Source organism: Lithobates pipiens, unplaced genomic scaffold (assembly GCF_037356315.1).
Source record: "Lithobates pipiens isolate NorthernLeopardFrog02 unplaced genomic scaffold, aLitPip1_a1.2 Scaffold_28, whole genome shotgun sequence".
NCBI classification, from domain to species: domain Eukaryota; kingdom Metazoa; phylum Chordata; class Amphibia; order Anura; family Ranidae; genus Lithobates; species Lithobates pipiens.
Window position 1 is genome coordinate 210,929,889 of NW_027507789.1, and position 72,089 is coordinate 211,001,977.

A 72,089-nucleotide genomic window follows, 5' to 3' on the forward strand; every position below is an offset into this window, starting at 1 on the left:
ACATGTGGCTGAACACATTTTGGCCTAAATGTATGACTAAAATTTAGTTCATTCGATTTTTCTTATAACAAAAAGTAGAAAATATATATTTTTTTTTAAAAATTCAGTCTTTTTCCTTTTATATCGTAAAAAAAAAAAATGGCAGAGGCAATCAAATACCATCAAAAGAAAGCTCTATTTGTGGGAAGAAAATGACGCAAATTTCGTTTGGGTACAACATTGCATGACCGCGCAATTACCAGTTAAAGCAGTGCACTGCGAAATTGTAAAGAGACCTCTGGTCCTTAGGCTGACAATTGGTCCGGGGCTGAAGTGGTTAAAGAGGACCTCCACTAAAGTGGAAGGTCAGCTCATTGGAACACCCCCCCCCCCCGGTGCCACAATTCACACCTTTCAGGGGGAAGGGGGGTGCAGATACCTGTATAATCCAGGTATCTGCATCCACTTCCGGGATAAGCTAACCACAGATGTTTCCCGAGAGACCTGTGCTAAAGCTGCCCAGGAACAGGCTATCCCCCCGAGTCGAGTGTGCATTGATTGCCCCTGTAACCAGAAGACCACTAGCCTGATGAGCCTTTTGAATCAAACGTACAATCCAACTTCCTATAGTTCTTTTTGGATGCTGCCAACCCTTTCCTTAATCCATTTGGAATAACAAATAGGCGTTGGTCTTAGCTCGATGTAGCGACGAAGCGTCCTTGCAACGTCTAGTTCAGGGATATGCAATTAGCGGACCTCTAGCTGTTGCAAAACTACAAGTCCCATCATGCCTCTGCCTATGGGTGTCATGCTTGTGGCTCTCAGGGTCTTGCTATGCCTCATGGGACTTGTAGTTTTGCAACAGCTGGAGGTCCGCTAATTGCATATCCATGGTCTGGTTCAGTGTTGGCTAACCTTGGCACCCCAGATGTTTTGGAACTACATTTCCCATGATGCTCATGCACTCTGTAGTGTAGTTGAGCATCATGGGAAATGTAGTCCCAACACAGCTGGAGGTTTGCCATTACTGGTCTAGATCATGTAATCTTGATATAGCTAGGTCTTCTTCAAAAGCTGAGAGAACCCATTCCTGATTAAAATGGTAGATAGTCGGAAACTTGGGTATGAACTCATGAATAGGCTGTAGAACGACTCTGTCCGGGAAGAATGTAAACTATGGATCTTGAGCTCCCAAGGCTTGGATCTCCAACATCCTATGGCCGGAGGTGACAGCTACTAGAAAGGCAGCCTTCAGAGAACCCACCAGTCTCCTCCCCTGCAAGGCCTGTAACATGTGGGCATCACACTAGGACACATCCCCTCTTCGGTCCAGTCTATGTCATCACTGCAACATTTATAATTAGAATTGGCTGTCCCAGCAAGAGCCAATTCTAAGATTAGGTTCTTTTTTTTTGTCCTTCGCCTATATCGTTATATTTCTTGCTGTATATTCACGATATTACCAAAAGTATTGGGATGCCTGCCTTTACATGCACATTAACTTTAATGGCACCCCAGTCTTAGTCCTCTTGTTAAGTAATTTTTAACGGAGATATTTTTAAGATACAAAATCAATCTATAAGACACACTTTATACATGTGAAGCTTATTCACGGAGACAAGTGATCATACAAAATAGTTACATTTATTGGTTGACAAATATATACATGAAATTAAAGTATCGATTGCGTCACATGAACACCTTGACAATTAATGGAAACACCCTCAAAATGGGCATAGTACCTTGGACATAATATCACCATGCAAACTTCTTGGTAGAATCAATAACCTTTCGATAATTGACAATTGAACAGAACATCTGTATTTCACACATCCGACCGTTACTATACTGCAGGTAAGTAAGTGGTTAACAGTGTAAAATAAATTAGACGTTTGTTTGTCAATAAAAGTGCCATCTATGCAAAAAGAAATATATAATGAAAAATAGAATTTAGAGAAAAATCTAAAAGGCGGTTATTGATTCTGGAGAACAATTTTCTATAATAGAATATTCAATACATCAATTTTTAAGAGAACATAGAAGATATAATCAATATGGCATATTTACCCATTCCAAATGGCTACTAGTCTGGATTGTTGGTTACCAGGATTTTTAAGATGGCTGCCGTGGCTTTCAACATGCATTCTCTTACAGAGGAATTACTTTGTGTGACCTCCGAGTTGCAAGGAGCAGGGATCTTCGTGAATGTAAAAATATGTATTGATGCATGGTGCATGAGTGCCAGTTTGTCTGGGGGGTCTCCCAGTGTCCCCCTCAGGGTGTGTCCCTGAGCTCCCTCTTCTTGTCATCTTTCTTGCTTCTTAAATATCTTCTTAAACAATAAGATCATAAAATTATACTAAGTTCTGCCCAGAAGGTATGTCTTCCCTCCTCATTGGCAGGCAACATGTAATGGTTAGCTTTCCCAGGAGTCTAATGATTTTAAGGTAATAGCACCTTCAACCACCAGGTGTCTCACATGTGTTTGGTGTTTATCTTTTTAAAGCGGGAGTCCGCCGTTTTTTTTTTTTTTTTAAAGCCAGCTGCTGACTTTTAAAATAGTGACACTTACCTGCCCAGCGCGCCCGCGATGTCGGCACCCGAAGCCGATCTCTCAATCGTCACTCGGGTGCTGCCGCCGCCATCTTGGGTATGGGAATCAGGAAGTGGAGCCTTTCGGCTTCATTTCCCGGTTCCCTACTGCGCATGCGCAAGTCGCGCTGCGCAATAAGGATGGACCCGCTGCCTCTGGGATCTGTGTGTTTCCCAGCAGGCAGCGGGGGACTTTCGGAAAGGGGCGTATATTTACGCCCCTTTCCGCAGAGAGCTATCCTGGAAGTGGGTGCAGATACCTGGATTATCCAGGTAACTGCACCCCACTCCCCCCTGAAAGGTGCCAATTGTGGCGCCGGAGGGGGGGAGGATTCCAATGAGCGGAAGGTCCATTTTAGGGTGGACCTCCGCTTTAAGTTAATATTTTTATTTCTATAATATGCATTTGTTTTTTTTTTATATATGTTCTAATGAATATATCTCTAGTGTTCAGGAATCATAGTAACTGATATAATAGAAAAACCGCTTAACATAATTTTGAATAATCCCCATTGTATATAATGGTTATATATATATATATATATATATGTATATCTATTAAATCTAGTCTATTTATAAAGGACACAGGTTATATATATCAATCAAAGTCACATAAAATTATTATCTATATGGATACATGTATAATTTGGGTATCCAATTAATATTTATCTAGACATAGGTTAAATCTTTATAGTTATAATCATGATTATATGGTTTTTCATAATACTAAACACTTCTACTTATAATCACACTTTCATATATAATTTCTTTATGACACAGTTCTTTAGATCATTAGATACTAAAACTATATATCTCTATTCTAGTACTTTTAAAATATGTCTGACTTGCATATCCCTCTAACACCATGTGTTATGATGGACTTTGAGCAGTCCAATAAATGTTTAGATGGCTTAGCTGTGCCCTTCAAGTCTCTACAATTCACACAATAGGTTTTGTTGGACAAGGTGTCAACTATTGAATTTCGTCTTCATGGTTGTATATTGTCCAAAAAGTCTTCACTTGTGCACAATGGGGTTTTCTAGTTAAGGGTTATTTCCATGTGATCATTCCATATGCAAGTTTTGTCTTCTCAATCTAACCAACAAAATAAGTAGACATCTTTTTGTTTGGTGACAAAAGCTACCATTGTTCCAGTCTCTGGTTTCAACACCAGGTTTGTAGAAGTTACAGATAACTAATCCCCTGCACATTTGTGAAAACAAAAAGTGTGAGATCATGTATTTTGTTTTAAAGGTCTCCAAAAGGGTAACAGTTCAATAATATCAAAATTATAGTTCATCCACTTTTTGAGGCCTACTGAAATCTCTCATCTCTGCCAGTGAATATTTTAAATGTATTTCTTCATGAATTCACAACAGTCCGTAGGGTTCAATATTGGAGTTGGTCCTCCCTTTGCAGATATAACAGCTTCAACTCTTCTGGGAAGACCGTCCATAAGGTTTATGAGTGTGTCTATGGGAATGTTTGACCATTCTTCCAGAAGAGCATTTGTGAGGTCAGGCACTGATGTTAGATGAGAAGGTCTGGCTCTCTTTGTTCCAATTCATCCCAAAGGTGTTCTGTTGGGTTGAGGTCAGGACTCTGTGCAGGCCAGTCACGGTCCTTCACCCCAAACTCGCTCATCCATGTCTTTATGGACCTTTTAAATCAAGAAAAAGACAATCAGCGCTCACATATATCAAACAAATAATTGCAAGCTGAACACCAAAAAGGGCAATACACAAACACCTTAAAAGAAAAAAAAATAAAATAAAGAAACACTAAATGGACCTTGCTTGCACATTGGTGGAGGGGGGATTATGGTGTGGGGGGGGGGGGGGGGATTATGGTGTGGGGTTGTTTTTCAAGGGTTGGGTTTGGCCCCTTAGTTCCAGTGAAAGGAACTCTTAAGGTGTCAGAATACCATCACATTTTGGACAATTTCATGCTCCCAACTTTGTGGTAACAGTTTGGGGATGGTCCCTTCCTGTTCCAACATGACTGCGCACCAGTGCACAAAGCTCCTCCTCCTCTATATTGTTGTATGAATATCGAATAACAATATTTGAATTTGTGGAAATCATGGACCACGTTTTATTTATTAAGCTATATTCAACTAAATCTTGATGTTTAAAGGCTCTGGCTGCTGAGCTCTAAATCAGATTTGTTCTCTATCAGGCTGGGTTCACACTGCTGCGGGGGGAGATCCGGATGTGATTCGCACCCGCACTGCAGTGCAAATCACATCCGATCTCCGTAGCGATGCGAGTTCAGCCATACAGATAGTATGGCTGAATTCGCATCGCTCCCGCAGCAAACTCGCACGGGACCCTTTTTTTGGTCCGCAACAGAATCGGATCGCATGGGGGGTTCACACCATGCGATCCGATTCCTGTGCGAGTCGGCAGATCGCACTGCGATATGCGGACGGATCTAGGGGTGTCATTAACATATCATTGACACTCCCAGCCGTCCGCATAGGGCAGTGTGAACTACCGGCGGGAGTAATGCGATGCGGGAAAACGCCGCGGATTCGCGGCGTTCCCGCATCGCAGCGGTGTGAACCCGGCCTCACAGGGGTTTAGCAGCCAGCCGGAGGCTGAACAATGATTTTTTTGGAGTCGCAGGTTGGAATCTAGGGTCATCTCTGAGTTTGTAGGGATCACTAATCCCATATCACTTACTAATCTTGGTTTACTCAAGTGCTGCCCAGCAGACTGGCTGGCTCTGGGTTTGAGTGAACAGCCTCACCTACCCGGAAAAGATTTTTTTTTTACAACTGCAGGTTCAAATCCCGATTCAGCTTTAGGAACGTGTGAGGACATTTTATTCCAGAAGTAGAAGAATTAACACAAGTTTCTGAGCGGAGGCCAGTAGATTGGATGATTGTGTTGACCCAGGGAGCTGTAGACCTGAGTTCAACTCACCTGACCTACTTAACAGAGGTGAATAGCTATATATTGAGTCTTGATGTTCCAAATGCTTCCTGCTAAACCTGTGAGCCTCAATAAAATAGATATTCTAAGGCCCATTTAAAGCCCATCTTGCTAAGACATCTCGTCATACATGTAGCCATAGACCAAATTACCTTTCAAGATCCTATGATGCCTATGGGCAGGCTTGATCTACTAGGGACTGGCTGTTAAAACTTTAAGCCAGAGCCTATAAACAGAAATAAAATAGTCCCAGTGCTGGGTAAGACAGGTTGTTATACAAGCTTTTTTTTTTTTTCTATGTATGTTATAGACCCTAGACCCCCCAGGATCCTCTGGGGCTGGCTCAATGATTTAGCAACTAGCCTATGACTGGGGGAAGAGTTTGGAGTTGCAGGTTTGAATTTTGGTTCATCTATTTTCATTCTTAGGGCTAACGGCTCGCATTTCATTTACTAAGTCTTGATTTAGTGAGCTGCTGCTGCTGCCGCCCAAAGGGCTGGTTGGCTTAGGAGTTTAGTAGACAGCCCATGAGCCAACAGAGATTTTGGAATTGCCGGTTCAAATCCTGATTCATCTACTGGAGCGTGTGATGACATTATACTGCAGAAATAGGAGAATGAACACCTGCATTATTGAGCAGAGGCGAGTAGCTCAGAGGATAAGAGCGTTGACCCAGAGTGCTGTAGACCTGAGTTCAAATCCACCAAGGCACTGCAGGCCCCAGGAATGTGCCGTAGCCTCCAAAGGCATGTACAAGGAAGCACAGCAGACCCCAAGCTCGAATCCCTGAGTGAAAGTCTGGAGGCCATGGACAACCCACCAGTCTGCTCCAGTCCCAGGTCCCCACAGGCCTGTAACATGTGTGGGCATCACATTAGGTTGTGGGCACCCCTCCTCTTCAGTCCACAGTCTGTGACATCACTGCAACATATATAATTAGAATGGGCTGTCTTACCAGGATGGCCCATTCCAAAAGCAGGGACTTAGGTTTTTATTGCCTCACCCCAGGTACTACATTGCACCTGAACCACTTGCTGGGGGACAAGGTAGTGAGTCTGAAACATTTCTCACTACCCTGCTCCACCAGCAGGGGGTTCAGGTACCATGCAGTACCCAGGACTGAGAAGAGACAGGCTGACTCAGGGATTTGAACTCAGGTCTCCAGCAGACCAATCACTGCTCTTACCCACTGAGCTATCACTGCTTCACACCAACCTGGGTACTCATCCTCCTATTTCTAGACTACACCCAATAAATCTAATCAGAACCCTAAGGCTCACTATCCAAAATAGAAGAAAAATATTCTAAGTGCCACCTGGCAAAAGAAAGAAAAAAAGTATAAGTTCCACTGAGTGAAATATATTATTTTAGGTGGAACATTTTTTCCTCCGAGCTTCATTCGTTAAAACGTATATAAACAAAAAAAAAGTCTAACCAGCTATAATAGAGAGAACATATTTTGAGCCCCTCCAGCAAAAATTGATGAAAAATATTATCTCACTTTTGGATGTGATTTTTGGATTTGGAATATATCAACTCTATGAAGTTGTTATATTTATATCACAGGAAGTCTCCTATTTCAGCTTTTGAAGTAGGGAAGGCAAGTTATAGAATGGAATTCTCAGAGGATAATGCACAGCTGGTTATCAGCCAGCAGAGTGCGCTGTTGTACCATCATCATAGACACACCACCCAGTGTACTATTTATTCTCCTGGCACAAAGTATTGTGACATTAATGATCCTTCTTCTTTTTTGGGCAGAGGAGGGAGGAGAGTCTGCTGCCCACAAAGTTCTACAAAGAAAGAATATTTAAAAAAACGCGCTGGAGGGAATACACAGCCGGATTTTCTGGCCTTCTTTCTGCATATGCTGTTTATCTGGCTGCCTCTGGTAGGTTCCGGATCCAGAAGAAGCATGTAGGTTAGAAAGTCAGCCTAAAATCAGAACCTAACCTGAACCAGACAACATTGGACCAAAAGGCGCAGCTTATTTCCCTTCCTGATCCTAGATTTCACAGAGCTCCCCACACACAGGTGGGCTTGCTTTCTGAAACCTGCGCTTTGTATCCTTCTCTTCCTTAAGCTACTTTTATTCCCAAATGAGGTTCAAATCTCTAAAGCAAGTGACCAAATCTGCACCAGCAGCATGATAAATGGGGACTTCTGTATATGAGAGCCCAGAAAGGAGTCTGTAGTGGGTGAGAATGCATCATCCGAGTTACAAATAGGTCAATACAGGATGTATATAGAAAAGTAATGAAATACTATCCATAGTAAGGGAGTATATACAGTGCCTTGTGAAAGTATTTGGCCCCCTTGAACTTTTCAACCTTTTGCCACATTTCAGGCTTCAAACATAAAGATATAAAAATTTTATTTTTTGTGAAGAATCACCAACAAGTGGGACACAATTGTGAAGTGGAACGAAATCTATTGGATTTTTGAAACTCTTAACTAATAAAAAAAATGAAAAGTGGGGCGTGCAAAATTATTCGGCCCCCTTGCGTTAATACTTTGTAGAGCCACCTTTTGCTGCAATTACAGCTGCAAGTCGCTTGGGGTATGTCTCTATCAGTTTTGCACATCGAGAGACTGAAATTCTTGCCCATTCTTCCTTGCAAAACAGCTCGAGCTCAGTGTGGTTGGATGGAGAGCGTTTGTGAGCAGCAGTTTTCAGCTCTTTCCACAGATTCTCGATTGGATTCAGGTCTGGACTTTGACTTGGCCATTCTAACACCTGGATACGTTTATTTGTGAACCATTCCTTTGTAGATTTTGCTGTATGTTTGGGATCATTGTCTTGTTGGAAGATAAATCTCCGTCCCAGTTTCAGGTCTTTTGCAGACTCCAACAGGTTTTCATCCAGAATGGTCCTGTATATGGCTGCATCCATCTTCCCCTCAATTTTAACCATCTTCCCTGTCCCTGCTGAAGAAAAGCAGGCCCAAACCATGATGCTGCCACCACCATGTTTGACAGTGGGGATGGTGTGTTGAGGGTGATGAGCTGTGTTGCTTTTACGCCAAACTTATCGTTTTGCATTGTGGGCAAAAAGTTGGATTTTGGTTTCATCTGACCAGAGCACCTTCTTCCACATGTTTGGTGTGTCTCCCAGGTGGCTTGTGGCAAACTTTAGACGAGACTTTTTATGGATATCTTTGAGAAATGGCTTTCTTCTTGCCACTCTTCCATAAAGGCCAGATTTGTGCAGTGTACGACTGATTGTTGTCCTATGGACAGACTCTCCCACCTCAGCTGTAGTTCTCTGCAGTTCATCCAGAGTGATCATGGGCCTCTTGGCTGCATCTCTGATCAGTCTTCTCCTTGTCTGAGCTGAAAGTTTAGAGGGACGGCCAGGTCTTGGTAGATTTGCAGTGGTCTGATACTCCTTCCATTTCAAAATGATCGCTTGCACAGTGCTCCTTGGGATGTTTAAAGCTTGGGAAATCTTTTTGTATCCAAATCCGGCTTTAAACTTCTCCACAGCAGTATTACGGACCTGCCTGGTGTGTTCCTTGGTCTTCATGATGCTCTCTGCGCTTTCAACAGAACCCTGAGACTATCACAGAGCAGGTGCATTTATACAGAGACTTGATTACACACAGGTGGATTCTATTTATCACCATCAGTCATTTAGGACAACATTGGATCATTCAGAGATCCTCGCTGAACTTCTGGAGTGAGTTTGCTGCACTGAAAGTAAAGGGGACGAATAATTTTGCACGCACCACTTTTCAGTTTTTTATTTGCTAAAAAAGTTTAAAATATCCAATAGATTTCGTTCCACTTCACAATTGTGTCCCACTTGTTGGTGATTCTTCACAAAAAATTAAAATTTTATATCTTTATGTTTGAAGCCTGAAATGTGGCAAAAGGTTGAAAAGTTCAAGGGGGCCGAATACTTTCGCAAGGCACTGTAGGTGAATGAACATTTAGTGTGTATAGTTAGCCAAATACACTCACCAAACCAGGCAGCGAGCGCAGTGTGCGGCGGTGGGCGCAGGGTGGGCCAGGAGCAGGATCTCTCCATGGGAGCTGAGGCGGTATATATATATATATATATATATATATATAAATATGGATGTGATATCGGGCAGAGTAAGGGAGTACAAAGGGATGACAGAGTGTCTCCAAAATTAATGATATAATGTAGTTGGAACAAGTGTATCTGGGAACAAAAATAATGAATATGTATAATTCACAATGGTTTATTAAAGATAATGATTGATAGTGAATTCCAGGAGAAGTGATAACATCAGAGTGGTGCAAAGATATCAGCATTAGAGAGTGAATAGCGTTTGAAGCGAGTATGCAATTTTGCAAGAATCAAGTAAAAGTATCACTGAAGCTGTGAGTACAGAGGAACTAGTGAAGAAAAAAATGAAAAATATGCCAAAAAACTGCAAAACGAGGTCACCAAAAAGAGGGAGGAAATCTGCACCATGACAATGTGTGTGGAAGAGGGAGGGAAAGGGGAAAGAAAACTCACCTAAAAGAGTCGCACCCAAATGGCACCAGCAAAACGCATGGCTGGTGTGCACTGACCCCCAGAAGGAGACTAGCCGTGAACACAGCTAGCTCCAAGTGGGGGGTATATAAGTATGCCGCTAACGCAACGTGAGTGAAACAGCAGAGGAGCAAACGCACCTGAACTGAGTATACACTCAGCAACAGGCGCGAAACGACTCCTCCATGGAGACAAGGGGATCTAAAACACTGAACGTCGGCGCGATGACGTTAGAACTGCTGTCACACACACCACGTAGGATGCGTGGCGCCGATCACAAGTGGGAGGGGAGGACCCACTGGCACATCGCAGCTCCCGCAGGGAGAGGTGTGCCCAGCACCACCCAAACGTCCAATCCACCGCACACAGCACAACATCGGCCGGGTGGGGAGTGTGTATTGGACATATGTAAATAAATATCCATGTGGGGCACCAAATCGGTACCAGAAATGCTGCCTAACTCTCACTCTCTAATGCCGATATCTTTGCCCCACTCTGATTCCTGGAATTCACTGGGTTCACTATCAATCATTATCTTTAATAAACCATTATAAATTATACATATTCATTATTTTTGTTCCCAGATACGCTTGTTCCAACTACATTATATCCCTAATTTTGGAGACACTCTGTCATCCCTTTGTACTCCCTTACTCTGCCCGATATCGCATCCATATATATGCCGCCTCAGCTCCCATGGAGAGATCCTACTCCTGGCCCACCTTGCGCCCACCGCCGCGCACTGCGCTCGCTTCCTGGTTTGGTGAGTGTATTCTGCTAACCATCTATACACACTAAAGGTTCATTCACCTATATACTCCCTTATATGGATAGTATGGTTCATTACATTACTTTTCTATATACATCCTATAGGAATTTATGGTCGCATTAGCTCCTGATGAGTGGAGGAACATCCACGAAACGCGATGAGCATTGATTTTGATGTCCCAGCTACATCTCATATGGAACCATGCTTATTTTATTACTATTTGATTCTTCCAACTACATACAAAAAAACTTTTCTTTACTTAGTGGATGCATATTTACTATGTGTATGCATTGGTCGATATTAGGCATGCTGTCATTGGTATCATTGTGCTATTTATTTTATTTACTATCAGAATCATACAGCGATGTATGTGACTGTTTTTATTACGTTTATTACATTTGCCATGTGTACGCCCTTATATGTATATGAAATGAATACTCTTTATTTTACAATTAATAAACTTTCTATGGTGAAATTCAAACAGGGCCAAATTTTCCTCCACTATCCAAATGCTTCATTTAAAGTCCCAATTTCCCTTTTTGTACTTACCTATTACCGGGATGGAGGCATTTAACTCTGCTTCATCTAAAGTCCCAATTCCCCTTATTTTCGCATAGTTCTACTTTAACCACTTCAATACCGGGCACTTATACACCTTCCTGCCCAGACGAATTTTGAGCTTTCAGCGCTGTCGCACTTTGAATGACAATTGCGCTGTCATGTTACACTGTACCCAAACTAAATTTTTATCATTTTGAATACAAAAACACAAATTGAACTTTCTTTTGGTGGTATTTGATCGCCTCTGGGATTTTTATTTTCTGCTAAACAAATAAAAAAAAAAAAGACAGAAAATTTTGAAAAAAAATGTTTTTTTTTTGTTTCAGTTACAAAACTTTGTAAATAAGTAAGTTTTCTCCTTCACTGATGGGGCTGCAGTGACGGGCACTGATAAGGCGGCACTGATGGGCACCGATGATGTGGCACCAATGAAGTGGCACTGATAGGCAGCACTAATAGGTGGCACTGATATGCGACACAGACACTAATAGGTGGCACAAATAGGCATGTATCGGTGGCACGGATTGGCATGGATAGGTGGCACGGATGTGCACTGATATGCGGCATGGATGGGCACTAATAGGCAGCACAGATGGGCACTGATAGGCAGCACATATGGGCACTGATAGGCAGCATTGTAGTGTACAGTATTGTAGGGATGGATGCCAATCAGTGCCAAACAATAATGCAATGGCAATCAGTGATTCCCATTGTGGGCACTGATTAGCATCCATTGTGGGCACAGACTGGCATCCATTGTGGGCACTGACTGGCAACCCTGGTGGTCTAGGGGGGCATACCTGGTGCTGGGCATCCCTGGTGGTCTGATGGCGTCCCTGGTGGTCCAGTGTGGGCATCCTTGGGGGGGCTGCACTGATAATCGATCAGCACAGACTCCCCCCCCTGTCAGAAGAGCAGCTGATCGGCTCTCCTTTACTCGCGTCTGACAGATGGAGTGAGGAAAAGCTGATTACTGGCTCTTCCTATTTACTGTGATCAGCTGTGATTGGACACAGCTGATCACATGGTAAAGAGTCTCCTTCAGTCTGACACACCGCAACAACGATCGCCGCGATGCGTGCTCCTGGGGGCGTGCAGCGGCTTACTATCTTGATCCCACCATCCCTGTGCTGTGCTCATTATGAGGGGCTCCCACCATCCCTGTGCTGTGCTCATTATGAGGGGCTCCCACCATCCCTGTGCTATGCTGACTTCCTGGGTTTTTAACTTCATCATAACGAACAATCCAATTCTGAATCTCCCATCGACTACCAGTACCAGTCCCCCACTCCCATATTAAAAAAGGTCATTTTCCCAAACCTCACTCAGCAGCAGAAGAAAACCTCTGATTGGTCAACAAAACACCAGTCACATTTCTGTTGTAATGGAATTTGGATCTGAAATTCGTAAGCGAAATATCGTATTTCGTACAAAATTCAGATGCATAACAATTCGTATTTCAGAACCTCCCGAATGTACGGTAAATCATACAAATTTTCGATTCGTACAAAACTGATCGCACATGTCTACTTATTTTCCTCTCAGCCCAGTCCGCCCCATAAGACTGGCACTACACTAACAGCGCAAGCCGGCGGGGACTCTTCCGTGCTGCCCCCCCCCCCCCCTGCAAAGTGCTGCCCTAGGCCTTGTCGCCCTAGGCCAGGATATAGCGTTGCTTGGATCACAGAGCTCATGCAATAGAGGAAATCCGGACAGCCGCACGCCAGTGCAAAATGTCTTTATTGAATAAAATCAGTCCATACAGCAATCAAGGGCAGTGGGTGAATCAACTGACGCGTTTCACACCCCTTACTGGTGCTTAGTCATAGTTTGGATCAACCAATCAGATCATCACTCTACAATTGTCACGTAACCATCAATACAAATCTCAGACACGTTTGTGAGAACTTTTTTTGTTGTTGTTTTTTTTAATTTAAAAAAAAAAAACCTTACAGAGCACACAACTGACCACCATTTCTCATTGTTTGGCTTTTACGGAAAAGCAGAGGCACTTGACAACCGGCTTCCTGTCTGGAAATGTCTCACACTCCTCAGACACAGAGATCACAAGAAATCATCATTGACATCGTCGTCGTCATCATCGTCCCTTGCCAGAGCTTCGATATTGTGGGTGATGTCTGTGATCATGCGGTTGAAGGAGTGGGAGGGCGAGCTCGGCGAGCAGCTGTCGTAGTTCCGCACCGCCGAGGCCGACGTGTTGCTCATGCTGCGCTTAATCCTCCCGAAACTGTCCGTCAGGATCCCTCCGTCCCTTATCCCGATGCTCTCCAGGAAACCTTCGAAGTAGCCGATGTCCATGTCAGGGATGAAAGGCCTGAGGCCTGGGAAGACACAACAATCACTAATGTGAGCTCAGTACAACACCTCCTCCATGAATCTCACCAGATCTTACTTTGGAGGCCAACAAGAGTGATCACATCTCATTCAACTGCCCGCCGCCATGTCTGTTAGGGATTTGTCTTATGAATAAGGGCACTCGGGTCATCTCTTAAAGTCATTATAAATGCAAACATTTTTATTTTTTAAAAAACAAAAACAGGTTTATACTTCCCTGCTCTGTGCAATGGAATTACACAGAGCAGCCCAGGACTTCTTCTTGGGTCCCCCACCAGCATTTCCAGCTTCTTCTTTCTGGCAAGTGCCCCCCATAGGAAGCAGCTCATTGGGAATCACGGGGTACGACTTGTCATGTGACTTTGCAGTCCCAAGTCGCAGGACAAGTTGCACAAGTGGAAACGGAGCCTGAAAGTGTCTAGAAGGTTATGCAGAAACAGATCAGCAAAGGCAAAGCTAGTTACATATTACAGCTGCGATTCATACCAAGCAGAAGGAATTTTCTGTTTTCTCCGTACAGATGCAGCAGCTCCCGGCAGTAATCCTTCACATCCATCCCAAGGCGATATTCCCGCAGGAGACACGCAAAGCGGTAGATCTCCACAGGGGCAAGCTTGTTTCTCAACTAGAAAGATAACCAAAAATGACTTTACAGCAATGGACAGAACCACTCGTCCTCATAGAGGCCCTCCCACCCCGGACAGAACCACTCGTCCTCATAGAGGACCCCCCCACCCCGGACAGAACCACTCGTCCTAATAGACAGCATCCCCACCCTGGACGGAAACACTCGTCCTCATAGAGGGCCCCCCCACCCTGGACGGAAACACTCGTCCTCATAGAGGGCCCCCCCACCCTGGACGGAAACACTCATCCTCATAGAGGGCCCCCCCACCCCGGACAGAAACACTCGTCCTCATAGAGGGCCCCCCCACCCCGGACAGAACCACTCGTCCTCATAGAGGACCCCCCCACCCCGGACAGAACCACTCGTCCTCATAGAGGGCCCCCCTCCCCGGATAGAACCACTCGTCCTCATAGAGGGCCCCCCCACCCCGGACAGAACCACTCGTCCTCATAGAGGGCCCCCCCACCCCGGACAGAAACACTCGTCCTCATAGAGGGACCCCCTCCCCCCGGACAGAACCACTCGTCCTCAGAGGCCCTCCTACCCCGGACAGAACCACTCGTCCCCGTAGAGAGCCCCCCACCCCGGACAGAACCACTCATCCTCATAGAGAGCCCCCCACCCCGGACACAACCACTCGTCCTCATGGAGGGACCCCCCACCCCGGACAGAACCACTCGTCCTCATAGAGGCCCTCCCACCCCGGACAGAACCACTCGTCCTCATAGAGGACCCCCCCCACCCCGGACAGAACCAACTCGTCCTCATAGACAGCCCCCCCACCCCGGACAGAACCACTCGTCCTCATAGAGGCCCTCCCACCCCGGACAGAACCACTCATCCTCATAGAGGACCCCCCCACCCTGGACAGAACCACTCGTCCTAATAGACAGCACCCCCACCCTGGACGGAAACACTCGTCCTCATAGAGGGCCCCCCCACCCTGGACGGAAACACTCGTCCTCATAGAGGGCCCCCCCACCCTGGACGGAAACACTCGTCCTCATAGAGGGCCCCCCCACCCTGGACGGAAACACTCATCCTCAGAGGGCCCCCCCACCCCGGACAGAAACACTCGTCCTCATAGAGGGCCCCCCCACCCCGGACAGAAACACTCGTCCTCATAGAGGGCCCCCCCACCCCGGACAAAACCACTCGTCCTCATAGAGTGCCCCCCAACCCCGGACAGAACTACTCGTCCTCATAGAGGGCCCCCCACCCCGGACAGAACCACTCTTCCTCAAAGTGCCCCCCAACCCCGGACAGAATCACTCGTCCTCATAGAGGGCCCCCCTCACCCCGGACGGTACCACTCATCCTCATAGAGGGCCCGGACAGAACCACTCTTCCTCATAAAGTGCCCCCCAACCCCGGACAGAACCACTCGTCCTCATAGAGGGCCCGCCCCACCCCGGACAGAAACACTCGTCCTCAGAGGGCCCCCCCACCCCAGACAGAACCACTCGTCCTCATAGAGGGCCCCCCCACCCCGGACAGAACCACTCGTCCTCATAGAGGGCCCGCCCCACCCCGGACAGAACCACTCGTCCTCATAGAGGGCCCCCCCACCCCAGACAGAACCACTCGTCCTCATAGAGGGCCTCCCCACCCCGGACAGAAACACTCGTCCTCATAGAGGGCCTCCCCACCCCGGACAGAACCACTCGTCCTCATAGAGGGCCCGCCCCACCCCGGACAGAACCACTCGTCCTCATAGAGGGCCCCCCCACCCCAGACAGAACCACTCGTCCTCATAGAGGGCCTCCCCACCCCGGACAGAACCACTCGTCCTCATAGAGGGCCTCCCCACCCCGGACAGAACCACTCGTCCTCATAGAGGGCCTCCCCACCCCGGACAGAACCACTCGTCCTCATAGAGGGCCCCCCCACCCCGGACAGAACCACTCGTCCTCATAGAGGGCCCGCCCCACCCCGGACAGAACCACTCGTCCTCATAGAGGGCCCGCCCCACCCCGGACAGAACCACTCGTCCTCATAGAGGGCCCCCCCACCCCGGACAGAACCACTCGTCCTCATAGAGGGCCCCCCCACCCTGGACGGAAACACTCGTCCTCATAGAGGGCCCCCCCACCCTGGACGGAAACACTCGTCCTCATAGAGGGCCCCCCCACCCTGGACGGAAACACTCATCCTCAGAGGGCCCCCCCACCCCGGACAGAAACACTCGTCCTCATAGAGGGCCCCCCCACCCCGGACAGAAACACTCGTCCTCATAGAGGGCCCCCCCACCCCGGACAAAACCACTCGTCCTCATAGAGTGCCCCCCAACCCCGGACAGAACTACTCGTCCTCATAGAGGGCCCCCCACCCCGGACAGAACCACTCTTCCTCAAAGTGCCCCCCAACCCCGGACAGAATCACTCGTCCTCATAGAGGGCCCCCCTCACCCCGGACGGTACCACTCATCCTCATAGAGGGCCCGGACAGAACCACTCTTCCTCATAAAGTGCCCCCCAACCCCGGACAGAACCACTCGTCCTCATAGAGGGCCCGCCCCACCCCGGACGGAAACACTCGTCCTCAGAGGGCCCCCCCACCCCAGACAGAACCACTCGTCCTCATAGAGGGCCCCCCCACCCCGGACAGAACCACTCGTCCTCATAGAGGGCCCGCCCCACCCCGGACAGAACCACTCGTCCTCATAGAGGGCCCCCCCACCCCAGACAGAACCACTCGTCCTCATAGAGGGCCTCCCCACCCCGGACAGAAACACTCGTCCTCATAGAGGGCCTCCCCACCCCGGACAGAACCACTCGTCCTCATAGAGGGCCCGCCCCACCCCGGACAGAACCACTCGTCCTCATAGAGGGCCCCCCCACCCCAGACAGAACCACTCGTCCTCATAGAGGGCCTCCCCACCCCGGACAGAACCACTCGTCCTCATAGAGGGCCTCCCCACCCCGGACAGAACCACTCGTCCTCATAGAGGGCCTCCCCACCCCGGACAGAACCACTCGTCCTCATAGAGGGCCCCCCACCCCGGACAGAACCACTCGTCCTCATAGAGGGCCCGCCCCACCCCGGACAGAACCACTCGTCCTCAGAGGGCCCGCCCCACCCCGGACAGAACCACTCGTCTTCATAGAGGGCCCCCCCACCCCGGACAGAACCACTCGTCCTCATAGAGGGCCCGCCCCACCCCGGACAGAACCACTCGTCCTCATAGAGGGCCCGCCCCACCCCGGACAGAACCACTCGTCCTCATAGAGGGCCCGCCCCACCCCGGACAGAACCACTCGTCCTCATAGAGGGCCCGCCCCACCCCGGACAGAACCACTCCTCCTCATAGAGGGCCCGCCCCACCCCGGACAGAACCACTCGTCCTCATAGAGGGCCCGCCCCACCCCGGACAGAACCACTCGTCCTCATAGAGGGCCTCCCCACCCCGGACAGAAACACTCGTCCTCATAGAGGGCCTCCCCACCCCGGACAGAAACACTCGTCCTCATAGAGGGCCTCCCCACCCCGGACAGAACCACTCGTCCTCATAGAGGGCCCCCCCACCCCGGACAGAACCACTCGTCCTCATAGAGGGCCCGCCCCACCCCGGACAGAACCACTCGTCCTCATAGAGGGCCCGCCCCACCCCGGACAGAACCACTTGTCCTCATAGAGGGCCCCCCCACCCCAGACAGAACCACTCGTCCTCATAGAGGGCCTCCCCACCCCGGACAGAAACACTCGTCCTCATAGAGGGCCTCCCCACCCCGGACAGAAACACTCGTCCTCATAGAGGGCCCCCCCACCCTGGACAGAACCACTCGTCCTCATAGAGGGCCCGCCCCACCCCGGACAGAACCACTCGTCCTCATAGAGGGCCCGCCCCACCCCGGACAGAACCACTCGTCCTCATAGAGGGCCCGCCCCACCCCGGACAGAACCACTCGTCCTCATAGAGGGCCCCCCCACCCCAGACAGAACCACTCGTCCTCATAGAGGGCCACCCCACCCCGGACAGAAACACTCGTCCTCATAGAGGGCCTCCCCACCCCGGACAGAAACACTCGTCCTCATAGAGGGCCCCCCCACCCTGGACAGAACCACTCGTCCTCATAGAGGGCCCGCCCCACCCCGGACAGAACCACTCGTCCTCATAGAGGGCCCCCCCACCCCAGACAGAACCACTCGTCCTCATAGAGGGCCCGCCCCACCCCGGACAGAACCACTTGTCCTCATAGAGGGCCTCCCCACCCCGGACAGAACCACTTGTCCTCATAGAGGGCCCCCCCACCCCGGACAGAACCACTTGTCCTCATAGAGGGCCCCCCCACCCCGGACAGAACCGCTCATCCTCAGAGTGCCCCCCCACCCCAGACAGAACCACTCGTCCTCATAGAGAGCCCCCCCTGCAGCTGCTGGCCAATGAAAACCCGCCTGCAGTCCCCCACCAGTAGTAGAAAAGTAACACTTGACTGTGGGCCAATATCAATTTCCAGTTTACCTTAATAAAAATGTAAAGATTTAGAAAAAATAAATGTGAACATTCCTTGTATTAGAATCTTGCCTGCTTCTGTTCTGACCATATTGCATTCTGTTTCAATGGGCTGCTAAAGTTTTTCAAAATGAGGGCAAAATGGGAAGTTCTGCAAATACGCCAGAGAGGGGGAGATTTGCGAAAGCTGGGGCACTCAGAATCTGGTACACGGTAGCCAATCAGCTTCTAACTTCACCTTGTTCAATTAAGCTTTGCCAGTAAAACCTGGAAGCTGATTGGTTTCTATCTAGAGTTGGACCAGATTTTGCACCCTCCTGTTTTAGTAAATAACCCCCCCCCCCCTAGTGTGTACAGCAGGGGGGGGGGGGGGGGCAAGGTAGTTCCTGGGTATAAAAGGCACACCAGGGGGAGATTTACTGGAACATTTACTGGAGAATGCAAAATATCTGATGCAGCTCTGCAAAGAAACCAATCAGCTTGCAGGTTTTAGGCGCCATTCACATCAATGTTTTTTTTCTTGCTTTTTGCAGAAACGCAGGACTTTTTTTTTTATTTTTTATTTTTTTTACATGGGTAACACGTTCACATTGATGCATTTTTGTGCCCCTCTGTTTTTGGAAAGGGTCAGAGACAGTGCTTTTTTTTTTTTTTTTTGGTTCAATAGACTTCAATGTAGAAGCTGCAGAAAAGCATGTAGTGCACTTTTGCCGCGATTTGCATTCTGAAATCTGCTCAACTACAAATAAAAAAAAAAAAGCATAAAAAACACAAATCACTGTAAATAAGAAAAAAAAAAAAAGAAGAAGAGGGAAAGCACAGCAAAAAGCACTGCAGAAATGCTCAAAAGCAAACTGCATGAGTGTGAATGGAGCCTAATGCCCTGTACACACGGTCGGAAATTCCAACGGAAAAGGTCCGATCGGATTATTTCGTCGGAAAATCCGATCGTGTGTGGGCTCTATCGGACTTTTTCTATCGGAAATTCGGACGGAAAAAGCTTGAGAGCTGGATCTAAAAACGGATTTTGCGGTCGGAATGTCCGACCGTGTGTACAGGGCATTAGCCCCTTTTCACACTGACTGCGGCTTTCAAATCGCACTACTTCAGCACAATTTCAAAGCCGCGGGGCAGTGCCATTTCACCTGTGGCTTGCTGACATCTGTGCGATTTCATGCAAAATGAAAAATGGTGCAGGAACGATTTTTGAAATCGCACCTATTAAAGGAGAAGTACAGCTAAAGCTCGTTTGGTTGGACTTCTCTTGTGGATCACAGGAGGGCGGTTCGTTTTGCACTCCTGTGACCCGCTTTCAGCAGAGAGCGGGCTGAAGTTTGCTCTCTGCTGACGTCACCTTAGTCAGTCCACTGCGTCCTCCCGACAATAAAGTCAGGATCCACCAGCTGCCTGGACTGACTTTTGTGACGTCAGCGAGCCTAAGCCGGCCACCCCCGACCCCTCCAATGAGGGAGAAGAGCAGAGAGCTGCGACTTACAGTCTGCAGCTCTCTGCTCGGGGAGCTCTGAAAACCGAGCGATCGGCGGTGTTTGATCGCTCGGTTCTCAGTGCAGAGGCGCCGGGGGACAGATGCAGCATCCACCGAGATGATTAAAAAAATTTTTTTTTTTTTTTAAACCTTTACTTGTCTTTTAAGACAGTGCCATAGAAAACATTAGATGCGACTTCAGGTGCGATTTGTAAACCTGAAGTCTGGTGGGAACGGGGGGCTTATGCCCCGTACACACGATACGAAAATCGTACGGAAAATACCGCTTTCGATGCGATCGTACGATAATCGGATCGTTAGTACAGAGCTTTCGAGAGCCGATTCGAACAGTACATCCGATATTATTCTATCGGACGTGCACGGAATTTTTTTTCGTACGATGCCAGATCGTACGATTTTCGTGTAATCAGTACAGCTATCGTTCGAAAATGCAATACAAATGCATTACAACACATGACATCACGTACGAATTTTTTTTATGTCGTGCGGGAATTTTCGTGACTTTAGTAAACTCATCAGATTCGACCTGAGATTAGCATGCAATAAAAAACGGACGTTCATTCGTCCGATAATCTCATCGTGTGTATGGGGCATTATTGTCAAAGCTTCATTGAACAAGCTGAAGATAGAAGCTGATTGGCTATCATGCACAGCTGTGCCAGATTCTGAGTGCTCCAGTTTTAGTAAACCTCTCCCCCCTCCCCCATTGTCTCCAATGTGGTAGCCAGTTAAAAAGCTGCAATTCAGATATCAGAAGTGACACAGAGCAGCACACACACATTCCAAATACATTTGTGATGTTGTCATATCCCATTTCTTTTATTTTTTTGTCCAGACTTATCCACGGTGTTCATTTTGGCAGCAAATTTCAATTTAGTTTTAGTCTTAGGACTAAAATGGCATTTTAGTTTTAGTCCCATTTTAGTCTTCTGCAATTGTTTTAGTTTTAGTCGTATTTAGTCAACTAAATCTCCAGTACATTTTAGTCGACTAAAACTCATTTTAGTTGTCTAAAATCTAATGGGTGCGATTCAATTGTAATGCATCAGTTAACAATTCTCTACAATTTGCAAACTTCAAATCCCAACCACGACACTACCTGCCTGGAGTTTGCATGTTCTCCCTGTGCCTGCGTGGGTTTCCTCCGGGTACTCCGGTTTCCTCCCACAATCCAAAGACATGCAGGTAGGTTAATTGGCTTCTGTTCAAAATTGGCCCTAGTATATGAATGGGGACCTTTGGATTGTGGGCTCCTTGAGAGTACGGACCAATGTGAGTGTGCAATGTACAGGGATAGGGACAATTGTAGACACTCTCTCAGGTTGGACTGGATGGACTGGTGTCTTTATTCAACCTAACTATGAAACTATGAATTATATACTGCTGGAGTGAAAAATCTCATATATTATTTATTATTACATTGAGGTATGAACATGCACTACAGACCAGTGTTAATTTTGAAGTCAAATTTCAATCTAGTTTTAGTCTTAGCCTTTTGACTAAAATGCCATTTTAGTTTTAGTCCCATTTTAGTAATTTCAGTTGTTTTAGTTTTAGTCGTATTTTAGTCGACTAAAATAATATTCATTTAGTCGACGAAAATTAACACGGCTTATCCATCCCCCCCTATACATAAAAGATAAAGGTTTGTCTCCTCACCGTGATCATGTAATCCTGCAGCTGCTCCAGGGGCACTCCGCTCTGATCGCCATCACTGGCGCCCGATGCCAAACTCTGCTCAGACATGGCGAACGAAGGAGACGACTCGCCGCTGTAATGCGCTTCAAATGTGTCGTGAGAGCCATTGCTGGGAGGAGGGAGAAGACATTTGTAATGGTCAGAACGAATGAGTTCCTCCTACATAAAGTCCATGTATGCTTCTACATTATTAAAGCGGAGGTCCACCCTAAAATGGACCTTCCGCTCATCGGAACCCTCCCCCCCTCCGGCGCCACAATTGGCACCTTTCAGGGGGGAGGGGGGGGTGCAGTTACCTGGATAATCCAGGTAACTGCACCCACTTCCGGGATAGCTCTCTGCGGAAAGGGGCGTAGATTACGCCCCTTTCCGCAAGTGCCCGCCCCCTTCCGCAAGTGCCCCACTGCCTGCTGGGAAACACACAGATCCCAGAGACAGCGGGACTGTCCTTATTGCGCAGCGGAACTCGCGCATGCGCAGTAGGGAACCGGGAAATGAAGCCGAAAGGCTCCATTTCCTGATTCCCATACCCAAGATGGCGGCGGCAGCACCCGAGTGACGATCTACAGATCGGCTTCGGGTGCCGACATCGCGGGCGCGCTGGACAGGTAAGTGTCACTATTTTAAAAGTCAGCAGCTGCAGTATTTGTAGCTGCTGGCTTTTAAAAAAAAAAAAAAAAAAAAAACGCGGAGTCCCGGCGGACTCCCGCTTTAAGTACTAATCACAGTACTAGTGCCAGGCTTTATTAGAATGGGGTAAAACGAACGGATTACCTTTACCATGCAGAAAGACTCCTCACTACCTGAGCAGGCGCATCGTTTACTCCCAATACTTGTATATAGACATAAGGGGAAAACGTCAGGACAGAACTAAGGATGGGGGGGGGGGGGGGTTGTCTATGTTCTTCAAGCCATTCTACTACAGATCCCACTTCCCTTATCTACAATACACTATTGCGCTTTTCCTTTGTGGCATTAGGTAAGCATAAAGCCTAGTACACACGGGTCGAATGTTGGGCGATATTTGGCCTGTGTGTACTGCAGCCGGTCTGACCGAAGCTGGCCGAGAATGTCTGAGAGCGCTGACCGATGTGTTTTAGCGCGGGCGGGACATGTATCCCCCTGTCAGGACACAATAGCTCATTAAGGGAGATCGCTGTACTAACATCAGATAGTTAGTTCTGCGGCTTCTCCTAAACTGTCAGGTTTTTTTTTTGGCTAGCTTTTCTTTTCTTTTTTTTTTAGATGCTTTTTAACTTAAAGGTACTCTTACCTTTTGAAAAGACTAATTAAAGTGGTTGTAAACCCTGCCTAGTGACTTTTACCTATAGGAACGCCTAGAATAAGGCTTACCTATAGGTAGTGGAAATATCTCCTAAACGTGCGCAGTTTAGGAGATATTTCACTTGTAGTGCGCCGTTGATGTAATTGGCGCATGCGCCATGAAGAAACGCATGCGTGGAAGTGACGTCACACGCAGTAGTGTATTTAGGTTTTGTAGGCCTGACTAAACTCGTGCACCCCCTAATTTAAATATGACCCACCCCTTCCTGTCAAGGCCACACCCTATGCTGTTTAAGACCCGCCCTGAAATTTTTCGAGTGGCGACACTAGTTTTGAGGGCCTGGGGGGGGGGCAATGGATTCCCTTAATTTGCATAGATTTCCTCTCACTTCCTGTTTGGCTATGAAGCAGGAAGTGAAGGGAAATCTCTGCAATGGGACAGGGGTGGTAAAAAAAATAAACTGACGGGCTATAACCCTCCCTTATTCTATGCAAAATGAAAAAAGAAAAAAAGTGTTTAACTTCTTTAAGCACAAAATTTCTGATAATTTTATGGAGAGGACTAAGAAGATATAACCATGCCCAGGGCTTTTTTTCAGGGGGAACTTGGTGGAACTCAGTTCCACCACCTCTGGCTCAGACCCTTGGCTGAGGCTCTGCACTCTGTATGTAACCCCCTCCTGAACTTTGCACTCTGTATGTAATGCGATCCTGGTATTTAATGCCCTTTAAGACCCTACTACTGTTCACAAAATTTGACTGACCACACCCACTATTTGATGTGATTTGGAGGGTGTGTGTGGGGGGAGGGGTTTTGGGAGGTCGTGGTTGAGTTCCAGCACCTATTGTTTGAGAAAAAAAGCCATGACCATGCCAATGGTGCAGCAGAAAACATATAGCACAGTGAGGAAGGTTTGTGGTCTAGGATGAGAGAACAGTAAAAATTAGAAGCGGTATGCCGGCCACCCGCATACTGGAAGCAGTGTGGCCGCTTTATGGGGGCGCTAGACTAATTTGCCTCTCAGCCCAGTCTGCCCCATAAGACTGGCGCTACACCAACCTTGTCGGCCTAGACTAGGATACAGCGTTGGTCACGTGGCTCTGGCCAGTCACAGAGCCGAGGGTCCACGGGCCCTGGAAGCGAGATGGACGCAGCCTGCACAGGGGACAGCGATGGATTCATTTGCAGGCGAGTGTCACATAATGGGCTAGTATGCGATGCATACTAGCCCATTATTCTTTTCATTTGAAGGCTTTGCGGGGAGCAAAAGAGGAAGTAAAACTCATGGGGGTTTACTTCCTCTGTAATTTAAAAAGGGCTCCTGCTTATATTACTATAGTAGTGCCTCCGATATGAACTGCCTGGGTTGCTCTCTCTCTCCCAGTCACACTCAGATTTCCATTACAAGTTTCCATTGGTCCCACTCCCCCCCCCCCCCCCCCAGATCTTCCCATTGGCCGGTAACAGTAAAGGATAATGATATTCTGGACACAAATTTCTAGATCATCAGGCAGATGGGAGTTGCCTTGCCAACAATACCAACCACTCATCTCAATGGGTTCTTCAGCTTAACGGAACCTGAATGAGTGATCCAGTCATCATAGTTCACCTACCATAATGCAGTGACTTTTACAGGGGCCTTGGATTATGGTGGTTGCAAACCCTCACCATTCAGATGACCGACCTACCTACCGCCTAGAGCCGACCACCAACAGCATTCCACCTTCCACAGTTTCCCCATAGCATAGTTGCCAACTGTCCCAAATTTAGGACATTTGTCCCGAATTAATTTTGTCCCGGGAAATTCGGTTTGTCCCGGGAAATTCACATTTCCAGTTTTTTGCCACCGGCCACTAGAGGTCCGCGGCCGGTGGAGACATTCGTCATTTTTAAGAAGACCAGAAGCTGGTCTTCAATAGAGAACCTGTGGTGCCGCCCACCCCCGCTGCCAGTGTGTGTGTGTGTGTGTGTGTGTGTGTGTGTGTGTGTGTGTGTGTGAAGAGCAGTGGGCGGCGCCACAGTTCAAAGCCAGCGCGGCAACGACGGCTGCCACTTGGAGGACAGGAGAAGATCATATGTCCTGTTGGGGGCCAGTCCGGACGGACTGTGCAGTGAGTATGTCGGGGCCAGTCTTTTACATACTGTCACTGTGGGGGCCAGTCTGTGCGAGATGTGGGGGGGGCCAGTCTGTGCGAGATGTGGGAGGGGCCAGTCTGTGAGAGATGTGGGGGCCAGTCTGTGCGAGATGTGGGGGGGGGCCAGTCTGTGCGAGATGTGGGAGGGGCCAGTCTGTGGATGTGGGGGGGCCAGTCTGGATGTCAGAGGGGCACCAGATGTAAGGAGGGGCTCCGCTGATGGACACAGATGTGAGGAAGGTACCTCTGATGGGGCACCTGATGCAAGGACAGACTCCGCTTGGGACACCTGATGGCATCTGGTGGCAGGCAACGTGGCTAGTGACGTGCTCATGGCTCCCACTGATTCTGCATTAGGGTAAGTTGAATGATTTCATTTCATATTACAATGTAATAATAGAAATAATGCGCTTTAATCATCCTGACACCATAACAATCATGGCGCCGGGATGATTGAAGCACTAACACCAGGTATTTGGAGTATCTTTATCTGCTGATTGTCAAACTCTGGAAAACACATATTGCTATTGTGGTGTAGGATCGGGGGGCTGCTGTCTCTCCTTTCCCTCTCCCCCCCCCCCCCGCATTCATCTCAGACTCTAACCACACCCCTTTGAGCCACGCCCCCATGTAAGCCATGCCCGCTATTTTACGTAAACCACGCCCGCATTTTCACCCTTTTCTATGCCACACCTATAACCGCATGCCCCACCCCCTAATTATAATACAACTCCGCCTACTGCCAAAAAAGTGTCCCGATTTATTTTTTTTACAATGTTGGCAACTATGCCATAGCAGCCAATTAAATCAGATGCATTGTGCACCATCAGTATTCAGGAGCCGGCTCTGGCATTTGCAGGTAGGGTGGGAAATGAAGATGTAGATCAAAACAGGGACAATTCTGTAGGGCATAACGAAAAAGTGATCTTACAAGGAGCTGCAGCAGCTGTAGTCTGCATCATAAGAGAATGTCCCATCTGTGTGTGAGCTGTCACCTGAAATAGAAAGCAAATTCATAGAAAAACATAGGTGTCAGGCCTAGAATATATCCAGAATACTCCATATCACATGTGTCAAACACAAGGCCCCACAGGGCCGAATCCAGCCCCCACAAGGCCATTTCATGTGGCCCTTGCACCTCTCCTGCAGCTGCGGTACCCTCCTCGTCTCTGCTCCTACCTTGTCTCATTAGTCGGCAGAAGAGAGGAGGACAGAACTCCTCCGCCAGATCCTGCACTTCCCCGTGCAGACACGGAGAGGCTCGTCTCTTCCCCTCCCTGTCTCAGCAGTTGGCTGCAGAGAGGAGGGCACAACTCCTCCTCTGTGCAGCTGCAGCACCCTCTTGTCTCCACCTTCCCTCGTCCCAGCATTCAGCGAGCTCCAGGAGCTGACATCGGCCCTCTTTTGGTCCTCCTCCAGACCCATCACTTTTTGTTTCCCAGCAGCAGCACAAGGTAAGCGAGGGTGCATTGTAATGTAAAGAAGGGTGGAGGTATCTTGACTTCTGACAGTAAGGGGGATAGGGTGCTCTGGACATCAGCTTATAATTAACCACTTCAGCTCCTGAAGGATTTACCCCCTTAATGACCAGGCCATTTTATGAGATACAGCACTGCGTCGCTTTAACTGACAAATGCGCGGTCGTGCAATGTTGTACCCAAACAAAATTCATGTCCTTTTTTTCCCCCACAAATAGAGCTTTCTTGTTGTGGTATTTGATCACCTCTGCGATTTTTTTTTGTGCGATCAACAAAAAAAAAGTGACAATTTTGTAAAAAAAAAAAAAAAACAATATTTTTTATTGTCTGCTATAAAACATATCTAAAAATTTTTTTTAAAAAAGTCAAATTTCTTCATCAATTTAGGCCAATATGTATTCTGCTACATGTTTTTGGTAAAAAAAAAATCCCAATAAGCGTATAGTGATTGGTTAGCACAAAAGTTATAGCGTCTATAAACTAAGGGATTTTTTTTGGGGCATTTTTTATTTTTACTAGTAATGGCGGCAAGCAGCGATTTTTAGCAGGACTGCGACATTGCGGCAGACAGATCGGCCACTTTTTGGGGACCAGTGCTTAAAAAAAAAAAAAAAGCACTTTCACTGTACTAATGACACTGGCAGGGAAGGGGTTAATATCAGGGTCAATCAAAGGGTTAATTTTGCTCCTGGGGATGGCTTAACTGGAGGAAGAGAAAGAGATCCGTGTTCCTGATTAGCAGGGACACAAGATCTCTCTCTTCCTCTCTGACAGAACGCCGGTCTCCCTTGTTTACATAGGCAGACTGCTGTTCTACCTCCCCTGTGAACGATCGGCGGGTCCAATCACAGTGGGAGCTGGCGCATGCCCGAGACCCCCGAAGAGGAAACGACGTACAGGTACATTGTATCGAGCGGTCGGGCCATCCCGCCAGGGTAAATGTTCGGAAGCGGCTAATAGGAGAACATTACAGCTCTATGCCAGGTGAAAAGGAGGGTCACCCACCACTGGTATCAACCACATGACCCTTTATTGGAGTCTGCTCAGACAGAACACCATGGCAGAACCCTGTTCAGTCTCCAATAAAGTTTCTTGTGGATGCCAGCGGTGTGCGGCCCTCTTTTTCAGACTTAGATCATCCACTACAGGGGTGTGAGTGGGCTCGCGCCCACCCTTCACAGTTTAACTGCTTCAGCCCCGGAAGATTTGACCCCCCTGACCAGAGCCTTTTTGCGATTCGGCACTGCGTCGCTTTAACTGACAATTGCGCGGTTGCGCGACATGGCTCCCAAACAAAATTCACGTCTTTTTTTTCCCCACAAATAGAGCTTTCTTTTGGTGGTATTTAATCACCTCTGCAATCATTTTTACTTTTTGCTATAATAAATATCCCAAAAATATATAAAACATTTTTTTCCTCAGTTTAGGCCGATATGTATTCTACATATTTTTGGTAAAAAAAAAAAAAAAAAAAAAAAAATCGCAATAAGCGTATATTGATTGATTTGTGCAAAAGTTATAGCATCTACAAAATAGGGATAGTTTATGGCTTTTTTATTATTCATTTTTTTTTTTTTTTTTTTACTAGTAATGGCGCCGATCTGCGATTTTTATAGGGACTGCGACATTATGGCAGATAGGAAATTTTTATTTTTTTTTGCAAGAAAAGTTTTTTTACACATTTTTGGGACCATTGCCATTTTTTACAGCGATCAGTGCTAGAAAATTGCATTGATTACTGTGAAAATGTCACTGGCAGTGAAGGGGTTAACCACTAGGGGGCAGTGAAGGGGTTAAGTGTGTCCTAAGGAGTGATTCTAACTGAAGGGAGGAGGGGACTGTGCAGGGGAGATCTGTATGAACAGACGTTCTGTCTGTTCTTCCCTCCGAGAACTGGAAACTGTGTGTATAACCATGTCACGCATTCAATTATCAAATATAAAATAAATATAAACGATTGTTTTGTATTCTTAATAGAATACACACTTTATGTTTTTTTCTTTTTTTTTTTGAGTCCATATTTATGCACAGGTTTAATCATTTTTTTTCCCCTGAGGAAGCCAATGCCTTGGCGAAACATGTAGGAATTGATTACCTGTAACCTATACCGGCCTTATGGCAGGTTCTTAATATATTTTTGTCTGTGTTGTTTTTGTTCACGTACACATGTATGTATATGTAATTCAGGGTCATGTTTTTCCAACTTTGTTTAAAATAAAATAATTTTTTTATGCATTTTTTGTAAAAACTACATTTTTTTGGCTCGGTTATAATCCCCTCTCTCTATCTCTACCCATTAGTTCTGAATGAATTTAGTGTTACGCAGCAAAATGAGTCCAGACATTGATATCCAAAACATTCTACTTTATCTATTGCTGAATGAATGAATGAATGAATGAATGAATGAAATACTTGTATAGCGCACAATGCGAACTGAATCGCCTCTAGGATCACTTGGGGCAGATCCCCTCTATAACAAGAGTTGACAATGTGTTCTGTATTACAAATCATAAAATAGCCCCCCCCCCACTCCCCCACATACACGCACACACGTGTAATCTTACAGCGTGACAGCCAAGGTCTCTCTGGCGGTGATGTATAGTGGTACCCGGCCCGGTCTACGCATTCTATGCTCTGGTCTCCGTAGATGATTTGGAAAACTTGGCAGATGAGAGCGCAGGATTCTTCCGCAGCGTCCTGAGAAGATACAGAAAACGGGTGACGTTTTTACCTTCCAAACAACGTCATTAAACACTGACAGGTTCATTCCATACGTGATGCTGCGTGCAGAGGCCAAGTCTACCGTGCACTCATTTTATGTGAAAACTGAAAAGTCATTGGCTGGCTGGTTATTCGTTACTCATATTAAAAAATGTCTTATAATCTCATATTTGAATGCATTTGCTATCATTTGCATTCCCCCTTGCTAATAATCCCCCCCGATAAGATGCCACTGCGGGTGTTTCCAGTATGTCTCCCCCTTCATGGGCCATGCGTTTACAAGTCGCCGCTCATGTTTAGGACTCCGTTGGCCAAAGGACTCTCTCGTGTCAATAGGCACCTTTCTCCTAGGTGGGTCATCCTTCTCAGGCCCCGTTCACAGAGCCGTAAAAACGTATGCCCCGTACACGCGGTCGGACTTTCCGACGGGGAAAATGTGCGATCGGATCGTCTTGTCGGAAAATCCGATCGTGTGTGGACTTTTTCCGTCGAAATTTCCCGACACACAAAGTTTGAGAGCTGGATCTAAAAATTTTCCAACAACAAAATTCGATCGTTTAAATTTCCGATCGTGTGTAGATAATTCCGACGGACAAAGTGCCACACATGCTCTGAATAAATTCCGAGACGAAAGCTATTGGCTACTGGTCCGTTTATAGTCCCGTCGTATGCGTTCTACGTCACCGCATTCAGAACGATTGGCTTTTCCGACAACTTTGTGCGACCGTGTGTATGCAAGACAAGTTTGGCCCAAAATCCGAAGGATTTTGTCGTTGAAAAGTCCGACCGTGTGTACGGGGCATTTTACTGATGGGAAAAGAGAAACGCTCCTGCGTAAAGATCACTTAGCCCTTGTACACACGGTCGGAGATTCTGACGGAATGTGTCCTATTGGACCGTTTTGTGGGATAATCCGACTGTGTGTGGTCTACATTGGACTGTTTTCCAACTTGTCCGTAAAATTTTCCGACAAAATGCTCCGATCGAACATACTCCGATCATGTGTAGCCTACTCCGACGGACAAAGTGCCACGCATGCTCAGATCAAATTCCTACACCAAAGCTATTGGCTACTAGCCTGAACGTAGTCCCATTGTAATGAAATAACGTCATCACGTTCTGAAAGATCGGATTTTCCGACAACTTTGTCCGACCGTGTGTATGCAACAGTTTCGGACAAAATCCAAACGGATTTGGTTGTCAGAATGTCCGACCGTGTGTACAAGGGCTAAGGCTGCTTTGGGGGTGTCAGTGGTAATTCGGCCGCTAGCGGGGTGCTTTTAACGGGTACGTTACTTTGCCCGCCCGTGCCATTCTGCCAACGTGTAAGTACAGGGGCCGGTCAGCAAGCCGTTAAACAGGCCGTCCATGCTGGAAAACCCTCCAATGTGGCTGAAATAAAACAATTCTGCAGAGAAGAGTGGGCCAAACTTGCTCCACAGCAATGTGAAGGACTCATTGCCAGTTATCACAAACACTTGATTGCAGTTGTTGCCGCCAAGGGTGGCACAACCAGTTATTAGGTTTAGGGGGGCAATTACTTTTTCACATAAAGTCAGGCAGGTTTGGATAGATTTTTTTGCCTTAATGAATGAAACCATCATTTAAAAACTGCATTTTGTATTTACTCGGGTTATCTTTGTGTAAAATTAAATTTTTTTTGATGATCTGAGTAATTTAAGTGTGAGAAATATGCAAAAAAATATATAAAATCAGAAAGGGGGCAAATACTTTTTCACAGCATTGTACAGAACTACTGAACACATCACGTCACTTCTGACGTTGTATTCGGTCGTATGAATCTGTGAGTAACCTCTTCACTTTTCGACATGAGGCTAGCGTGCCACAAAAACGGACGTTCGGTCGCCCAAAAATCGAAGCGCGTGTACGAGGCTTTAGACGCAGATTTTTCGGTTCTGGGTTACGGATCTGAAAGCAGCTCATTTTTTTGTTTGCACACCTGTGTGAATGGCTCTATTGAAAGCAATGAAGCTGCATTCAGATCCGTAATAAAAAAAAAAAAAAAAAAGAATATATACGTTTTTTTTTTGTTTTTTTTTACAGCCGTGTGAATGAAGCTTTATAGTACAGCTGAAGAAATCATTTTTTCATTCTGGGTGGAGCCTGCCTATATTCTGCCAGAAACGGCTCGGGCATGGGACTACTAAAGTCCTACTAGGAATTATTGATATAGGTAATAAAAATTCTACTCTCAAATAGTTCATGGTTCTGGGCATGCTGCCCTCCTAATACTATTTGAGTCACCCAGAGCACACATTACTGACACTTAAAAAGTCCAGGAAGAGAGAGAGGGAAATAGAGCAAGAAAGATAGACACAGAGGGATAGATTTACTAAAATCGGTGCACACACAATCTGGTGCAGCTGTGCAATTTAAAGCGGAGGTCCACCCTAAAGTGGAGCTTCCGCTCATTGGAACCCTCCCCCCCTCCGGCGCCACAATTGGCACCTTTCAGGGGGGAGGGGGGTGCAGGTACCTGTACAGTACAGGTATCTGTACCCACTTCCGGCGTAGATTCTGCAGAAGCTACGCCCCTTCAAGCAGAATCTACGCCCCTTTCCGAAGGTCCCCCGCTGCCTGCTGGGAAACACACGGATCCCAGAGACAGCGGGGACCATCCTTATTGCGCAGCGCGACTTGCGCATGCGCAGTAGGGAACTGGGAAATTAAGCTGCAAGGCTCCACTTCCTGATTCCTATATCCAGGATGGCGGCGGCAGCACCCGAGAGACGATCGAGAGATCGGCTTCGGGTGCCGACATCACGGGCGCGCTGGGCGGGTAAGTGTCATTATTTTAAAAGTCAGCAGCTGCAGTATTTGTAGCTGCTGGCCTTTAAAAAAAAAAAAAAAAACGGCGGACTCCCGCTTTAACCAATCAGTAAGGATGAGCTTGGGCGTGTTCGCATGCTCCACGTGCAGAGCCCGCCAGGAAGTCGGCACTGCACAGCGCTAATCACAGGCAGTGAGACATTGCCCGATCTCTGCAGCCGCACATCGGGAAAATGTCTCACGTGGAATATGCGAACACGCCCGAGCTCATCCTTACCAATCAGCTTCTAGGTTTTATTGTAAAAGCTTAACTGAACAGCTAACGGTAGACGTTGGTTGGTTATCATGCACAGCTGCACCAGATTCCATGTCCTTCAGTTTTATTAAATCTCCTCCAGAGCAAAAGAGACTCTCTTTCTCATCCCCAAATAAGTGGAGATTCTGTATTTCAAGAGATCAGCGGGGAGAGAGAGAGGAAGAGAAAAAGAAAATGGGATTTTGTTTTTTATATGGTGCTATAGGATACAATGCTGCCTTGATAGAATTTTCTTGACTCCACACCTTCCTGATCCTTCCCTATTTCACCACTGATCTGGGATCTGTGCTTGGTCAAACACCACCCTGGCTAAAAAAAAAAAATACACGATATTGTCAAAAGTATTGGGACACCTGCCTTTACACGCACATGACCTTTAATGGCGTCCCAGTCTTAGTCCGTAAGGTTTAATATTGAGTTGGCCCACCCTTTGTAGCTATAACAGCTTCAGCTCTTCTGGGAAGGCTGTCCACAAGGTTTAGGAGTGTGTCTATGGGAATGTTTGACCATTTTTCCAGAAGCACATTTGTGAGGTCAGACCCTGATGCTGGAGAAGAAGGCCTGGCTCACAGTCTCCACTCTAATTCATTCCAAAGGTGTTCTATCATGTTGAGGTCAGGACTCTGGGCAGGTCAGTCAAGTTCCTCCACCCCAAACTCACTCATCCATGCCTTTATGGAGCTTGCTTTGTGCACTGGTCCAAATCATTTGGTGGAGGGGGGATTGTGGTGTGGGGTTGTTTTTCAGGGGTTAGACTTGGACCCTTAGTTCAAGGGAAGAGAACTCCTAAGATGTCAGCATACCAAGACATTTTGGACAATTTTATGCCCCCAACTTTGTGGGAACAGTTTGGGGACGGCCCCTTCCTGTTCCAGCATGACTGCGCACCAGTGCACTAAGCAAGGTCCATAGGGTCAAACACTCCCATAGACACACTCCTAAACCTTGTGGACGGCCTTCCCAGAAGAGTTGAAGCTGTTATAGCTGCAAAGGCTGGGCCAACTCAATACTGAACCCTACGGACTAAGACTGGGGCACCATTAAAGTTCATGTGCGTGTAAAGGGAGGCGCCCCAATACTTTTAACAATATAGTGTATTCTGCATTCTGTGATTTCTCCCACTGGCCCCTACATCTCTAGTGTGTTCTGTAGTGATCTAGTGGCCAACAGGAGGAATCACAGAGCGCAGAGGTGGGGCCAGGAATCCAACATTCCTGAAAGTGTCTGATGGAGAAGGAACCACACAGTCAGACGCTCCTGGAAGTGTATCAGATGCAGGAACCAGCTTAGTGCCTGAAGACAGTAGAGACCATGGGTGGGAGAAGCGGCAGGGAAGCTGCTTCTCGGATTGGGAAAGTTTGATGGCGGTACACTGCTAGCCAAAGATTTGGAAAGACTGGTCTAGGTGTAACAAGTACAAGCCACAACTCACTCTGTTCTCCACTGCCAGGATGATTAAGTTGCAGTAGGCATCTGGACATGGCTCCTTAGGATCTAAAGGGTTCTGCCCTGTGTTCCTCCTCTCCCAGCTGCCACCGCACGTCTGCCGCCTTTCCCAGCTGCCACCACAGGGCTGCCGCCTCTCCCAGCTTCCTCCACGAGGCTGTCGCTTTTCCCAGCTGCCTCCGCATGGCTGCCTCCTCTCCCAGCTGCCACCGCAGGGCTGTTGTCTTTTTTCCCAGCTTCCCCCGCATGGCTGCCTCCTCTCCCAGCTGCCGCTGAAGGTCATTCTCCTCTCCCAGTTGGGGCAGGCCTTCCCTCCCTGTCTCTTCTCCCAGCTTCCGCTCTCCTGTTTTCCTCCTCGCCTTTCCAAGCTACCTCCCCCTTTGGGTCGCCCATCCGAAGTCCTGTGAGCCATTTTCCAGTCCAAGCTGCAGATAGTGTGACGCCTTTCCATGGCGCCTCCCACAGGCTTGGAGCCAGCTCTGTCAGCCTTGCCCGCTGGTGGCTTTCTCTCCAGACTACCTGCTGCCGGCACTGGGTCCAATCCGAGACCTGAAAAAAAAAAGAAAGCAATGATAAGCAAACAGATACGAAATCTACTACAAAAAAACCTGGCATTGAAGCCCCATCGAATTAATGCTTCAATAAGAAAGTTTCAGGTTCAGCCTTTATCCAATGGGTGCGCAAATCTATCTATAATTTCAAAAGCAATAAGTCCCACCAAGAAGCCAGCAGGCACTGAGAAGCCAGGGAATGGGGTAGGGACTGGCAATAAAAAGGATGCATTCATTATTTTACAAGACCTTGGTGATATTGCGGTTCATGTATGTATTATTTCGTTACTCAAAACAAGATAAAGTTGGCGCACAAATGAATGGTCTCTTTAAGAGCGTTTGACTATCTCGTGGGATGTTTGTTTATTTAAATAAATGTCCTGTAGATGGTCTCAATGTGCGGCTGTTAACCCATTATGGACTTGGTAAAAAATGGATGCAGCAGAAAAAACGATCAAAAACAGCGCATCAAAGGGACTAGTAGATTGATGTGAAAAAGACTTTAAAATGTCATTTATTAAATGTAAAAAATAAACACAGACATCTGATCCCTGCAGGATCTCAAACACATAAAAAACACCAATCATAAAACGGACAGATGTTTGATAATGAAAAGCTCCTCAGATCTCTCAATTATAACTTTGGAAAGGTCAAAACCAACGACCAATGTGCACAGCTTTCGAATGCCTAATGAATGCAATCAATCATCTGAAAGAACCCAAAAAGTCAGTGTAAACGAATGGAACAACGTTTCTAGGGACACTCACTTCATAGGTGTTCAATGGGCTGCAGAGCTGATGAGTCCAGTCTGATGACCGAGGGGGAGGTGTTTATTTCAGCTCCATCTGAAGCGTTCGGCTTGGAGGCAGAGGTGTAATGCTGCACGCTAGGTGGTAAGGATCAAGCTTAGTCACCAGATGATATCAGCTGTACACATAGGCAGCTTGGAGAACGCTGCACTGCCTGCAGTGCGGCTTGTCCGAGCGGCTGTGGATCACATGAGAGGCTTGTCACGTGGAAGGCTGTGAAGGGGAAGGTTGCTATGCCGACTCTCCTGCTTACATGTTTCGCGCTCCTGCGCTTTGTCAAAGCTGGAGCGGCATACAGCAACCAGAAAGATAAAGGCATCGGGTAGTGTGTAGGGGCGGGGACTGTCGAAGTCTCTCAGGTTAACCCCTAATGTGTCACTAAGCCTCCTGCAGTTAAAACCTTATTAGACAGGGGTCTGTGTCAGTGAAAGAACTGTTAGAAAACATCTAATAGGAAATGTGGATTGATAAGGTTTAAGGTCTAATAAGGTTTTAACTGCAGGAGGCTTAGTGACACATTAGGGGTTAACCTGAGAGACTTCGACAGTCCCCGCCCCTACACACTACCCGATGCCTTTATCTTTCTGGTTGCTGTATGCCGCTCCAGCTTTGACAAAGCGCAGGAGCGCGAAACATGTAAGCAGGAGAGTCGGCATAGCAACCTTCCCCTTCACAGCCTTCCACGTGACAAGCCTCTCATGTGATCCACAGCCGCTCGGACAAGCCGCACTGCAGGCAGTGCAGCGTTCTCCAAGCTGCCTATGTGTACAGCTGATATCATCTGGTGACTAAGCTTGATCCTTACCACCTAGCGTGCAGCATTACACCTCTGCCTCCAAGCCGAACGCTTCAGATGGAGCTGAAATAAACACCTCCCCCTCGGTCATCAGACTGGACTCATCAGCTCTGCAGCCCATTGAACACCTATGAAGTGAGTGTCCCTAGAAACGTTGTTCCATTCGTTTACACTGACTTTTTGGGTTCTTTCAGATGATTGATTGCATTCATTAGGCATTCGAAAGCTGTGCACATTGGTCGTTGGTTTTGACCTTTCCAAAGTTATAATTGAGAGATCTGAGGAGCTTTTCATTATCAAACATCTGTCCGTTTTATGATTGGTGTTTTTTATGTGTTTGAGATCCTGCAGGGATCAGATGTCTGTGTTTATTTTTTACATTTAATAAATGACATTTTAAAGTCTTTTTCACATCAATCTACTAGTCCCTTTGATGCGCTGTTTTTGATCGTTTTTTTTTATTATTTCGTTACTACAGGGTTGAATCACCTATGTCTGCCTTTGTGAAATTCTGGTTCCCAACTCCACCCACCCATCCCAGCCCAACGTATGAAGTCCTCACCGTCCCTCTATTTTCTTTAAAGTGTTAGCTCACTTTTACAGAAAAAATGAAAAGACGAACACCGTACACCCTCCCCACCCCCCAGTCACTGCTGTACTTACTTCCATGGGTGATAATTTGTAGGTGTCCATGCAGCCAGTCCAGCAGTCTGGAGATTTAAAATCCCTGCCCCTCTTCTCTAAGCAGTGCCTTCAGGATAGACCAGAGTGATCCTAATTGGTTAGCGAATCGTTCTGATCCATCCCGGAAGTGAAGGGAGTGTCAGGGGGAGTACTGTGATCCCGGTAAGAGGAAACACTTAGTGCCGGTGTTCTGCTGTATAGTGTCCGGCCATCAAATAGTGTCCGCTCCGTACTGCGCAGACGAACCTTCGGAAAATCTCCAAAGCTGAACGGCGCCTGCGCCGTGAGTGGAGGTGGTAGCCCCACCATCCAAGCGGACATAGAGTTGTGAATTTTAGAGGGCCCCTCGCGGGCGAGCTTCGCTCGCCACGCTTCAGGCTCGGCCTCGCTGCGCTCGGCTCTTTTTTATTCCTACTCTATGTCCACTTGGATAGTGGGGCTAGAACCTGGACTCAGTGCGCAGGCGCCGTTCATCCTCGGCAATTTTCGGAATCTGTGTTGCTGTGTACTGCACATGCGCAGTACGCAGCGGACACTATCCAATGGAGGACGTTATTTGACAAGACACCAGTTCACAGGGGCGTCACGACTTGCAGCGCGACCTGCACACGACTTCAGCAGTGACTTGCAAAACGACTTCTGTATAGAAGTCAATGCAAGTCGCCTGAAGTCGCCCCAAAAATAGTACAGGAACCTTTTTCTAAGATGGAGTGACTTGAGCCGCTCCTATTAGAACGGTTCCATAGTACAGAATGGAGCGCGACTTGTCAGGCGGCTAAGTCGCCTGAGAAGTCGCTCCTGTGTAGAATGGTTACATTTACATACCTCACAACTTTCAAACTTGAAAATGAAGGAGACTCTTGAGAGAGGCGGAAGCCTGCGGCATGGGGAGATCTTGGCTGCAATACAGAGACTGGGCCACGGCGTGTGGTACCCCATACACCCCACACAAGTTGGGGGGCAGAGGCAACCAGTGCCCATGCTAGTGTGCCCCCCCCACCACCAGACAAGTCACTAAAACCAAGTGCAGAAACTTGTTTCCTGGCACTGGCCTTCACTCCGGGACTCAGCTCTGATTCACCGGGACATTTTTTTAATCAAGAATAAAGTTTATGGAGTATATTAAAAGAAGGTACAAATAAATACAAAGGGCAACTGGCACTATTCAAAAGAATAAAGCATTGACATGACTGTAGTGAGTATGAAACATAAAAGATCTATATAACAAGGATATACAATAGCCATATCGGACATGACTGATTATACCCAGTAGGGGGGTCAGTAAGCAGCCCTGCACAGTGCAGCAAGGATTTGGATACACCCAAATGTGGGGCAACGGGCAAACGCTGAAAATAGGGGTGAGAGTATATAACATGGGATACATCAAGTTCCGACAAGTAGAGAAAAGTTACGCCTCATGAGTGCAGGTAGAGGGGTCTTCTAGCCACCTATCCCATATTTTGTTGTATTTAGACGAGCAGCCTCTGTGTGAATAGAATACTTTTAATTGTAGGGGGGCGTAGCATTAACGGCCCTAATCCATTGCTGAATAGTAGGGGGGAGACACCCCTAAATCCAGGACTGGGCTATTTGCATTCTGGCCAGGAACAAGGACTCCTTCAAAAATATATTTAAACAATTTTTCCTCTTCAGGAATTGAGATGATTCGCCGGGACTTGCATCAAATACTGGGATGGTCCCGGCGAATCCGGGACGTTTTTGTATATATACATTTGTATATTACTTAGTATGCATATATTAAAAGTAGAATTCAAGCCTCAAATTAACTAGTCTTAAAATTGCCCCCTCCACCCTATTACCACTTATACTGATTAACCTGTGTAAAAAAGATGTATATACTTACCTATTTCCAGCCCGCTCCGGTCATGTAATCCCCCGTATCAGCCAGCTGCAGGGGGAAGGAGAGAGCGCTTGATAATGGCTGGGAATGCCTGGTAAGGGTGACATCAGCCATAGGCTCCCATGGCATAGCCATTTTTGGCACTCACTCATCGTTTTGTGCTGGATGGTCAGTGCGCCCCTGTGCCTTTAAGGAGGGGTGGGCTCCAGGCTCACCTGCCCTCTATCTATCTATTAGAATGCATGTGTCTTTACCATGGAGGCTCTCATAAATTCACACAGGACTGCAGATATATTGAGGTGCCTTGGAGAGGCTCTGAAGCTTATGCATGTATTTGCAAATGTGTGCAAACTAAACCCGTTTTGAACCGCTTCAGCCCCAGAAGATTTTATCCCCTTCCTGACCAGAGCACTTTTTTGCGATTTGGCCCTGTGTCGCTTTAACTGACAATTGCGCGGTTGTGCGACGTTGCACCCAAACAAAATTGACGTCTTTTTTTCCCCCCACAAATAGAGCTTTCTTTTGGTGGTATTTGATTACCTCTGCGTTTTTTATTTTTTGCGCTGTAAACAAAAAAAAAAAAAGAGCGTAAATTTTGAAAAAAACTTTATTTTTTTTACTTTTTGCTGTAATAAATATCCCCCAAAAATATATAAAAAAAACTATTTTTTTTCCTCAGTTTAGGCCGATATGTATTCTTCTACATATTTTTGTTTAAAAAAAAAAACAAAAAAACGCAATAAGCATACATTAAATATTTTACGCAAAAGTTATAGCGTCTACAAAATAGGGGATAGTTTTATGGCATTTTATTATTAATTTTTTTTTTTTATTAGTAATGGCGGCAATCTGCATTTTTTTTTATCGTAACTGCGATATTATGGCGGACACATCAGACACTTTTGACACTATTTTGGGACCATTGTCATTTATACAGCGATCAGTGCTATAAAAATGTACTTATTACTGTGTAAATGACACTGGCAGGGAAGGGGGTTAAACACTAGGGGATGATCAAGGGGTTAAGTGTGTCCTAGGGAGTGATTTTAACTGTGGGGGGGGGTGGGCTTCCACTCACATGACAGGGATCACTGCTCCCGATGACAGGGAGCAGTGATCTCTGTCATGTTGCTAGGCAGAACAAGGAAATGCCTTGTTTACATAGGCACTTGCCCGTTCTGCAGCTCCGTGACACGGAGACCGGCAGACACTGAGTCCGCGGGTCCCGCGGGCACGGTCACGCTGTACGCGGCGGGCGCGTGCCCGCTAGCCCCGCCAATTAAAGGGCACGTACAGACATGCCCATTTGCCCACCGCTGCCATTGTACCGACGTATATATCGTTGTGCGGCGGTCGGCAGTTAATGCAAACTGTTAGCCCTTGTACACACGGTCAGAGATTCCGACGGAATGTGTCCGATCTGACCGTTTTGTCGCATAATCCGACTGTGTGTGGTCTCCGTCGGAGTATCCAACGGACCAAGTTTTCCAACTTGTCGGTAAAATTTTCCGACAACATGACCTTGTCCGATCATGTGTAGAGAATTCCGATCGGACAAAGTGCCACGCATGCTCAGATCAAATTCCTACACCAAAGCTATTGGCTACTAGCCTAGAGGCGATTCAGTTCGCATTGTGCGCTATACAAGTATTTCATTAATTCAACGTATTCCCGTCGTAACGAAATAATGTCATCACGTTCTGAACGATCGCATTTTCCGACAACTTTGTCCGACCGTGTGTATGCAACAGTTTCGGACAAAATCTGACGCATTTGGTTGTCGGAATGTCTGACCGTGTGTACAAGGGCTTAGACAGGATAATTTCAGTTGGTAGCAGACTGGTTGGGAAGTTGAGCTGGGAATTTTCCTTGGTTTTGGTTTGCACTCCTCTCCCCTGCAGCTGCTGCTGACTGACACAGGAGAGATGGATCACATGATGAAATAGGTAAGTATATACACTTTTGTTTTTTGTATTTTTTACACAGGTTAGTCAGCATAGCGGTCGGAGGAGGGGACATTTTTAGGACCAATTAGGTCTACTTTAACAAGAATAATCATATTTAGATCCACTTTAGCCATTTCTGTTTTCAAAATCTCCTGCCCTGTTTTTTTTCTGCCTATGTCAGAAGCTTCTATTTTTTTGCTATACAATGCTTGCAAAAACCACAAAGCGTGTAAAAAGAGAAATGTGCCAAAATGTAAGAATACTCCACCCAAAAACAAACCCAGGTCTGCAAACATCAGGGAAAAGCGAACTCTATCTCGCAGACGGCGATGAAGTCGTTACATGCCTCATTAAAAAACAAACAGCCCCGGCTTTAGTTTACATGACAGCGGCTGGGTCAGCCCGGGTAAAATCGAAGATTCAGAGCGAGAGTAATCACAAGAACAGGTTACCGGAATAAAACATTCAGGATGATTAAAAAAGAAGTTCTGAAGGAACTAGTCTGAGAAAAGATTCACGGGCACAGGAGAATAGCGGAGCGAGACGCCATCAGGACACGGAGGACATCTAAGGACCCGTGCAGGCAGCCGTTCATGAATGCCATCTTTGATGGCTGAATGAAGGCAGTTTTGCTCACATGGCCAACACAGAGAAGAAGACCAGGACTGGAGAAGTAGAGCATCTTCTCCATTCTCCTTTCCCTTACTACATAAAGACAACTCAGGCCGGTGACAACAATGGCTCTACGGAAATGCCAAGCTCAGCCTGACCATCTTCTTAGGTTATGGACGGTGAAGAAGTCAACCCCCGCACCACTCCACTGATAAAAAAAAAAAAAAAGCTGATCTCTGGCCTTCCCTTGAGTCTTCCACAGTTGTACCGGCCCCTCTCTGGAACTGAAACGACCTTCTCTGATGTCACTGCACACTGTGAGCTTCTCACAGTACAGCTTCTCATACAATCCCATATACCCAATTCTATACCCAAAGATGATCCAGAGGAAGGCAAAAAAAAAAAAACCCCAGCAGAGCATGATCCAATTTGCTACAGCAGGGAAAAAAAAAATTTCCTGATCCCCCGAGAGGCAATTGGATTTTCCCCGGATCAACTTTACCTATAAATGTCAGTACCCAGTTATATTATGTACATTCAGGAAATAATCCAGGCCTTTCTTAAAGCAATCTACTGAGCTGGCCAGAACCACCTCTGCGGGGAGTCTATTCCACATTTTCACAGCTGTTACTGTGAAGAAACCTTTCCGTATTTGGAGATGAAATCTCTTTAGAGTGGCCCCTTGTCCTCTGTGTTGACCGTAAAGAGAATAACTCAACACCAAGTTCACTATATGGACCGCTTATATATTTGTACATGTTGATCATATCCCCCCTTAATCTCCTCTTCTCAAGAGAGAATAAATTCTGTTCCTGTAATCCTTCCTCTTATTAGTTTGGTTGCCCTTCTCTGTACTTTCTCCAGTTCCCCGATATCCTTATGCAGAACTGGTGCCCAAAACTGAAGACAAAACGTGTGTGAGTGTTTCCAAGGCCTGCCTAAGACAGTCCACTTTTGCCATCTGCATAACTTCTCCCAAGAGCCGACCCACTGCTTGCATCAGGACTGGGGGCTCCTGAGAGGAGTTCTGAGGCAGAGGGCTGTGATAATATCAGGAAGCTATGTACAGCCCCCTCCCACCATGTTCCATCCAGTTCAACCTGAGTGAGTGTCTATAATTGTCCCTATCCCTGTACATTGCACACTCACATTGGTCCCTACCCTCAAGGTGCCCACAGTTCAAGGTCCCCATTCATATACTAGGGACAATTTTGGACAGAAGCCAAATAACCTACCAGCATGTCTTTGGAGTGTGGGAGGAAACCGGAGTACCCGGAGGAAATCCACGCAGGCACAGGGAGAACATAGAAACTCCAGGCAGGTAGTGTCGTGGTTGGGATTTGAACCAGCTACCCTTTTTACTGCTAGGTGAGAGTTCTAACCACTACACCACTGTGCCGCCCCTTTGATCTGCCTGCAATGCTTTAGATGAAGGCCTAAGGCTGAAACACGTCAGCATTTTTGGATGATGTTATTGCTGTAATGCTTAAATAAATATTTTTTTATGGAGAAGCTCTCGACTTGCCGGCCTGTACTTTCTTATGATCTGCCTGCAATGCATAGAGAAGCACAGAGACAGAGGGAGGACATTACTCAGTCAAAACAAAGAGTATGTAATGAAAGCAGAAGGGCTTTATTAAAAAATGTGAGGTGAGAAGACGAGAAATCAGGGAATGCAAAATATAAGCAGATTAAAGTGGGTGTAAACCCTTACATATACCCAGTGAAGTGACTGGCCTCACAGAGATTAAACAAATCCCCCAACATAAATTGTACCTGTTTATCTGCAGTCTTTTCTCTACAGTCATTCAAACTTCACAATTTATAAATCTTGCACAAGCTGACGGAAAGAAGAGGACAGAGAGCTGAAGTTACACTCTACAGAGCTCAGTGAGGAGAGCTCTGAAAGCTGATTGGAAGGAAGGGACATGGGGCACCCCCCTTCTCACTGCACAAAGGAACAGAGCTGAAGCTGTCAATTATAGGCTGTGTGTTGGAACTCCCTCCTGTAACATTTTTCTCTTAAAACCTTGTCGGAAGTGATTCATGCTGATAGCAGAGGAATGAGGCAGCAGACAGAAATGGTACTTAGTGTTCTGGACTGAGACAAGTACATATTTCATGTCTGAGGTTTACAACCACTTTAAATTTTAGCTTTAAGGCATGGCCGACTGCCATGTACATTCTCTCCCTTTTTTTGTTACAGGTAAAAAAAGACCTAAATCTACCAAATTTACCTTCAAAGAACAGATATAAAATATACATTCAATTGTAGGAACCCCCGTTGATCTAGTGCAGGCATGTCAAAAGTCCGGCCCGTGGGCCAATCGCGGCCTGCATTCCGGTTTCGGGCGACCTGTCTGGTAATTTTGACATGTATACCTTTTTTGGCCCCCAACGAATCCCCGAGCACCAGGGGCCACAAAAGATATACATGCCGGCTGCCTTGGAGGGGACAGGGAGGGGGCGGGACGAGTGCCGTACATAGAGGAGTATTTCCTGTTTACACGGTGGCCTCTGCAAGAGGAAGCTCTGTCTCCTGCGCTGCCATTGGACGACTGTTCTGTCCATCATAGGAGGCGGGGCTTTCTATTAAAGAGGCTGCAGAACAAACAAGAATTTCTCCTGTATGTCTGTTGGCGCTCATCCTGCTCCCCTCCCTGTCCCCTCTGAGGCTGCAGATGGGTAAGAATCAGGCTGCACTCATGGCAATGGTGAGTCTGCATTTATGTCAATGTGGGTGCTGCATTTAGGACAATGGGGGTGCTGCATGTATGGCAATGGGGGTGCTGCATGTATGGCAATGGGGGTGCTGCATTCATGACAACAGGAGTGCAGCGTCATGACAATGGGGGTGCTGCATTCATAACAACAGGGCTGCTGCATTCAGGACAACGGGGGTGCTGCATTCATGACAATGGGGGCGCAGCATTCAGGACAACGGGGGCGCAGCATTCAGGACAACGGGGGCGCGGCATTCAGGACAACGGGGGCGCGGCATTCAGGACAACGGGGGCGCTGCATTCATGACAACGGGGGTGCTGCATTCATGACAACGGGGGTGCTGCATTCATGACAACGGGGGTGCTGCATTCAGGACAACGGGGGTGCTTCATTCAGGACAATGGGGGTGCTGCATTCATGACAACGGGGGTGCTGCATTCAGGACAATGGGGGATGCAGCATTCAGGGCAACCGGGGGATGCTGCATTCATGGCAATGGTGAGGCTGCAGATGGGCACTGATTAAGCTGCATTGATGGGCACTGACCCTTATTTTGCTTCACAGTTCTTTATTTAAAATTTAAGATCCTTTCCTGAAACATCCCTCTTAAAGTGAAGGTGCGTGTTATAAGCCAATAAATATGGTATATCCAAATAACACGCCCGAGCTCATTTCTTCACCACACACAGCCACAAAGGCAGGAGAACTCTTGTTGGGCAGCGTATTAGTGCTCAGACGAACACACTTAGACCAAGTTTTAATGGTTCAAAGAACGTCAGGCAAAATGGTCGGCCCTCACGCAAGTTCACTTCATCAAATCTGGCCCTCTTTGAAAAAAGTTTGGACACCCCTGATCTAGTGGTTTGGGTCAGTGACAGGTTTTGTTAAAGATGGAAGACCTCAACAGAAAATAAGCGTCCTCCAACATACAAGAAATGAGCACCTGTTTTGAGGACGAGGAGGTGGAGTGCGTCGTCTCTGACATAGGAAGCAGCGGCGATCTCGTGAGTGGGAATCCGCAAGATCAGTTCCTCATTGTCCCTCCAGGTCAGTAGGAGGCTGCGGGCAGACATGCTAAGGATACTGTCCTGCTCCGGGGTGCAATGTAGGGGAAGCTCCTTCAACTGCTGTGGAGACAAGTACATGGACGGTCATGGCATGCCTCTCTTTTGTAGCTTAAGCTGCCTTCAGGTTCACAACAATTCAGCTGGGGGTTAAAGAAAACTGTGCACATTCCTGTCCAAACCACACAACATACCCTAAAAATACATCATCACCTTCTACTGGAAAACATGGTTTTAGATTATGACTTTGCCTAGATGGGATGTGCCCCTTGTGTGCCCTATGACGTCCCATCGCACATGTTCCTGGATATGGGCTCGTCAGTAACGGGTGCTGCAGTGGTCACCAGCTGTAAACTAGACTCATCAAAGGTTAATGGGCATATTCGCCAGAACACCATAGATCATCAGATGTCGTCCAAAACTTTTACTGCAGGAAGATCGCATCATCAAGGAATAGGTGCATCGTGCAACATTTCAGACCCCTTTGTCAGGCATGTCTGATGAAGGGGTCCTGCGTGGCACCGAAATGTTGCACCTGGTCCTTTGTGATGTAATCTTTCTGCAATGAAAGTTTTGAGGCGACATCTGAGGATCCATGGTCTGTTGGCGAATATGTGCTCTAACCTTGTGTGCCTATGGGGTGATTCCAGGTTAATTCTTTCCTCTAGGTTCATCATGGAAGGTCCACCACCAGAAAGGAGCTGAAAGAGACTGGAAGAGATCAGCAGCACTGAAATGCCACCCAACTGGAGTTTACATCTACTTGAAATTCTATGGCTGTCCTTTTCAGCTGCCCTTGACCCCCCCGTTCTCACTGCATGCGTTAAATGCTTGTTAGCCCTAGAGGGTAGAGGAAGAGTCTCTATTAATTCAGTTGGCCATATACAGATCAAATGTGGAAATTCGTTCTGCAGGTGGCCCGGTTATCACCAGCCAGCACGACAAGTCATTCTTTCAATCGAAGGTGGTCTGCAGAAATTTCTTGACCCAACAACATCTGCATCCAGTCGGATGCAAGCACTGTTCAGGTATTCTGATGGACGCAGGTGCCGGCTGTCAGAATACAGTAGCCAGCGCTGCAGGTGCCTCCATCTGTGCTGTTGCATTGATAGGAGAATGGAGTGAGGGAGTGGAGAAATTCTACTGTATATGGCCACCTTTACCATATTCCTCACTCAGAGGCGCAACTAGAACCTTCAGGGCACCAGTCCAAAAATATAACATGAAGGGCCCCCTTTACTACGGTCCCACAGCAGGACTCATTTACATGCTCTGCAGCCCAACCCCCACCGTGGTGGAAAGCCAGGGCCTGGTTGCAAGTGCAACTTTTGTGACCCTGATAGTTCCGCTACTGGTGTCAGAAGTTTTTTTTTTTTAGCCCCATTGAGGGGTTTTGGTGAGATATCATGGGTCTAAACAGACCTCTGATGTTCCACCATTGAGACAGAGTAAGGAGACTGAGGACACAGCCCTCAATCTCTATCTCTGCAGCCTCAGCTGCACAAAATAAATGGACAGGAATAGCTCTGAACTGAGGCTTCCTGTTCATTCACAAACTGAAGTTTACTTTACCTGAGTTATTCAGCGAGTCAGTGATCGGTAGCGGTCAGGGGTTGGTGTCCATTCAGAAAAAGGAACGGGGGTGGTAAATTACATATTTTACGGCCCCTTCCCCGGCTCCCTGTCCTGACACATCCCCTGAAGTAGCCGACGGGAGAGGGGTGGCATATAGAAGAACCAATCCCCTGCATTTTCCTCCTGCAGCCAATGAATGCCTACGGGAAGGAGAGGAGGAGAAGCAGGTGTACAGGTGAGCTGCACAAGCCCCCTCCAGCATGTGACCACTGTAGGTAAGCCCCTGTCCTTACTCCTGCAGGCTCCAGCACTCTCCTCTTCTCCCCAACACTCTGGGCTGTGGGCAGTCCCTTGCCGTCATCACATCCTGCATTAAGACCCCTTTCACACCACACCGCCCATAGCGTGGGCGGTAAAACGCCGCTATTTTTAGCGCGGCACATTTCGTGTGCTTCTACCCCCGCTAGCGGCCGAGAAAGGGTTAAAACCGCCAGCAAAACACCGCTATTGCGCTGCCCCATTGATTTCAATGGGGAGCAGCGGTGGAGGAGCGGTAAACACACCGCTCCTTCACCGCTCCAAAGAAGCTGCTGGTAGGACTTTTCCCTGATGTCCTGCCAGCGCACCGCTGTAGTGTGAAAGCCCTCAATGGTGCAGCTTCTTCAGGACAGATTGTAGGCGCTATTTCTAACGCTATAGCACCTGCAAAACGCCCTGGTGTGAAAGGGGTCTAAATGTGAAGATGTAGACGTGCGACAACAACAAGCAAAAATGTTACTATTACACCTCATTAATCTACCCCTAGAGATGATGATCATTTAACCCTTGTATTACATGGGGGAGGGGGCACTGCAAGAGAACTTTTTCGTCTTGTTCCTTTAGGCTTTTTTTTACCTGCTGGCAGCATTGAATCTGCAGTCACTCTACAAAGCTTTTTAACAGAGAGCCTTACCCGAGCTGTGTCCAGGAGCTGCAAGATTTCATCTCGGCTAGATGGATTCAAAGAGGCGACTACCCACGTCAGGTGACCTAAGAACTGGAGGAGGAGAGGATTTGATGGTGATGCATTGAAAACTGTGTAAATGCAGCAAACTATGGGCACTCTTTAGGGTTTTTACTATCAAGTGCTTACAGTCAGTCCCAAGACAGGTTCGCCTACCGCTCAGGGCAAGCATGTGAAACTGCACCCCCCTCTGCCACTGTTAATGCACGCCATAGACTATCACGTGTCTATTTTCTGCCCCCTTTGCTCCACTGTGCCCAGGGCAGCTGCCCTTCCTGCCCCGCTCCCCCTTGTCCTGGCCCTGCTTACGGTACCTGCGCTGGGCAGTGTTCATTTTGACGGCAAACTTTGATTTAGTTTTAGTCATAGTCTTTTGACTAAAATGACATTTTCGTTTTAGTCGTATTTTAGTCATCTGAATTGTTTTAAAGCGGAGTTCTGCCTAATTTTTTTTTCTTTTTTAAAAGTCAGCAGCTACAAATACTACAGCTGCTGACTTTTAAAATATGGATGCTCACCTGTCCTGGGCACCCGCAATGTCGGCACCCAAAGTCGATCTGTCCCTCGGCTCTCCGATGGAGGCGCTGTAATCTTTGGTAAGGGAATCAGGAAGTGAAGCCTTGTGGCTTCACTTCTGGGTTCCCTACTGCGCATGCGCGACTTGTGCTGCGCAATCCCACTGGTCCCTGCTGTCTTCTGGGACCTGTATGTCTCCCAGAAGACAGCAGGGGGGGTGGCTGAGAAGGCTCCGGAAGTGGCGTAGATACCCGGGGGTGGTGCGGGTATCTATGCCCGTATGTGGGAGCAAAATACCTGTATTAGACAGGTATCTGCTTCCCCCTTCCCCGTGAAAGGTGCCAAATGTGATACTGGGGGGGGGGGGATTCCGAAAGGCGGAAGTTCAATTTTTGGGTGGAACTCTGCTTTACGTTTTAGTTGTATTATAGTCATCTGAACTGTTTTAAGTTTTAGTCGTATTTTAGTATACAAAAATATTTTAGTTGACAAAATTAACACCGGGGGCTGGAGCATAGGGACCAAAAAAGAATAGGAAAGAGAGAGGGTCATTTAAAAGGTATAGAGGAGGAGAGTCAAGATGTAGCATTTTTTGTCAAAGTTTTATTCATGTTTTATCCATTAAAAAAAAAAAAAAAAACAGGACAAATTAAAAAAAACAATACAAATGCCATTACAACGTGTTAGTGATGATTTGTTATAGCTTTTACAGGTATTCTATGAATCGGATCTGCTTGTATTTGGTAAGCAGAATGATGCGGTAGGATGATGGTAATAAGCGCTCCCGAAACAAGGAAATGTACAGCCAATCACAAAGATGGGGAGGGGGGTAAAAATTCTAAAGGAGGTCACCTATTGGGTTCTGACCTGTATTCGGTTGGTTTTCTCACTTCTATAGCTATTGATAGCGTGTTCCAATGTAAAATGAGGTCTGGGATCGCGTCCAGTAGAGAACTGCGGGAGTTTTTAGAGCGTAGCACGCTTCACCATATTTTATAAGTGTCATAATCTGCCCTTTTTAGGGACAGTAATCTCTTCCATCAAATGTATATTACCAGCTCGTAATATCCAATCTGTTACGGATTGCGGTCTATGGGTTCTCCAATGCTTGGGGATCAGGCCGTTTGGGATGGCGCATTGTAGTACTTTATAAAAAAAAATAACACAGCTTAACACCTAAACGGGCAAACATTCTTTTCACTGGCAGTGAGAATGTGCCCGCACTGCACAGGCCAACAGCTTTGTTTGTCTAGGGGTGAGCAGAAAGCTTATACTCACCCGATCCTTCAATCCTCCGTGGGATGGTGAACCTTGGCACTCCATATGTTTTGGAACTACATTTCCCATGATGCTCCACTATACTGCAGAGTGCATGAGCATAGTAGTAGTAGTAGTTCCAAAACATCTGGGGTGCCAAGGTTCGCCATCACTGGCCTAGGCTTACGACATCATGCACAGCTCTCTCTCTCGCTCTCGTGAGAGTTTACCAAGGAAGGGAGGAGGGGGGGTGGTGAGTCATAAGACGGCCAATGAGAGCTGCAGAGCTGGAGGCGTGCCTCTGTGTAAATCCAGGAAGTGAACAGACAGCAGCTTCAGCTGCCCACAGTTAAAATGGCTGCAGCCAGACTCAGTGGAGGGAGATTTCTGCAGCATATTTGCAAGGAAAGAATCACAGTATATATAAAATAATATGCAAAGGGTTTGGAGGGAAGCTTCGGAATGGCAAAGATGTTTTTATTATAAATTATGCAAGCAGACTGCAGTTCCTTTTTAAGTTTTGAGGACGGGGGAGGGTTAGAGCACCTTTGTCAGGTTTTTGCTGCGGTCTCTGTGCCAGGAGGTGAAATATCCTCACGTTCCTGTGGCGTCACAAGCATATGAAGTAAGGTGAAATCTCTGCAGCCGTGAAACCGACAAACAAAATTAATCCCAACAAGAGGTTCTAACCCCTCCACGCTGCATCCAAATCGAAATGACAAAACAATAAATAAATAAAATCTGTGTGGACTTTCACTTTAAGCTCCTCACCTTCACTTCTTTCTCCACATAGTCATGCAGCAGGATCTGAGGGTCTAGTAGGTAGTCCGGGGGCATCACGGGCACAGAATGGAGCGGGCGTCGGTAGGTGCTGTTCTTCGCGGCAGAGCGCCGAGCAGATTTAAGAGACACCAGCCGTTTGAGGGGGGAGACCAGAGCCTGCCGGTAATAGTTTACAGTATATGTGAAAACAGCCTGGATCATAAACACAGTCACATTTCAATCCTATTTTCTACAATCGACCTCCCTGCACATTTCACAATCCCGTCATTAGGAAAGACGCTCCTAATGTTTCTGCTGCAGCGGATCGCAAGCCAAGATACCACTGCCCTGAAATGCCAAGATCCCAGCCTGAATCCCACAATGCATTGCTTTAGGTGCCCATAGTGACCAATCTAGTTACATCTTTTATTCTCTTTAAAAAAAATGAAAACCGGAACCCATTTTTTTTACATGTATAATATTAGTTATCATGCACACTTGCGTGTTCAGCCCCAGCACATGGGACTCTTACATTTATGTGCAAGCGGAAGGCACAAAGGCACCATTCAGCCTCACTGCTGGAAGCCTGTTGACCCCTTCCCACCTGCCCTGGCTATCACACCCAAGGAGCAGGAAGGTCTGCCTAATCATGTGACCACTGTAATTGGCTGAGAACCCTTCCATGACGAAGCCCTGTTGGTGGGGTGAAACACGTCATAATGGAGTCTGGGCTGAGGCTACTCTCACCATCGCTACCATTGGATTTTGTTGGATGTGCGGCACCTGAAATTACCTTTTTCACTGTGATTGGCTATCATAGTGGTCACATCGTTCTGGATCCGGTCCTGCTGGTTTCCAATCATTAGTATAGACCAGGGGTCTCCAAACTGCGGCCTTTTGCTTGCTTTTATCCGGCCCCTGGGGCGTTTCCCCCCCACTGTCAGCAACAGTGGGGCATAATTCCTCCCACTGATACCAATGATGGGGCACTATTCCTCCCACTGATACCAAAAATGGAACACTATCCCTCCCACTGACACCAATGACGGGGCACTATTCCTCCCACTGGACACCAATGATGGGGCACTATTCCTCCCATTGACACCAATGATGGGACACTATTCCTCCCACTGACACCAATGATGGGACACTATTCCTCCCACTGACACCAATGACGGGGCACAATCCCTCCCACTGACACCAATGACGGGGCACTATCCCTCCCACTGACACCAATGACGGGGCACTATCCCTCCCACTGACACCAATGATGGAACACTATCCCTCCCACTGACACCAATGATGGAACACTATCCCTCCCACTGACACCAATGATGGAACACTATCCCTCCCACTGACACCAATGATGGGACACTATCACTCCCACTGACACCAATGATGGGACACTATCCCTCCCACTGACACCAATGATAGGACACTATTCCTCCCACTGACACCAATGACGGGGCACTATCCCTCCCACTGACACCAATGATGGAACACTATCCCTCCCACTGACACCAATGATGGAACACTATCCCTCCCACTGACACCAATGATGGAACACTATTCCTCCCACTGACACCAATGATGGGGAACTATTCCTCCCATTGATACCAATGATGGAACACTATCCCTCCCACTAATACCTATGATGGGGCACTATTCCTCCCACCGATACCAATGATGGGGCACAATTCTTCCCACTGATACCAATGATGGAACACTATTCCTCCCACTGATACCAATGATGGAACACTATTCCTCCCACTGATACCAATGATGGAACACTATTCCTCGCACTGACACCAATGATGGGGCAAGGTTTATGCCCACTGACACAAAGGCACTTTCTTCTCCCATTGGCCACAGTGTAGCCCCCCCTATAGTTGGAAGGGTAGTAAAGTGGCCCTTTGTTTAGAAAGTTTGGAGACCCCTGGTATAGACCAACAGCTGTCTTTGACAGCTCAGTCTCTGTGCTAGAGGCATTAGTGTTAAATCCCACCCTCTTTGCTAGTGCATATATGCGTTAAGTGGGTGGCAAGTGGTTAAACGCTATGAGAGGCCGAGCGCTGCTGTGGCTAGATAATGCATCAAATGGTACTAATGTTTAAGGTTGTATGCACCCAGGGACAAATGCCCGGGACACAGACTGCTTGCACCCTGGGTACATACAACCTTAAACATTAGTACCGCTTGGTGCACTATGTTGGCAGAGGGGTTGGATGTGCACGCATGTGCCTTCCGCCTGCACCAGGGCCAAGCGCCCGTGTATTTGAGGCTTATGTAACAGTTGCAGACAAGAAAAAAAAAATCATGGAAGCATGGTGACATGATTAACACATCACAGGGATGACTAATGGTGCATAAAAAATCCAGTAAATTGTTAATGAAAATGAAATACATATAACTGAAGACAGAATCCCAGCTGAAATAAGAATTTATTTTTATGGTTAAAAGGAGACAGTTGAGAACTGATTTAACAATGTAAGAAAATACTGAAATATCATTATTGGCGGAAAAAATGAATATTTATATTCTAAAAAAAAAAAGGAGGATATTTAGGGCTCATTTACACTTGCTTGGGCTTCAACAAGGCTTCAGACACGCTTTGTTAAAGCTCTCTGAACACCAGTCAAAGCTCCTGTCACTAAATAAAATGGTTATCTTACAGTCCTGTTTACACCTTGTGTTTGCTTTGGCGTTGCTTCAAAAATTATACCCCATGTAGCTTCAGTGGTGCTTCAAAGCGTCTTCAAAGCCTCCATAGAAGTCTATTGGAAAGCTCGCTCGAAGTCCCACTGAAGCCCCATCAAAGCCTCATCAAAGCCTCATGAAAGCCCCATCAAAGCCACAACAAAGCCACAACAAAGCCACATGAAAGCCCCACCAAAGCCTCATGAAAGCCCCACCAAAGCCTCATGAAAGCCCCACCAAAGCCTCATGAAAGCCCCACCAAAGCCTCATGAAAGCCCCACCAAAGCCCCACCAAAGCCTCATGAAAGCCCCACCAAAGCCTCATTGAAGAACCAATAAAAAGCAGGTGTAAACAGGACTGTAAGATAACCATTTTATTTAGTGACAGGAGCTTTGACTGGCGTTCAGAGAGCTTTAACAAAGTGTGTCCGAATCCTTGTTTTGAAGCAGCTTTGTTTTGGCATCACTTCAAAAATTATACCCCATGTAGCTTTAGTGGTCCTTTTTTTTCAAAGCCTCCAAAGAAGTCTATGGCAAAGCTTGCTTGAAGTCCAACTAAAGCCCCACCGAAGCCTCATCAAAGCCCCACCGAAGACCCCCCGAAGCCTCATCAAAGCCCCACCAAAGACCCCCCGAAGCCTCATCAAAGCCCCACCAAAGCCTCATCAAAGCCCCACCAAAGACCCCCCTGAAGCCTCATCAAAGCCCCACCAAAGCCTCATTGAAGCACCAAACAATAGAAAGGTGTAAACAGGACTGTAAGCTAAACATTTTATTTAGTGACAGGAGCTTTGACTGGCGTTCAGAGAGCTTTAACAAAGTGTGCCCGAAACCTTGTTTTGAAGCAGCTTTGTTTTGGCATCACTTCAAAAATTATACCCCATGTAGCTTTAGTGGTGCTTTTTTTTCAAAGCCTCCAAAGAAGTCTATGGCAAAGCTTGCTTGAAGTCCAACTAAAGCCCAATCGAAGCCTCATCGAAGCCCCACAAAGCCTCCCCAAAGCCTCACTGAAGCACCACCAAAGCCTCATCAAAGCCCAACCAAAGCCCCCCGACGCCTCATCAAAGCCCCACCGAAGCCTCATCAAAGCCCCACCGAAGCCCCCCCAAAGCCTCATCAAAGCCCCACTAAAGCCCCCCCGAAGCCTCATCAAGGCCCCACCAAAGCCTCATCAAAGCCCCACCAAAGACCCCCCGAAGCCTCATCAAAGCCCCACCAAAGCCTCATTGAAGCACCAAGCAATAGAAAGGTGTAAACAGGACTGTAAGCTAAACAGGAGCTTTGACTGTCATTCAGAGAGCTTTAACAAAGCCTGTCCGAAGCCTTGTTTTGAAGCAAGTGTAAACTATCCCTTAAATAATGGAGAAATTGACAAACTGGCAATACATTACAGATGTTTAAAAATGGGGAAATGTAGATATTAAGCTCCTCGGAGTCAGTATTCTGTTGTAATTGGAGGATATTTCTTTTGTTTTGTTTTTGCAATAGAGCCATATTTTAATAACGGATAGAAGATTTCACAGGTAAATCAGAGCATTATTTGTTATCATTTTCTTTAGGATTGTTTGTTGTGAAAATTGCCATTTTGGTTAGTCTTGATGCCTATATCCCATGTATCTCATCAATTTAAAGTTTGTTTTTAATTTAAAGTGGTTGTATAGCCTTTTTTGGGACTTTTGCCTACAGGAAAGCCTATAATAAGGCTTACCTGTAGGTAAAAAAAATATCTCCTAAACCGTACAGGTACGTATTCCCCTCGCAATGCGCAGCTGACTGCAGCAGCGCATGCGCACAGTGGATTCCCGGCTGAAAGCCCGGCAGACTACGGACGCTGCCGGGAAGAAATCTCCCGCGCGCATGCGCGGGAGTGACGATATTGCGGCTCCGGCCACTCACAGTGCCGGAGCCGCGATACCCGGAAGAAACGCAGAGGGAGCATGTCAGTTCCCTCAGCGTGGATCGGACCAGATGTCGGGGCCTTGTTCTAAGGTAAGTATTCCATAATGAGCTAATATGCGGTGCATACTAGCTCATTATGCCTTTTCCTTTGCAGGTAGAAAAAAAAAAAAAAAACACATCAGCGGGTTTACTCCCGCTTTAATTTAAAACAAAAAAAGACCTTTTCATACCTTCTTTCCTTTCTTTGCGTGCTGTTCCATGTTTCCCCCCGGCCTCTACAAGGGTCCGCTCCCTCCAGACCTTTGTCCAGCTTTCTGCAATCTCTCCTTCGGGCTCCTGTTGGGGCTCAGGCTACAGTCCTTGCTCCATCCCGATCTCCTTTCTCTGAAGGGCTCGGCCTCCTCTTCCTCTTCATACTTTATATCCTTTGTTATTTTCCGAGAGAGGAAACTCCACCAGGTCAGGACTCAGTTCCTGCCTCTGTCCGGAGTGATAAGAACAGATTGCAGTCACTGGGCAGAGGGGGGACCAGGAATGACTTAGAGAAGGGTAATCAGGAACCAAGGACAAGCCTAGGGGGTACAAGTATGTAGTCGGGGTATAGCAGTATGAGAGCTGGCCAACCTACAGCCCTCTAGCTAGTTATCAGAATGGTATTTCAAATTTATGTAAAAGACTTTTTATTAACATCTTTAGGAAATATTAATGATTGCTAAGTGTTGTAGAAACAAACGGCACCACATCCCTAAATAGTCACAAATTTTGTAAAGAGAAAAGCCTTTAAGCCACAGCCAGTATTCAGCGCAATGAAAAATCACATCCAACCACTTTGTCTCAGCTGCGGGGGCCCAACTTATGATTTGCACACAGGCCCACTGCCTTCATAAAATGCCCCTGACCTGAGCTCGTCATTGCCCATCCATTCCAGATGCTTATATGTGACATCACATACATCTCATACATCACATACATCTCATACAAGCACATGTACTGGATGTGAGCGTTGGCAGGGGGGTTTAGTGTTGGAGCAGATGTGCAGGGGGTTTAGTGTTGGGGCAGATGTGCAGGGGGTTTAGTGTTGGGGCAGATGTGCAGGGGGTTTAGTGTTGGGGCAGATGTGCAGGGGGTTTAGTGTTGGGGCAGATGTGCAGGGGGTTTAGTGTTGGGGCAGATGTGCAGGGGGTTCAGTGGTGGGACAGAAAAGCAGGGGGTAGAGCAGTGGGGCAGATGTGAAAGGATGTGTATTGGTGGGACAGATGAACAGGGGGGTTCAGTGTTGGGCCAGATGAACAGGGGGGTTCAGTGTTAGGCCAGATGAGAAAGGGGTTCAGTGGTGGGACAGATGAGAAGGGGGTTCAGTGTTAGGCCAGATGAGAAGGGGGTTCAGTGTTAGGTCAGATGAGCAGGGGGGTTCAGTGTTAGGCCAGATGAACAGGGGGGTTCAGTGTTGGGCTAGATGAACAGGGGGTTCAGTGTTGGGCTAGATGAGCAGGGGGGTTCAGTGTTGGGCCAGATGAGAAGGGGGTTCAGTGGTGGGACAGAAAAGCAGGAGGGTAGAGCAGTGGGGCAGATGTGAAAGGATGTGTATTGGTGGGACATATGAGCAGGGGGGTACAGTGGTGGGGCAGAAAAGCAGGGGGGTACAGAGGTAAGACAGATGTGCAGGAGGTACATTGGTTGGGTAGATGAGAAAGCGGGTTACAGTGGTGGGCCAGATGAGCAGATGGGTTCAGTGTTAGGACAGATGAGAAGGTGATTCAGTAGCGAGACAGAAGAGCATGGGGATATGGCCGTGGAGCAGATGTGCAAGGAGGTACAGTGGTGGGGTGGATGAGTAGGGGGGTTTAGTGTTGGGGCAGATGAGAATGCCATTCAGTAGTGAGACAGAAGAGCATGGGGATACGGCTGTGGAGCAGATGTGCATGGAGGTACAGTGGTGGAAGGGTTGAAAAGGGGGTTCAGCGGTGGGACAGAAAAGCAGGGGGATACAGTGGTGGGAAAGATGAGCGGGGGGGTATAGTGTTGGGGTAGAGGAGAAAGAAGGTATATTTGTGGCACAGAGGTGGGGCAGATGTGCAGGGGGTTACATTGGTGGGGCAGATGAGAAAGAGGGTACAGTGCTGGGGAGATGAACAGGGTGGTACAGTGGTGGGGCAGATGTACAGGGGGTTACAGTGGTGGGTCAGATGAACAGGGGGTTACAGTGGTGGGGCAGATGAACAAGGGGTTACAGTGGTGGGGCAGATGAGAAAGGGGGTTACACTGGTGGGGCAGATGAGAAAGGGGGTACAGTGCTGGGGCAGATGAGAAAGGGGGTACAGTGGTGGGGCAGATGTGCAGGGGGTTAGTGGTGGGGCAGATGTGCAGGGGGTTAGTGGTGGGGCAGATGAGCAGGGGGTTACAGTGGTGAAACAGATTTGCGGGGGGGGGCAGTGGTCTGAGGTGTGAAGGTGCATGAATTGGGGCTGATCCGAGATGTGGAGTTGCAGGGATTGGGGCTGATCTGAGGCGTGAGAGTGCAGGATGATAATTTCTCACTACTAAAGTAGTTTACAGCATTTACTTTATTAAATAATCCTTTTTGTGACTGAGAGAGTGTGAAGTTGACATTTTTTTGTAATGAAATCAGCACGCTCAATTTCTTGGAAAACATTTTTCGGCACACTGTGCTCAAAAGGTTGCCTACCCCTGGTTTAACCAAACATTTGGATACTTTTGTTTCTTTTTTTGTGTTTTTTCTTTAGGTTTTGTTCTTATGCTGTTTTACATATTTGTTATCTTGGTAGATAATTTGGGCACCTATTATGCTTTTTGGGTTCTGATTAAGCACATTCTGAGTGAAATGCGTTAACCATGCTGCCGCCGCCTTTCTGTATCGTGGGTTTGTGATGTCCTTTTTTTGTGGATTTTATATAATACAGCTAATTTTTCTGAAGATTGTGGATGGCCTTATTTTGATATTTACTTGCTACGCCCAGGTCACGGACTGGACCAGTACCATGTGATTCGGAAAAGAGGATTGCATTACATGTTTCACCTGGAGCGGTGATTGCTCTTCTATCAATGTCCCGACTGGGTGCCACTGCCTGTGCCTGTGACAGCTGTCTAAAAAGGAATTTCCTCTCATTTTAGAAATGTTTCCCCTCACTTCCTGTTGTGTCTTCCTCATATTAGGGACGTTTTGGTTATCTCTTAAGGTTTGAACCTGTTCCTCCCTATCAAAACTGCTTTAGCTGAAATTCCACTTTAAAGCTCTGGTCTTCCCTTGTACCGGCTCCTCTGCTGGACTGAATTTGCTTCCTCTGATTTCCCAGCACACTGTGAGCTTCTCTCAGAGTGCATTTGAAGCTGCAGCAAGTCAGATAGAGCCCCATCTCATGTTGAAGAAAGAAAGCACTGGACCCGCAGGGTTATCTCACTGGTGTTATCTTAGGGTATTGGTGCTGGTGTCATTCAGATCACACGCCTTATTCTTCTCTCTCACTTGGTCTTCTTTGGACCACCCCTGGTCAGTTTAGGCAGCAGGACACACGTGGTCTTTCTATATAACCTACTATCCAAAATGACGCCCTTTTTACACCAATACCACCTGCACGAGCGCAGGAGAATACACCTTCTACACCCCAGAGCAGCTTTTCTCAACCTTTTCAACACAGAGGAACCCTGGAAATAATTCTCCGGTCTTGGGGAACACCTGCTAAAAATGAAAAAAACTACAACTCATCATACCGTACATTAGTGTGATGGTCAATGAGAAGAATGCTTCTTACAATTGTGGTTATTGGGAAGAATTACCCCCTTACAGATAACTAAAAAGAATCAATTGTGTCCTTGAGAACTTACCTGAGAGGCAGAAATGAACCATTGCTCAGGAAACCCCTAGCAGCCTCCAGAGCAGGGGTCTCCAAACTACGGCCCTCCAGCTGTTGCGCAACTACACATCCCATGAGGCATTGTAAAACTCCGACATTCACAGACATGACTAAGCATGATGGGAATTGTAGTTCCTGAACAACTGGAGGGCCATAGTTTGGAGACTCCTGCTCTAGAGGAACCCAAGGGTTGCACGGAACCCTGGTTGAGAAACCCTACCCCAGAGGATCTCCACAGCTTCCTTGGCTTGTAGTGTAATGTAATGTGAATTGAAAATGGAGTGCCACACCACTATTAAGAGGTCCAGATACAACTTTATTCCATTAAAAGTCAGGGTACAATCCAAAAAAAGCACCCAACACATTTCGGGGGCCCCCTTCATCAGGGTTTTCTCCAGTGAGAATTACAAGCACAGGCTTTATTAGCACCTTGCAAGCTGCTGCTAAGGCCTGTGTTTGTAATTCAAATCTCATGACAGCCCTCCTCATTTCCTGGCTGGAGAATGTCACCTAGCCCTTTTCTCTCTCTAAGTTGACCGCCCTTGGCCTGCCCCTTTCATTCTTTGGATTTCAGTTCTTTTACTTATGGAGGCTCTGCATCACCTGTAGGCATTGCCTAGGGTGGTCTGCATGCAAATACAGCTTGCCTAAAGCCGGCTATAGACGGTGCAATTTTCTTTCCTGCAACCACAGGTAAAATCGCTTGATTCCCCCCATCAACACAATCAGTGCTAATTGGGAAATCCCTACCGCGGGGATACTGTGTTCTCCCCACAAGAGGACGGGGGAGTTATCCAGGCTAGGGGAACACACAGTGATTATTGCTGGTGGATGGCTGGTAATAATCGCATGGAAATCTCGACAGGCTGGTTGTCCCCAAGTGATCGATCAATCAACTTGAGTACAGTTAGCCTGCCTATACATGGTTCAAAACGAGAGTCGAACTGTCTATAGCCAGCTTAAGAATGCCCACTCCTCCACTTGACACCCACCCATCAAGGCATTTTGATATTTGCTTAACTCCTCCAAAGAGCCAGCCTACTGCTCGTCTCAGGGCTGAGGGCTCTTGAGAGGAGCATTAAGGCAGGGTGCTGTGAAGAAGTGACTCTCTTGGTAAATTAAAGTGATAGTCAAGTCTTGTTGTTTAAAAAAAAAAAAAAACACGTTATACTTACCTGCTCTGTGTAATGGTTTTGCACAGAGCAGCCCGGATCTTCCTCTTCTTGGGTCCCCCGGTGGTGCTCCAGGCCCCTCCCTCCTGCTGAGTGTCCCCGCAGCAAGAACACAGAGCCGGGGCTCGGCTCTGCCCCCTCTCTCACCTCATTGGCTCACTGGCTATGATTGACAGGAGTAAGAGTCCCCGGAGAGCTGAGGCTGTCGCACACATCGCTGAATCCTGATCGGGCTGGCGGGGCCACTGCACACAGAAGGTTTTTTACCTTCATGCATTCTAAAAAAAAAAACTTAAAACTTTTGTTAACCAAAAAAAACAAACAAATATTGATGTTTCTTTAAAGCATTTTATACAGCACAGTACTGTGTAATTTGGCCACCTGTAATACCTGGTTGATCCTACCAGTTTCTGTCCTCCTCTATGACCAACGATGTATAAACTGACCATGATGTATCATGGCTGCTGAGCCCTGACACCGTGGTCAGTTTTCTTTCCTCCATCATCCGCAGCCTGTGTGTGAGCCCCCCTCCCCTTTTATCAGTGTTCTGAGCAGCTTGTACATTACTGCTCCCAATCACTGCCAGCCTTTCTGGTAGGATTACATGATGTATATACTATATGCCATTTTCTAAAATTCTTCTTATAAATAGTTTTTCCTATCCTGATCAGCGGTCATGTGACCGTCCAGCGCAGTCTTTTTCCGCTGTATGTATTACAGAGGGAGTTCATGTGACCGCCCAGGAATACATACAGCGGAGAAAGACAGCGCTGGGCACATGACCGCTGATTGGGTATAAGAAAAACGGTATTTATAAAGAAGAAAATGGCATATAGTATATATCTCATATAATCCTAGCAGACGGGCTGGCAGTGTGTGCGCTGCCTTAACAATCACATTAAGCCTTTACAATCACTTTAAAGTGATTGTAAAGTCTCTTTTTTTTTTTTTAAATAACAAACATGTCATACTTGCCTCCTCTGTGCAGTTGGCTTTGCACAGAGCAGCCCAGATCCTCCTCTTCTAGGGTCCCTCTTTTCTGCTCCTGGCCCCTCCCTCCTGTTGAGTAGCCCCACAGCAAGCAGCTTGCTATGGGGGGCACCCAGGCCGATCTGAAGTTCTGTGCGTGTCCATTCAGCCCAGCCCCTCTCTCTTCTGATTGACTATGATTGGCAGCTGCGGGAGCCAATGGTGCTGCTGCTGTGTCTCAGCAAATCAGGAGGGAGAGTCCCAGGTGGCCAGGGGACTCGTGGACAGAGATGGGGCTCAGGTAAGTATTAGCCCCTGTATACACGGTCGGAAATTCCGCCGGAAAAAGTCAGATTGGACCATGTTGTCGGATAATCCAACCATGTGTGGGCTACATCGGACTTTTTCCATCAGAATGTCCCACCAACAAAGTTTGAGAGCTGGATATAAAATTTTCTGACAACATGATCCGATCGGACTTTGTCCGATTGTTTTTAGAGAATTCCGATCGGACAAAGTGCCACACATGCTCAGATCAAATTACGAGACCAAAGCTATTGGCTACTAGCCGCAACGTAGTCCCGTCGCAACGAAATAACGTCATCACGTTCCGAACGATCGGCTTTTCCGACAACTTTGTCCGATCGTGTGTATGTAACACCAGGTTCGGAAAAAAAATCAGACGGATTTTGTTGTCGGAATGTCCGACCGTGTGTACAAGGGCTTAGGGGGGCTGCTGCACACAGAAGGCTTTTTATTTTAATGGTTAAACCTTCTGCCTTTACAACTCCTTTAATGCTTTCCAAGATTTGTTTTGAACTTCCCTCCTGCTACATTGAGGTCCTGTCCCTGTGATCTTCATACTAAGAATCCTGTCCTCTTGAACCTTCTTCACCTCTCGGTGTATTGGAAGGTTTCAGTCATGTCTCCCCTTTCCCCTCTTTCCCCCCAGACTGTACAAATTAGGTTCCTGAAAGCCTCTCCCATCCTCTGGAACTCGCTACCTCCTCCTGTCCGGCTATCCCCTACTCTGACTACGTTCAGACGATCCCTGAAAACTCATCTCTTCAGGGAAGCCTATCACGTCTCCTACTAATCATCTACCACTTCCATCAGCTCATTCCCCACAGTTATAACCTTTTGTACCACCTGCCCCGCCCTATTAGATTGTAAGCTCTTCTGAGCAGGGCCCTCTTAATCCTCTTTGTATTGTAACTGTATTGTCTCCTTTTTATATTGTAAAGCGCTGCGTAAATTGCTGGCGCTATATAAATCCTGATAATAATATCTCCCGATTTGTTTTCAGGCCTTTCACCGTTCCTTTTGCCCGTCTCCGGACTCGTTCTTACAGATGGAATGTTATAAAGAGAAAACAAAAAAGAACAAAAAGGAGACGAATATATTGAAATCGTGTTTATTAATTTTTTTTTATGTAGCACCAAATGAAAAATATACAAAAGAGTTTTGTGTTTACAAAAGAAAGATTCCTAGAATCCTGATATCGCACCGATGATAAAATATCTTGTGCACGTTACAGGGGGGAGGGGAGGATGGTGACGGAGTGGTGACAACACTTGCGGTGAATCTTCGGGAACTCAGGCACCCGAAACAACATAGACATAGAAATCAGCAGCTTGTAATCATGTCCCTCCGCTCAGAATCAAGGCAGCCAAGCACAGGCCGGTACATCCCGCTCATTCACCATTGGAAGCTTGCTCTCGATGGTGAACCAATCGCTCTGACAGTTTATTAGACACAACCCCAATGACTCCTCCCACCCAAGTTATATACAGTAAAACCTTGGTTTGAGAGTAACTTGGTTGGAGAGCGTTTTGCAAGACAAGGAAACATTTTTTTATAAATTTTGACTTTATAAACAAGCGATGTCTTGATATACGAGTAGCGTCAGGTCACAACTCAAAAGAATAAAAGAGAAGAGAGGCGCCTCTAAGTGTAGCAATATGGGTACATTTAATGAAGGTACAACATTTAGCAACTCACATGGTTGATGATTAAAACAGACACATCTAAATATACAAACATCCGGGGTAAAGCCGTCCACATAGACCGTCCTCCTCACCGCCATCTATGTCATCCCTTCCACGCTGCGCTCCACGAGAGCTTCAAGCCTCGCTTTCAGATCGCTGTACTGCAGGGTAGTCTTCCCGGTCACAATTGCAGACTGACAGCGGTGAGAGCCGGCGGTGAGGAGGACGGTCTATGTGGACAGCTTTACCCCGGATGTCTGCATACTTAGATGTGCCTCTTTTATTCATCAACCATGTGAGTTGCTAAATGTTTTACCTTCATTAAATGTAACCATATTGCTACACCAATGCCGCGTACACACGACCGGACTCTGAGGGACTGGGTCCGACGGTCTTTCCGAATGAACGGACTTGGCCACACACAATCACACCAAAGTCCAACAGATTCGACCGTGATGACGTACGACCGGACTAGAATAAGGAAGTTCATAGCCAGTAGCCAATAGCTGCCATCGCGTCGGTTTTTGTCTGTCGAACTAGCATACACACGAACGGATTTCTCGGTCCGGTGGAAAAATGTAAAACATGTTCTATTTCTAAAGTCCGCTGGATTTTTGCCAAGCAAAGGTCCGATGGAGCCCACACATGATCGAATTGTCCGACGGACTTGTTCCATCTGACCTTTGCTGTCAAAAAGTCCGGTCGTGTGTACCCGGCATTAGAGGCGCCTCTCTTCTCTTTTATACTCTGGAGCTCCTGCTGGATTTTGCTTCTAATCCCCTTGTGGAGGCTTCCATTTGTGGATGGACATTTTATGGTTACACAACCTGGTCACATTGCTATAATCTTTTTATATGGACTATAAACTGAAGGACTTATGAATAAATGGTTGCGGAACGAATCATCTGAGTTTCCATTATTTATTATGGGGAAATTCGCTTTGATATACAAGTGCTTTGGATCACAAGCATGTTTCTGGAAGGAATTATGCTCGCAATCCAAGGTTTTACTGTATTTTCAGTTCTTTGTAGCTGCTGGAGAGTTTAAAGTGGTTGTAAACCCAATCCCTTCCCCCAAATCCAGATGGTAACCCTATTTTCCATCCGACTGGCGGATCGAATTGGATGAAGATGGACAGGCGGTCTGTTTTCATCCAATCTCCCCATTGAGGAGAGCGGGACTCTGACAGGTCTATCTCTGCACAGTGACAGGAGACAGACCTGTGATCTGCCTGCTCAGTGGGGATCAACTAAGCGACCCCCCCCCCCGCTGAGAAAGCGGGGTCCATCAAAACGGATCCACCCTGTGTGAAAGGGGCTTAACAATGAAGTGACTGGCCTCAAATGATACACATTACATACATTAAACAGATCCTCCCTTGTAAGTTGTATCTGTTTATCTGCAGCGCTCTCTCCTCTACATCCAGTCAAAGCGCTACATTTGTCTGAGCTGTCAGAAAAAAAGGGAACAGACAGCTGAATTCACACAATGCAGAGCTCAGTGAGGAGAGCTCAGAGAGCTGATTGGAGGAAAGGGACACACCCACCTTCACACAGCAAACAGGAACAGAGCTGAGGCTGTCAATCAGCCAGAGCTCCCTCCCCTGTCACCTTTTTTTTCTCTTGGTGTCAGGAAAACTTGTCAGAAGGAATTAATGCCGATAGCAGGGGAATGGAGCAGCAGACAGAAATGACACTATTATTTGAGACAAGTACACACTATAGAACAAGGATAGGCAACCTGGGGACCTCCAGCTGTTGTGGAACTACATTTCCCATGAGGCATTGCAAGGCTGGCAGTTACAATTACTCCCAGAGGGATGATGGGACTGGTAGTTCTGCAACAGCTGAAGGGCCCCAAGTTGCCTACCCCTGCTATAGAGGGATGTGCTTTGTTCAGATTTCATGTCTGAGGTTTACAGCCACTGTAAGCAGCTGGGAGTCTCTGGTGGAGATATCTCTTTCCAGGTCACTGCCATGACAAGGAAGTCCCAATGAAATTTGTGTGTTCTATAATATGTAGAAGAGAACAAGCGAGTCAGCAAAGATATATCACCACTGGAGTTCCCAAGAAATATCAGAAGCCAAGGCTTGCCCCAACATAGCCAAAACAGACCCCCACCTGTAATACCTTTGGGCCCAATGAACATTAAAACACCCCATTTTGTTTTGGGCATCTACAGGATAATTGCTCTTGATGCAATTTAAAAAATCTGCAGGTTTAATGAGGCAGTGCAAAATGCTAGTATCTCACAGCCACCAATCAGAATCCTTTTTAGCGATCTAGCACCAAAAATATGGATCTGAGCGATTGGGTTACCAAACTTTGCATGTTGGTGCCGCACTCCGTGCTGCCCAATATGGCCGCTCTCACACTCTGTTGGGTACATTCCTCTTCCTACCGTCTAGGTCTACATGAGCACAAGCCATGTGATTAAATGATCTACATTACATATGTGTATTTATATTTCAAAGTGAATATCGCCAATCCCGCTTGCGTTCATAGGGACTCACAAACAAACAACGACGGTCCTAAGATTTCTATAAAGCCACCAATAGACAAGAGATGCAAGTCACAGAATTCTAATTTCAGACACAGCACGAAGCCTTCCATTCAGTACATATCACATGGTCATTGGCTGTGAATGGAGACACGGGGCTATCTCTACACATAAAGTAGGGTATTGCTTAAACCATGGGTGCTCAACCTGTGCCCCCCCCCCCCCCCCAGCTGTTGCTGAACTACATTTCCCATGAGGCATTGCAAGGCTGACAGTTATAGGCACGATGGGACTTGGTAGTTCCGCAACAGCTGGAGGGACCACAGGTTGAGAAGGCAAACGGTTCCGATGCGATTCAGCGATTCCTCCCTTGAGAAAAGGAGGACCTCACTATCACCGAAAGGGAACGGGTAACCGATTAGAAAAAGTTTCTTGTTTTTTTTACTAAGCATGTGGGGCGACAATTACAAAACTTGAGTAGCTTTTTTTTTTGTTTGTTTGTTTAAACCATGCAGTTTTGCCAAATTTACCTAACAAAATATCGAAATATACAATTAAGTACTAGAAATTAGAATGGAAAACAATATAACATAACACTAAAGTTTAAAAGGTAAAAAAAAAAGTTAAATGCACAAAAGGTGCAAAAACTGGCGTGTTTGACATGCATTTATTTTATACACGTGTGAAGAAAAAACACAAACTCATAGGTTCAAAAGAAAGCCTTGGGGGGCCGCCGGCTTGTCACTGTACAAATGGGACAAGTTACAAAGGGAACCCCGGGGGGCTACAATAGTCCCCTTCATTAGGTCCTCAAAAGCCGCTTTAGATGGACTTGTATGGGTTAACTGAAGGCGAATCAACTCAGGAGTTGGCTGTTTTAACCTTTTCTCAAAAACTTGATTCAAGTGGTCCCCCCCCCCCCCCCCCCGATGAAGGGAAAAGGTTGTAGCCCCCAAAATGTGTTTGCTTGTTACCTTTGGACGATGGTCGAATAATACTCTTGGAATCCTTAACTTTTAGTGTGGTGGTCTTGTTTTCCCTGTACCTTTCTGTATTCACTGAGGGGCCTTTGAGACCCTTTTGCTTTAGGGGGCTGCCTAACCAGAGTCATTTTACTCTACAGCAGTGGTCTCCAAACTGTGGCCCTTTGCCTGCTTTTATCCGAGACTCTGGGCAATATTTTATCCTCTGACACCAACAATGGGGCAGAATTCCCCACATACTGAGCACTTAGTTCCTAAACATATTTTATTTGTCGCAGTGCATTGATATGTGTTTTAACACATTCATTTTTCCCCACAGCTCACCAACACAATGCTCTGGTGTGAACTGGGAAAACAAATAGTATGTGATGGAATAGCTCAGCTTATGGACTGAAACCACAACCAGATATACATTCCATACAGGACCCTCGATATTTTTCTAGCTCAGATTCTCATGTCCTCGATAAGAATTTATCATCCTTGTGTTTTATTTTTCTACAAACTAGACTCCCTGGCCCTTTAATGCCTCCTGTGGTTGCCCGCAGTGCGGCGTTTGGTCATATGGTGTCTGTTTAACTCTCTGAACCACCATTAATTGGTAAACGCTATATTCTGGGAAGGCTCGGTAACTCAAAAATTTACAGCATCCCCTGAGGAAGCCCCAGTTATAGGGCAAAACATGTTGGGAACCATTCCATCATGCTGGACTGTACTGTACGAGTCTTTTGTAATGCACTGCGTTACTTTTATGAAATATGTTAATGGTTATTAATAAAATTGATATATTTTAATTATATTTTCATGATTTATTGAGCATGTACCTAAAAAATCCCATAACCTCCAGTTACACAAATAGTATGTGATCTTTCCTTGCATTGAGCCTGTGTTGATCAACGAGGCTTATATAGTACAGCTTCTTGAATGGAGAAGGGGGGTGGATAGGGTGGGTATAGTTGGCATTCTTAATGAGAGCACGGCACAGGGGGCACATCTCACTGACAGTAAATAATGTATGATGCGCTGATTCATTTTCTATTTTTTACCTAAACTCAAGCTTTAAAACATGCCCTCATTCACCTCTGTAGCTATAAGCATCACAGTGAAATTAATCTCCACAACAGAGGCACTGAAATCACAACTCCGTTCTCCTTTATTTTCTTTGGAAAGCAGAAATCCAGGCAGTCTACTAGCCCTCTAATGCAAACACAAGCAGATGAAAAAGAAGACTATGGGTGATGAGGAACCAAAGAAAGCACCACATCCCAACTGGTTATAGATTTAAAGATACATAGGACGGGACTTTAAAAGGTGACAATTAAACTTTTATATATAAAAAAAAAATACAAATTTTATTTAATAGCAATCTCTTTAAAATGACAAAGAATAGTAAAATACATAAATTTCATACATTGCAGCCACTTATGCTCAACATGTTTTGCCCAAAGGAGCTTCCTCAGGAGCCTTAAAGCGGAGGTCCACCCTAAAATGGACCTTCCGCTCATCGGAATCCTCCCCCCCTCCGGCGCCACAATTGGCACCTTTCAGGGGGGAGGGGGGTGCAGTTACCTGGATAATCCAGGTAACTGCACCCACTTCCGGGATAGCTCTCTGCGGAAAGGGGCGTAGATTACGCCCCTTTCCGCAAGTGCCCGCCCCCTTCCGCAAGTGCCCCGCTGCCTGCTGGGAAACACACGGATCCCAGAGACAGCGGGGACCATCCTTATTGCACAGAGCGGCATGCGCAGTAGGAAACCGGGAAATGAAGCCGAAAGGCTCCATTTCCTGATTCCCATACCCAAGATGGCGGCGGCAGCACCCGAGTGACGATCTAGAGATCGGCTTCGGGTGCCGACATCGTGGGCGCGCTGGACAGGTAAGTGTCACTATTTTAAAAGTCAGCAGCTGCAGTATTTGTAGCTGCTGGCTTTTAAAAAAAAAAAAAAAAACGCGGAGTCCCGGCGGACTCCCGCTTTAAAAGTGCTGCATAGAGTTGATACTAAGAAGGAAACAGATAAATGTAAATATTAAGAAACATTAACATTAGATTATATTACAACAATAGCATTATGCCCTGTACACGCGGTCCCACTTTCCGACGGAAAATGTGCGATCGGATCGTGTTGTCGGAAATTCCGATCGTGTGTAGGCTCCATCTGACTTTTTACGTCGGAATTTCTGACACACAAAAGTTTGAGATCTGGATCTAAAATTTTCTGACAACAAAATCCGATTGTTTAAAATTCCGATCGTGTGTAGACAATTCCAACGCATAAAGTGCCACGCATGCTCAGAATAAATTACGAGACGAAAGCTATTGGCTACTGGCCCGTTTATAGTCCGCGTTCTACGTCACCATGTTCTGAACAATCGGATTTCCGACAACTTTGTGTGACCGTGTGTATGCAAGACAAGTTTGGGCCAAAATCCGTCGGAAAAAAAATCTGACGGATTTTGTCGTCGGAATGTCCGACCGCGTGTACAGGGCATTACAGTAGATACATGTTTACATCTAAATTTCAAAGAGTGGAAATTTAGATGTAAACATGTATCTACTGTAATGCTATTGTTGTAATATAATCTAATGTTAATGTTTGTTAATATTTACATTTATCTATTGTCCTATCCAAAAATGGAAAAAAAAAAAAAAGTTTTGCCTATAGTTCTACTTTAATGTCTATAGTCTGGACAAAAGTGCAATTTAAAGTGGAGGGCCACCCTGAAAAAAGAAAATACAATAAAAATTAGAAAAAAATCATTAAAAAAAAAAAATAAAAAAAAAAATTTTTTTTTTTTTTTACTTACCAGAAATGCCTGTTGCTAGGCACATCATCCTAATCTGCCTCTTCCTCCTCCGCGGAGATCTTCTTTCTTCTCTCCTCCGTGCGGCGTCTTCTGGGTAATGGGTCGCGCTGTGTTCTGGTAACTGTGTGTCCCAGAACACAGCGCGCCCATTCACAAAGCGCTGCGCGACTCGCGCATGCACAGTAGGAAACGGGCAGTGAAGCCACAAGGCTCCCTTACCCAAAATGGCGGCGCCGGGACCCGAGACCGAGTGACGGGTCAGCCTCGGACGGCCGACATCGCGGGCGCCCTGGACAGGTAAGTCTGCTTATTAAAAGTCAGCAGCTACAGTGTTTGCAGCTGCTGACTTTTAATTTTTTTTTTTTTCAAACCGGCCCTCCTCCTTAAGGTCAAGTACAGTTTCAAATATATGACCTTTAATTCTTTTCAGCTGCTGTTACGATGTCCACACATCTGCCAACACTACACAACCAGGTCTGCTGATTGGACAATAAGTCGGCCCTGCTGTTCCACTGTCTAATATACAGGGAAGCGACACAAAAAAACTGGCAATTATTATCCTGGCTGTGCAGGTTTGTGTGAATCTCAAGATTAGCTGAACAGGATTCCTGAAAACAGTTCAAAACTATGAATGACAACTTTATATTTTGATGACTGCTTGGGTTAACCACTTTAAAAAAAAAAAAAAGCCACTATTACCAAAAAATAAACCAAAAAAAAAAAACAATAAAAAAAAAAGATATTTAGATTTTAGATACATTTATATAGGATTATATATTAATAATCACAAAGATCTTTAAACGATAGAGCTGGGGACAGCGACTTGGCTCCCCACCCACGTTTTCATTGTATTCCTATCTGTACCAGAGGGCTGTGTTGATGACCAATCTGTTGTTTATTCCATTAGATAAGTGATGTAAATCAGACCTAAGAGAACACAGCTCACAGAGAGCTTCAGAAAAGGCCCAGGCCACCGTTCACGACTCTGCGGCATGAGAGCTGGACGCCTCGGGGTCCAAAAGAAAAATACGCTAAATTCTGAAACCATAAACCAGCAGAAATGTAAATAAGTGGATTTATTAAAACTATTAAAAGTTGATTTATTAAACCCCCCCCCCTCCCCTTTCATGACCAGCTCATTTTTTGCGATACTGCACTGCGTTATTTTAACTGACAATTGCATGGTCGTGCGACGTTGTACCCAAATAAAATGTATGTCCTGTTTTTACCACAAATAGAGCTTTCTTTTGGTGGTATTTTTGATCACCTCTGCGGTGTTTATTTGTTGTGCTATAAACAAAAACTACAGACGATTTAAAAAAAGAAAATTTTTTAATATTCTTATTTTCTACTATAAAACATATCCAATAAATATATATATATATATATATTTTTGGTAAAAAAAAAAATCCCAATAAGCGTATATTGATTGGTTTGAGCAAAAGTTACTGCATCTACAAACGATGGGATATTTATTTATTTATTATACTAGTAATGGCGGCGATCAGCAACTTATAGCGGGACTGCGATACAAATCAGACACCTGACACTTTTTGCGGACCAGTGACACTAATACAGTGATCATTGTACTAATGACACAGGCGGGGAAGGGGTTAACACCAGGGGCAATCAAAGGGTTAATGTTCGTAGGGAGTGCTTTCTAACTGTGGGGGGGGGGGGGGGTGCTTTGACTGGGGAATATAAAGATCAGTGTTCCTGCTTAGCAGGAACACAGGATCAGCACACTTCCCTCCACAGAACAGCGATCTGCCTTGTATAAATAGGCAGACCGGCATTCTGACTTTCTCCTGATTGCCGGGTCTAATCACAGCGGTAGCCGGTTGCCGGTGGCACATGCAGTAGTGTATTCAGGTTTTGTGCTGCCCTAGGCCTGATTAAACTCGTGCACCCCCTAATTTAAATATGACCCACCCCTTCCTGTCAAGGCCACACCCCTTGTTGTTTAAGACCTGCCCTGAAATTTTTGAAAGGGGACACTAGTTCTGAGGGCCTGTGGTGGGGGGGCAACGGATTCCCTTAATTTGCATAGAATTCCTCTCACTTCCTGTTTGGCTATGGGGCAGGAAGTGAAGGGAAAATCTCTGCACTGGGACAGGGGTGGTAAAAAATAAACTGACAGGGGCTATAACCCTCCTTTACTCTTTCCAAAAAGAAAAAAAGAAAAAAAGTGTTGCCTATAGTTCTACTTTAAGCACACATTTCTGATAATTTTATGGAGAGGACTAAGAAGATATAACCATGCCAATGGTGCAGCAGAAATCATTTAGCACAGTGAGGAAGGTTTGTGGTCCAGGATGAGAGGACAGTCACAATTAGAAGTGGTGTCCACCCCACCCCCCACAGTTGCAGAATGCCGGTGTTCTGCCATATAGTGTCCGGCCATCAAATAGTGTCCGCTCCATACTGCGCATGCGCAGTGCGGAGCAGACGAAGCTTCGGAAAATCTCCGAAGCTGAACGGCACCTGCGCCGTGAGTGGAGGTGGTAGCCCCACCATCCAAGCGGACATAGGGTTGTGAATTTTAGAGGGCCCCTCGCGGGCGAGCTTCGCTCGCCACGCTTCGGGCTCGGCCTCGCTGCGCTCGGCTTTTTTATTCCTACTCTATGTCCACTTGGATAGTGGGGATAGAACCTGGACTCACGGCGGAGGCGTCCTTCATCCTCGCAATTTTCGGAATCTGTGTTGCTGTGTACTGCCCATGCGCAGTACACAGCAGACACTATCCGATGGAGGACGTTATTTGACAAGACACCGGTCGCATACCGGAAGCGGTGCGGGTCACTTTATGGGGGCGCTAGACTAATCTGCCTCTCATCCCAGTCCACCCCATAAGACTGGAGCTACACTAACAATGTAGCGCAAGCCAGCGG

General features: G+C 46.7%; 1 protein-coding gene across 2 annotated transcripts; it reads right to left on the bottom strand.

Moving 5' to 3' along the window:
* Positions 1 to 13,066: 13,066 nt before the first annotated feature.
* Positions 13,067 to 55,328, bottom strand: CCM2L (CCM2 like scaffold protein). Of its 2 annotated transcripts, none has more exons than XM_077460457.1 (10): positions 55,143 to 55,328; positions 50,326 to 50,493; positions 47,731 to 47,814; positions 45,083 to 45,263; positions 34,143 to 34,705; positions 29,448 to 29,580; positions 26,337 to 26,400; positions 21,947 to 22,094; positions 14,186 to 14,324; positions 13,067 to 13,686 (listed from the first exon to the last, which is right to left on the bottom strand). In XM_077460457.1, the coding sequence occupies exons 1-10, from the start codon at positions 55,170 to 55,172 to the stop codon at positions 13,409 to 13,411; spliced, it is 1,788 nt and encodes a 595-aa protein (XP_077316583.1). In that variant the 5' UTR covers positions 55,173 to 55,328; the 3' UTR covers positions 13,067 to 13,408. The 2 variants fall into 2 exon arrangements, with proteins under 2 accessions (XP_077316583.1, XP_077316582.1); XM_077460456.1 differs by having other exon boundaries at positions 45,083 to 45,266; positions 55,143 to 55,327.
* Between the last annotated feature and the right edge of the window lie 16,761 nt (positions 55,329 to 72,089).

Coding starts and splice junctions, on each gene's coding strand:
- CCM2L (XM_077460456.1), bottom strand. CDS start 55,172: ATGGAACAGCACGCAAAGAAAGGAAAGAAG. Junction 47,815..50,325: donor ATGTGGAGAAAGAAGTGAAG/GTGAGGAGCTTA, acceptor CTCCTCCTCCAG/TTCTTAGGTCACCTGACGTG. Junction 13,687..14,185: donor CAGAAAATTCCTTCTGCTTG/GTATGAATCGCA, acceptor GTGTCTTCCCAG/GCCTCAGGCCTTTCATCCCT.